Genomic DNA, 72,089 nt, shown 5'->3' with positions numbered 1-72,089 from the left:
TTATAGATTTCCTTTGGGAAGAATTAAAAAATTGAGATGTGAAGTGGATAAAATAATTGCTTTCTCAAGAACATGGATTTGCATAAATTCTGGTGGGTAATAACCACTAGTCAGTCTAAACATTCAGAGTTTTACTCCTACATAATTTTTGAGGAAAACATAAATAAGGCATAGTCTAAGTTATATACGAAATAACCTTTTTCACCAGAATCTGGCAAAACAATTTCAAGCAATATTGTGACTTTTTGTCTTTTAAAATGCATAAATGGATTCATCACCCTGAAAATCCACAGGGCACTCGAATTTGATGGATTAAAAAACTTTTACTCAAGTCTCTAAAAATATCTATCAGATTTTAGTTAAGATTAACGAGAAAAAATGCTTTGAAAAAGGCCATTTCGTCTATAAGTTAGACTACACCAATATTAATGGTGAGAAATAAGGTAAATATATTTATTTACATCTTATTCCTATCCTATTTTTATGCAAATACTTAAATTATGGTGAGAAGTAATTGATGGTAAATAATTTATTTACTTCTTTGAAAGCTTACAAATAAAAAATAACTACACAAATATCTCCAAATAATGCATGAATAGTGCAAATATCCCTAAATTATGGCATAATGTAAGGCAATTATCCACATGACATTATATTGTGTAAATGATGCAATAAGACCTTCAGGTTTTAATCAAGTGAAATGTTTGAAAAATATTTGTGCTAATAATATTGAGAAACAAATATTTATTTTTCAAAGTTAAAAATTATAAGTTGCATTGGTCAATGCTAAACTAATAGTGGTCAATAAGCAAATAACAAATTAACCCACATGAAAATGAAAAAAAGCTACATCTTTGTGGGGAGAGTTTGCCTATCACTCCATTGATATTCATCATATGTTACAATAATAATATATATATCTATTTCGATCAAAACCTTAGAAAAAGTAAAAAAATTCTGGCCTCTCTGCAAAGCTTCGTGTCATATTGAAGAAGAAAAGTAGCAAGGTCTCTCTTTTTTAGTCAAAGGTGTAGATTTCATTGGTCTCACTAAAAATTTGGATAAAGTTAATGGTTGAAGGTGTGGCTAAGACATGGATTTCCTTGGTGTTTTGAGCAAGGAAAGGAGTTTCCCTTCTTGGATTATGACTATTAAGGGAGTTGCTGAGAGATCAATTGTAGAGTGCACTCCTCGACCATTCCATTACTAGAAAATTTTATAGTTTGATTAATTTATTCCCCAACTAGTTCTATTTTGGATACCCAATAGCAGTCAAGGAGGGATTTGACCAGAAAACATCATTAGATGGTGATCATGATGGCTCTTTTGGGTTTGTTACGAGTTTAAGACCCAATGCATCCACAATTCCAAGTAAGAAATCTAGTGCATGGTTGACAATTTTATATGGTGGAGCGCTGAACTTTTTTATGACTATATTCTTGTAGATAAGTCTTCAAGCCATAATGTTAATTGCTTATAGTGGAAATTATTCTCATTATCCAATTATTCCAACTTTCCAAAAGGGTTGTGAATCACAGATTAGAGTTGGATGAATGCTTGTAGAAGTGAATTACATTTTAAATGATAATCATGCTTCAGAGGTCCAATAGATCAATGAATACAATTGGTTTCATCCCTCCCCCCGAACTTACTAAAAAATTAATAGGGGTGGGGTATGAAATATGAAACTACTAGTTTTAAGAGCATGTGATGTGGCAACAAATGATTAGGTCCATGCTCCCTCTCCTTATAAAACAACAAGAGACCCCCCCTCTCTCTGCGAAATTGTTGTTAGAGTGACAAGTGACATAAATGGTTTTTTATAGTTAAAGACACATGGACAACATCATTTATTTTTTCGAGTGAAGATATGTGAGTTAGATTATGATATTCTAGCTTTCAAGAGCAATAATGGAGGTATATTATGATGCAAACATATCATATGGTTAGCTTAATTGGTGGCCATGGTTGTTCTTCTGCTACTTGATTTTTCTTTTGTCAACTTGGTAGATCCTTCCATTTTCATTAATGTATAAGAAAGTTACAACCACATAAAACTAGTTAGGTGGCCTTGACTTGCCCAACAGGAAACCAAGTCTGTTGGCTACCTAACCGCATGATAAGCCATCCAGTAGAAAAAAGTGATAAGTCTTTCTACCCAAGCTATATAAGTTTGTATATAATGTCCTTGACCATACTTTATTTTCCTATAAAAATATATGACTTCAAACTGAAAAGTAAGGTCAAAATTATAGTGTATGTGTTCTTGAGAACAAGACAAAGTCCTAAACAAATCATGGGAAGAAAAACTCTAGAGTTTGAAACCTGCAAACCCTGACAAGCACAGTAGGAGAAACAGAACAAAAAACTGACAGCAAAAAGGAGATGCCAGAAGCAGACGGGGGGAGAGAGATCCCCTCCTACTAGAATGCAGCGGTTGGAGAGTCAAGCCAGAAAACCAATAATCAACTGAGTTCCCAAGAAGTGGCAAGTTTTACCAATGGCCCAGTCCTCAGAGTGAGATGGCAGGCAAGAAGCAGAGGGCAATGCTTGCCATGTGCAATAGAGAAACCCAGATTTGTAATCCTAATGAACAAACTGGAAAAATACCACAGCTATATGAAGGACCACACGATGATCTACAAGTTCATAGGAGTTTGGCCAATGGAGAAGGACTTGATCAAGTGGATCCAACAGAAATGGTAACCCAAAGGCCATATCAAACTCAAGCTGGGAGCTAAAGGCTTCTTCACTGTAATATTCTCAAACTTGCAAAATAAGGAAAGAGGATTTGAAAACGGCCCATATTTTCATTATAATGCAATAATGTTCATGAGATATTGGGAAGAATGTTACAACCCGGATAAAGAAAAATTCCTGGTAGCCTCAGTCTGGGTATGACTCTTTGGGCTCCTAATGGATTTATGGGATCTAGAAATATTGGAAGGAATCAGGAACACAGTAGGAAAATTTGTCAAAGTAGTCGAAACCATAAGAAGGGGCTGATATACTTTGTATGCTATAATATGTGTATATATAAATATAGTTGAGCCCATTCTTGAATCAATCAAGCTAGAATATCATGAAGACATCTGGAAACAAACCTTGGACAATGAGCATATCCCATTACGATGGTGAAGGTGCCATGAATATGGCCACTTATTTAAAGATTGCTCGTTGAATCAGGGAGGACCAGATCTAAAAGAAAAACAAATGAAACCCCCACTAGAGTGGAATGAAGGGTTCCAAGAAGTGAAGCACAAGACAAGGAATCCAAAAGGACCTCATATCCTAGAAACAGTCAACCAAACACAACTGAGCAGTAAAAACATATATGAGGTATTGCAAGAGGAAGAAGAAATAGAAAATGAAGCACAACTCATGGGTTACCGGGAAAAAGAAAAAGAAAGCAACCCAAGTGAAGCAAAAACAACACCAAAGAGGAAAGCTCAAATAGACCTCACAGACAAAGAATAATAGGTAGGAATGTATCTCACAACAATGGAAATAGACCTAGGTAAGGGGGAGGAGTTAAGCATGGAAGAGGAAGTCCTAAAGAAACTGTTAAAAGAATGGAGACACTTGGATGAAAGATTTATCCCAGAGGATCAAATGAAACTGTACAAGGAAACCTTCCAACAATACAAGGCGAACCGAGAACAAAGACAAGTAGAGATTCCACATGGGAGGACAAGAATTTTATACAGAAGCATCAAGAACTACTCAAGCGTTGAGGACAACGCTTTTTGAAGGAGAGGGGCAAGTTAGGCCCCTATACTACTAGTGTAACCCCTTATTGTTATTAGTACAACCCACTTATTATATTTATGTACCCATGTAGTGCCCATATTGTTACTACTGTGCCCCATAGAAGCCCACTATTGTTATTATTGTGCCCTTACATTATTATTGTTATGTCAGCTCTGATTATGTTATGACCCCTTAGACTCCTATATATAGAAAGGAGGTCTTTTCATTTGTATCATCCAAGAATTGTTCATTTGTGTAATGTAAAGGAGGTTTCCCCCTCGAAGAGGCTAAATTATAAGGCGCTGGTCTCTATTTTCTATCTTTTTATGAGCTGGTTTCATAACATAAACCTCCTCAAACCCATCCTTCCTGGCTTAATATCTCAAGAGTAGACTGGTTTCGTAAAAGGAAGCCAAATTGTGGATGGGATAGTCACAACTCAAGAGACAATTCACTCCCTGAAGACCCTAAAAGCTAAATGCATGATGATAAAACTAGATCTATATAAAGCTTACGACTGACTAAAATGGTCTTACCTCCAAGGAATCCTTAAAGCCTTCGGCTTCGATCCCAGATGGATAAACTGGATCTATTCTATGATATCAACCTCTGTGTTCGCAATCCTTCTAAATGGAGCTTCGACCGAGGCATTTAATGCAACAAGGGGGATAAGATAAGGAGACCCGCTATCCCCTTTCCTATTCATATTGGCTGCTGAAGGATTAGGAAGACATGTAAAATCAAAGGTGCAAGGAGGTCAATTTACAGGCTTGCAAATGTGGGGTAATGACCTTCCATTAACACATCAACAGTTTGTCGATGACATAATGATGTTTGGGCAAGAAACCCTCAAGGAATCCAGAACCCTGATAGATATCTTGCACGACTTCACGAGTGTTTCAGGAACGAAGATCAACAAAGAGAAGCCAGATCTCTTCTTCTTCTATACAACAACTCAATGTTAAGCTTTCCTAGAGAATATAATGGGCTTGTGAATAGGAATCCTCCCCTCAAAATATCTGGGGATTTCGCTAAGTCTTCATCCGACCAGAGTGGTAAACTGGAAAGCACTTCTGGCAAAAATCCAAGGGAGGCTGCAGAACTGGACTTTCAGGACTCTGAATATGGTGAGTAGAGTTATATTATTAAAGGTAGTGCTTCAGTCAATCCTGATATACCAATTATCAAGCCAAGTTGTCCCCAAAACTTTATGCCATGGAATGATTGACATCTTCATGAAATTCATGTGGAAAGGGCCACACACATTCAAAAAATTGGCACTGCTATCTTGGAATTGGCTAAGTAAACCAATCAAAGTAGGAGGGCTGGGACTTCAAGACCTGTATATTCTAAACTTGGTCATGGGGGCTAAGCTATGGTGGAGATGGATTCAAGGAGGAACAAACCTATGGAAAGAAATATGGAGGAGAAAATATGGAATGCCAAGATTGACAGAAGGAAGATTAAGAGTTCAGGAAAACATAAAGGGGTTGGCCATATGGAATCTGGCATCTGAAAACAGAGAACTGATAAGAAATCGTAGTTTCTGGGAAATTAGGCGAGGAGACACAGCTAGATTCTGGCAAGAGGCGTGGCATCAGAGAGATAAATTATACAGTAGGATAGACCTAGCATATATATGCCTATATACAAACAACCCAACAAATCAGTCGGTGAAAAATTATTGGGGAATGGACATAGGGGAACAATGGAGAAAATGGAAGAGGAAATAAGATTGGCTGGGTGCACCAGAATTGATTCAATGGGAAACCTACGAGAAAGATATGGAGTCCCAAAGAATAGTGATATCGTAAGGACCGAAAATAATAAGGTGGGGATATAGAATAAAATGGATGTTCACCATCCAAGAAGGATACCACCTGCAAGCAACACATCATCAACAACAAGGGCTACCCATATGGGAACGAATCTAGAAGGACAAACTGTGGCCCAAAATAGCCTTCTTCCTATGGGTTGTCCTGCACAACAGAGCACTAACATGGGATCAGTTATAGGTAAGGGGGATGTAAGGACCATCGGTCTGCTGCATATGTGAAAGACAAACGGAATCGATGGAACACTTATTAAATGCTTGCAGTTACAGTGAGGTTCTATGGCAATATCACGTGCAACTTTTCGGCCATAGAGACAGGGATCAATCAAGTACGAAAATAAAAATGGAAAAATGGAGAAGGAAGCCTTACCAGAATCCCATCTTAAATAGATCCTAGCAGATATCCCTTGGATTCCTGCTTTGGGTGGTGTGGAAGGAAACAAACCAATGAATCTTTAAAGGGGAAAAGAGAACAACCGTCAAATTATGGGGAGTGATAGCTCAGAACATTCGAGAAATGATTCTGGCAGATAACTGGTACCTAGATGATTGGGAAGCCAATTCATAGGAAGGTCGTATTTTGGAAAGGTTAATCCTGAATCCAAGTATGTTGATGGCCAATTCATGGAAACATAACCCTACTCCCTGTGACTCCCCAACCCTCTTCATGTTCCCCCAGGAAGAGTTCATAAAACTCAACTTCAACGGAGTATCTAAAGGGAATCTGGGGGCTGTAGGCTCAGGAGGGGTGTTCCGAGACCATTAAGGTAACACCATTCGCTTGTACACCACAGATTGTGGAACAATGAGCAACAATGAAGCAGAGATCTATGTGATAAAGCGAGGGCTAGAAATAGCTTGGTGAGAAAGGTTTCAGAGACTAGAGGTGGAAGGAGACTCGAGACTGGTAATAGAGATAGTAAAAAAACTCTAGCAAGGAACCAGATGGGCGAAGATAAGTCAAAGTTGGAGGACGAAAAGTCTGGTTCAGGAAATAGGAAATCTAATACAAAGGATAGACTACATTATCCCGACACATGTCCGTAGAGCGGGAAATGTTGTAGCAGTCTATTTAGCCAACTGGGGATGTGGAAAAACCAGAAGCAACCTTGATATAAGGGGTGACGAGTTAAGCCAAATAGAAGGAATGAGAAGTCTTGTGGAAATCCTGAGAATAGATAACGAAAAAGGAGATAACCCCCGATCGAGGTGTGGCAGGAAATGGTGGGTAGAGGGAAGAGAGGTTGGACAGATGGCATGATAGGTAGAGGAAAGCGAGGCTAGACAGAAGGCATGGGAGCTGGCAAGTGGATGAGGAGAAATAGGCAATATAGGATGGTAGGGGAAATGGTGGGTAGAGGGAAGAGAGGCTGGTCAGATGCCACGATGGGCATAGGGAAGCGAGGCTGGAAAAATGGCACAGGAGCTAGCAAGTGGATGCAGAGAACCGAGCAATATAGGACAACAGGAGCAGCCAGAAGTGAGAAAGACATTAATTGGAAGGTAAGTGGGTGCTCATTCCGAGACCCACACGTGAAGGGAAGGGAGGCGGCCAACGAAGCAAAGTAAGTGGCAGGTTTCTTGGGAGTGAGGTCGGGTGGGTGGGGGAGAAAATTAAAGGAAAAGTTGGCAAGGTTGAGGGGCATTTGCATGTAGGAAGCGAAGGTTGAATGTGTAGTCAGAGTCGGCAAGTGCCGAGAGTTGGGGGAGCTTGACCAACATTCATCCTTTGCCTGTAAAACGTGGTATGTGCCTGCATCCCTCCTCTGCATTGGTAAGGAAATTAAGAATTGGAATTTGAGGCGAATTTCAACTGTAAGAGGAACAATAACGAGTCCTGCTGAAGATCACTGGTTAATTATTATGGTTTCCCCAGTTGAATATAGAAACGAATCTTTCTGGATCCCTTAGGTTATTAGCCTATCAACCAGGGGTGGGATAGACCTGCTAGCTATCCGGGGAGGGGGGGAAGGGAAATCTGAACCTCGTCTAATGGTAGCAAGGCCCCGGGTAAGAAGGAGACTACCAGGCCATTTTGACTCCAACAGTAGCATCATTACGAGCATTTTTCTCTGTATTTGTCAGCAGAGCTTCCTATGGAAATTAAGGAAGGGTATCTAGATTGGGGGGAGGGACATAAAGAGAACCATGCCTGGAGTGAAAAAAGACCCTGGTGCAACCTCTGGCCCATTGGTCTGGATTCACCCCCTTAGTATAGGGTCAAAGCAAGACCTGGAATGGGTTGGAAAAAGCTGGAGCAATAGCTGGCCCCGCAACTGGGGAGGGGAGAAAGCCCAAACCCATATTTGGCTAAGTTTATTTGGGGGGATTTCTGGCAAAGGGTAGGAATATCGCAACTTGGTGATAGTTTTTTTGATCGGTGGGAAAGGAAAAAGCATTTTCTTGCTCTCTGTGGTGGAGAAAACCAAGAGAGAAAGAATTTTGTGAGTCCCATTGGCAGGGTTGGTAGCATAGGATGCTGGAGGCTCAGGGTGGTCTTGAGGGATTCGAGCAGGGGGGAAATTCAATTGCTCAAGGGAAACAACCCGGAAGATGGAGGTTCCTCTATCTTACAAACCTTTGAGGGAAGAGAGGGGCACCTAGGAGTCGTTTGGGGAAAGAGCAACAAAGAGGGCATGGAGTGGATGAAAGAGACTGCACCGAAGTAGTCTCAACCTGAAATTATGGGGAAGAATGTTGGGAATTTGGGAAGGAACAAGGCCAATTCTTAGGCCATGAATCAAAGCATGAACATAAGGAATTTTGACAAAACAAAGACCAAAACCCAGATCATAAATTACTATGTGTACACTATGGATAATTTAATTCTGGTTTATACTGTATTAAATTTGGTTTATATTATGGGTAGCATAAACGCCAGCATTTAGAAGGCTCTGATGGCACAACTTTTGCACCACGCTAGTGCTTACCAGGTCCCGGTCTAGGCGTGTCATTCGGGCAGGAAAGAAAGGAGCAGTGAGAAGACACATATGGCGAAGGAAGGAAACCAACAGGGAAGGAAAGGGAACAGAAGAACAAGAAAGGCCTGGAGCCATCCGCAAGCAAACCTCCAAGGAAAAGAGGAAAGGATAGTATGTAGAATCTCATCAATGCCTACTACATAGGAACCCCAGCTGAAGTGAAAGCAATTATTTCTGAATGGGAAAGAGAGCTAAATGCTAATATTGAGAATGAAGAGATTCAGGTAGAAGAATGGGAGACAATAATTAAGGATACAGGTAATACCCGAGGCCACCAAACATCGTTTCAACAAACCATCCAACAGTATTGGGTTATGAAAAACATCTTGGCGAAGGCAATGACCACCTACAAGGAAAGAGAAGAACCAGAAGAGGACAAACCAACATAACCAAGTCTAAAGGATCTTCAGAAGGAGATACAGTCAGTCCAAATGCAGTTGTATAATAACAATCTCTACCTGAATAGAGTCGAACAACTGCTTCAGAATATGATGTAAAGTGAAGTACCGGGGTTGAGTGCAAAAGCCCAGACCCCAGTTGATTCTTCAGATGAATTCAATAGTCCAGTTAGTTAAATTTTGTTTTTATGACAATTAGCATTTACTTTTCAAGCATGAGGCATATAGAAGATAAGGTAAACAATGTAGCCTAGATGATTAGAATTACTTTGTTTAAAATTTGGACAGTGTTTGATGCAGACAAGTGGCCAATAGACCTGGGTTCCTGCGGGTAGGTTGAGGCCACCAGTAGAATTTTGAAACCAAAGACAATATGTTTATGAAATATTAATAGAAAAGGAGATCTACCAATCTTAAAAAAAAAAAAACCTGAAAACTAAAAGCTATCCCCATAAGTATTAATCAAAAATTAAAAACTAGCTAACATTCTAATCATTTTGCTCAGCAGAGGCAGATTCAATTGGAGCCACGTCTTTGGAATTGGAACCAGGCAACATTGTCTGTGAGTAAAGACATGGGAAGTGTTTCTCGATGCGGTTGAGGCGTCCATCCTATTTTTTCATTTGGAATTGCAACTTCTGGAAATATTGTTTGTAATTAGGGAAATCCTGCACCGTTGTCGCCATGCTCACTGAAATTTGCTCTAGGGCCTTGCCTAGGAGGCTTTTCATAATCCAATACAGATACAAGGTTTGTTTGAACTTGGTCACTTGCCCTCGAGTATGCCCAGGGTCTGGCACCATCGTATGCTAATTCTCCATCTCTATCTCTGTCACACTCGCCTGTCGGTTCAGTTCAGCTTCCCATTCCTCAATCAAACTTCTAATCTCTTCAGTGGTCCCCTCTCGGTATACATTGGCCGCTTCATTAATAAGGCTAGTGACCAGTTTCTTGCCACGTCTCCTGCCCAAGGAACTAGGCTCTTCCTTTTGCTCAGTCGCCCGAGGCCTCCTACCTCGGCCTCTAGCGTTCATTACCCTTGCCATTACAACACAATCCTGGTGCTTGGTAACGAAATGGGCATTGGAAGGTCCCTGTGCAGGTGAGGGTGCGAGCCCATAATCCCTTCGTGCCGAGGTGAACCTACCTCTTTGTGCACCTGCCATGGGAGAAAGAAACCGTAATTGATAAAAAAATAAACTTTCTTTCTTCGCCACTCGCAAACCCTGCAGCCAATCAAAGTCCTCCAACCCACCTATAAATTCAATCTCTTGACCGCTAGGCCCATTTTCTTAGCAACAAGAAACAAAATTTATGATCACAACATAGCCAGATTCAACAACATTATAACAATTCCCAAATCTAGGGTGACGCAACACTTTAATAATGACCCCACAGACGCTACGACACAGGCCATGGGTGTGAAGCCTAGAAAGCTAGCAAGCAAAGTCATTACCATGCTGATACCACCAGTTATGCAAGGATACAAGCTTTCATTCAATCCCATAAAAACCAAGAAAGCAGACCCTAAATGTAAAATTGGCAGCAACCCAATCCTAGACCCCATGGTCTTCGAACCAAGCCAGACAACAACATTCCCTAAGGTTGACACCCTTGTCCCAGATCCCAAATAACCCCATTCAAGAGAGGGAAATTTTCTAGCAAACCAACACCGAGGTTATTCTGGTGAGGATAACATATTGTTGCCAGATTATCAATGCCTAACGCTTCCACTAGCCCAATTTACCCCCACTCGCAGACAAATTGTCCCCATGCAGAACCCAATCCCAAAACCAGACACTTAGATGCATGGATGAGGGGGAGAAAAAGCAGTTTACATACCAGATTACACTCGCATGGAGCTGAAGAGTCGATCATCTCTTATGGAATTGTTACACTTCACTATTCATGGAGTCCCTCCTTCGGAATCGCTACACTTCAATCGTTTGGGCACAGAAACAACCTACAAACCTCTCGTAACACTTGCCACCGAACTCAAGCCTTAACATAATAACTTTTCCACCTTCCACTGCATTGATATCCTTGTGCATGCTAAGAGCCACTGCACCCATCACCTTGAGCGTGTGGGGGGAAGTGGTGGTGTACCTCAACGTACTCGACATTAAATATGTCTTGATGGGGTCACCCTCCAGCTCGCACCCTAATCGGGGGCTGCTACTTGAAATTTGAAGTAACCTTTTTTGAGAAAAATGATATGGTAATCTACTTTTTATTTCTAATGGAAGTAGGAGTGATTCCTTTCCTTAGCATAATGTAGGAATTTTTTTCACAACAATTAAATTGAAATCCAAGAGTTTTACTAATAATTATATTCAAGGAAAGAGAAGATATATCTATGTTGAATCTTGTATCTCGCACATTATTGCAACGATTAGGCTTATAGTCAGAAGGATTTTTGAAGGTCAATGAATTTGTTACAGAAGCACCAAACTAAAAATCCCCAACACCAAACCATGGGTTCAAGAAAATTCACTTTGAGACAAAGGGAATTAGTATTACCATTCCACCTCTACTAAGGATGGAGAGAAAACTGTGGAGAGCTTCACTAATATTAACAACATTTGTAGTATTAATTAATATTATTCCAGGTTTTGTCTCTAAAAGTCGTTACACAACCTTCACCTCCGACCTACCTTGTTGAAATTATATATTTATTTAGATCTAGAACATGCCTTACCTCCTTCAATATCCATTGGTTTCCATTATGTTGCTATATAAAAACCTTACCCATTCCAACAATTTTATAGGGTTTATCATCACCCATATGAACCTGTCGAAAGTCTCCTTGAACATAGTCATGAAAATGTTTCCTAGTAGGTGTGGCATGGAATGAGGCCTTTGAATCTACCACCAAGGCATCAATAATATTCTCTAATGAAAGAATCAAAGCATCTTACAACACATCACCTGTCACATTCGCTTCATGATTTTTCTCTTGCTATCCATCTCCTCCTTTTCCCTTCTGAGATTTGTAGTCTTTCTTCAGGTTTCCTTTCTTCCTTCATTTCCAGCACACTATCCCTGATATGGATTTGGATCTACATTTTCTTGACTTACTGTGATTTCTTGGGCTCCTTCCTCTTTCCATTTTTCTTCCCCTGGTCTTTGTAGTCAAAGCATTACTTGATGTCTCACCAGAGATTTTACGTCATTTCCTTGCTAAGGATGGCACCAACAACATCATCAAATTTTAAAGTAATAGATCCAAAGACAAAGTTACTAATGGCCATAACTAAACCATTCCAACTTTCTGGCAATGAGCACAGAAAAAATAGATCCCTAACTTCATCATCAAAATTTACCCCTACAAAACTTAATTGGTTGGTAACTGTATTAAACTCATTTAAATGATTAGCAACAGATCCACCTTTTGACATCTTCATATTAAACAAACACTTCACAAGAAATACCTTATTCAAGGTTGAGGAATTTTCATATAGTTTCACCAAGGCCCTCATTAGACATTTCATTGTTATTTCCTTCGAAATTTTGAAGGCTATCGACGCTGGCAGGCACAACCGTATTGTTCCTAATTCTTTTTTGTCAAGAATCCCCCATTCTTCATTTGACATACTCGTTGGCTTCTTTGTCTTTCCACTCAATGGTAGGTACAAATATTTTTAATACAGATAATCTTCCCTCTGCATCTTACACAGCTGGTAGTTTTTGCCGTTAAATTTCTCAACCCTAAAACTACCATATTCTGCCATTGCTCCCACTCAAACCAGGAAACCTTTTCTCTTGTGAGTTTATAAGCCAAATAAACCTTTGACTCTGATACCATTTGTTAGAAATTAATTAACGAAGTAATGAAATACACAAAATATTACGGAAACAAAAATATAGAAATGCATAAAACAAGAGAGAGATAGATATACACGATTCACCCAATTTGGGCTATGTCCATGGAGAAACAACCAATCCTTCCTTTTATATTATTGAGCAAAATGAAGAGATACAATCTAGAACATATCCACTGTAATTTCTTCTTCGCACTTACATAATCTCTCTCTTTCTCACTCAAAATAATAATACACATCCACAATTTAATTCCATCATAAAAACTGAGGGGTTTCCTTCTAGGGCAAAAAACCCTAAATTAAACATAACTTCTATTGTTAGATCACCTACCTAATGAATGGCCAAGATTGACTACGAAATTAAAATATTCTACAAGGAATTTTTTTATTATCTATTTTTAGCTTTGGGGGCACTTCCCCCAAAACCCTGCCAGGGGGGGGCTCCACAGCCCCCACCTCCCCCTTTGGACCCCCCAGGCAGCAATAGTGTTGGAAAAATCCCCCCACACCCCTTCGTCAGGGATTGGGATCCAAACACGACTGAAACAAGACCTCTGAATCAAGAAGATAATCAAGCTCCACATCTAACAGAAAAATCAATAAGTATCCCTATGGTGGGCCTAAAGGCTACTTAGAGACCTTGAGGGCAGTTAGAAATCCTAAAATCCATAGGGTTACAATACATCCCTAGCAAGCCTAAGTTGGGAACCATAGAATGAAAGTGGCACAACCCAATGTATTGTAGGTGTAGAGAAGTGGGTGCCCTACCTTTTGTTGTGTGGGTTGATGGAGGATGGAATACTATAGGATTTGGTATCTTGGACGTGATTTCATTCGGTACTAGTTATGTACCATAGCCATCTCAAACAAGCCTTTTCCCTTATGGAGTCATGGCCCCAACTTGAGGGTGACTCATTGTTGAGATAGTTGGATCAGTGGAGTCTATGGCTTGGTGGAATGTTTGAGGTTTGCAACTAGTCAATGCTTCCTTTACGAGATAAATTTTTCTTATTATGTTTATGTATTTTTTGTTGTGATTATTTTATGTGTCTTCACATGATGTATACAATTAGAAATTTAAATATGTGAATTATGCATTTATGTTCCTATACATGGAAGCATTGCAAAGTAAAATGCATTAGATATGCATGATGGATGCTATAAGAATAAAATTCAAGGGAAATTTTTAGAAATAAGGTTACAAATATAGTAATATGACATAGTGGTGAATAGGGGTGTGCTGAATGTATAACACACCCTCTAAAATTAATTTCAATAAATTTTGGGGTACCAATAAACTATTGTTCCTTCACATTATGATCCAGATGGATATTGGTGGCCACCCGCCTATTCCACTTGGACCCCCACCATTGTTTCTTTTATTTTTTTAGTTTCCTTAATTGTAGCACAATTTATTATTTTTGGCATTTTTTTGGGTCTTGAACTTCTGGATCCCTTTTGAGGCCCTAAATGATGTTTTTTTGGAAAATAACCGGATTTCTGGCCAATATTCACTATCAACAGTTATAGTCCCCATATATATTTTTCTGGCGGGGTATCATGTGCGTCAAACGAAGATCATATGCCAAAGTTATGACCCTAGGAAGTTGATGTACAAATTTACCCCAACGGGGCCCATAGTTTGGTGTTTCATCTCCTAGGGTTACGTTTTTGGATGTTTGGGATTTCCATTGTTTCTCAATAATAAATAGGCCCTTAAGCCTCATTGTAACACAGTTTAGAGGCATGTAGTCCCCACATATCTTCTCAGAGATATGCTACCATCGACTGAGCTAGTCTTATTTCCATTCTGTTTGTAAGCATATTTCATTATCTGATATTGATGAAATGAAGTGTTATTTCTGCTGCATCTCTATATTTATGGTTATATATGTAATTTGTTGCATTTCTGTTTAAATTCAAATTACATTACTTTATTTTTTTGGTCATAACCAAGTCATTGAATAATGTGTTTTATAGGATTGATCTCTAAATTTACCAAGTGATGATCTTTGATTCCTTTATAAAACCACTAATCCCATTAGTCATCGACCAAGTTCCTTGATTCATGTTTACATGTAACATGAGGAAATCCATGGATCACCAATGATCTCATCATCTGTTGACTATATTATTTTAGTAAGCTCTTTTTTTGTGACATAACATTAGGTTTTTTATCCTTAATGAATCCATCTACAATTGACATAACTCCACATGTCACATAAACTAACACATAAGAAATTATGTCAATCCCAATGATTCCATCAATCATTAACAATATTTGTTGGGTGGCAAGATAAATGATCAACCATTTTTTGTTGGTTACCAATAAGCTTATCAATTTTTGGCAATATTTAATAGGTCATTAACATTCAACACTATTTTTTTTGAAAATTGTATGTTTTTCACACCTACGATATGTTAACTATCGATCAATCCATCAATGATTGATGATATTCAATTGATCAAGTTTTATATGACACAATGAAATCTACCGATGACCAATTAATTCTCCATGAGTGGGAAAATTGGTTAAATCATGGAGCGTGTTATCATGCCTCCAGTGACTCACATATCCCATCATGTTCGCACATCTTGATGTTTTCCAATCGTTATCAACAAAAATTGCTTAATACCACAATGATGGATGTAGGAAAATTTGTTGATGGTTGACCAAACTCTAACAACTGAAACACGTAAAAATTATTTCCATTGGGCATGCCCAAAACAATTTCAAAAGGCCTAATAATGACATCCAAATGCTTCAAACGTCACATCAGGAATTATTATTAGTTAGTTATACCATCCTTGCATTGAAAATAGGAAATCTAAATAAGATCTTATCATGAAAGACATCAATGGGATGTTTTGGCTTATAAAACCCATAAACCATAGTTTGATCCTCATTTTTGTTGCAAGAAGTATTTACAAGAGCAAACTGTAAATTATTTGCAGCCTCTATGAGGAGCCAAGCATTCCATTGTGCGCCTAGTAGCCAGGTGAAATCTCTTGGTTTAATCGACATCACAATAAAATTCATTGTGATTATTATTTATAATCATTTCGATGTCATGTTTTGTAATAAATTAACCTTTTTGTGTAGGTTCAGTAAAGGAAATAACACCTAAGATAGCACCAATGAAGAATTCCCTTCTTAAAAGCTGCAACCGAAATCTAAGGAAGTAGTTAGGTCTTCATGGGCCACACAAACACCAAAAAGGGAGGTAGTTAAAATCCATGATGCCATCATTATGTTATCAACAAGAAATCTAGAGCTCAAGGTTCCTTTTTCAGAGATGTAGAAGCTACCACTGGTTCATCCCTGACAATGCCTTCCTTAAATGATATATATGTATGTTTGAAGAACTATGTCTACCCCATCTTCAAAATTCATAGCGACTAAAATCAAGGGAAAGTTGACAAATATGTCTCAATTTTACGAGAAATTTCATATTACATTTAGTTGTAGCAAGGGCCCCAATTTTCCTATGTACAAAAGTCATAAAATGGGTAATAAGACATAGTGAGCCAAAGAGTTGCATGGGGTGTAGTGACAAAGGAGAATACATTGGAAATTTCATGCCATAAGAGGTTTAATGATGCTATAAGTTCTCAAACCTTAAGGAGCTCCTAAATAATTATTCTATGATGATTTAAAAAAAAAATATTATATAGGCAAGACTTTTTCTAGTTGGTGGAAAGAAGATAAAAGATACTTCACTAGGGTTGCGGGTAGATACCTGACCACTAGTTTATGAGAATCATACATGTATTTCATGTTCTCTCTATGAAAATTATACAAAGAGAAACATTGTTCATAGTTCTTAGATGCTCGAGTTCCTTTAGTTTACACCATAACCATGCATGGAATAATATTCATTTGGGGAGCATCATATCTAGGCCATTGAACACCAAAATCGAGCGATGACAAAACACTCAACTTTATGAAACCCTAGTCTTTTACATGGCATCCTATTTATTAGATTTCATCTATGCTAGGAATGGTTTTATGGGTTTATCAATAGAATGGAAACCATAAGAACATTCAATACATGTACACCTCAATATGCTATGGGAAAATGTGTACAAAAGGTTTTATTCACTTATCTATGATACTTTAATTACTCCTTTTTACTAGCTTATCTTTGGGAAAGAATTTGGTTTATTATCTAAACAAGTAAAGAAAATTGTGTCTTATATCAACAACTGGTACATCGAGGAGGATCACACATATGTATGCATATATGGGTGGCTAACCCTCCACATCTTCTCTCTGTCTATGTACCATATAGGTTGGTGGTGGGAGCATTGTGGAAGAGATTTGTTATCAAACCATTATGTCAATTTTCATTGTTAATTTATCAAAAGACAAGAAAATATGTTTCATCCCTCATAATTTCTAGATGGGTTATTACATGGTTAGGAACAATAAAAATGCTAAACAAGAAGGATAACCCTAATTGGAATATAGGTTTAGATTGGTAGATTCTGGAGACATGACACCAAAGGGTTAGTATTGAAACAAATTGAAAACATATCTATAACTTGACCATATTCTCATGGGCATTGGTAGGATGAGTTATTTATAAAAAAATGCCCAAGATGGGGAAAACATTCTAAACAAAAGGGATAATCCAAAATATATGAATTTTTCCTCATTATCCGTTGAAGAACAATGAGAATCATTAGTTAGGGGGATAAAAAAAAATGAAAGAGGAGGATCCAAGGCAAGTAGAGATAGCCTATCTTAAGGAGGAAGCTAAGCTAAACACTATCTAGGATGCATAGGAAAGGCAAAAGAAGGAGAAAGAAAAAGAAAGGAAAGTGGAGGCTGAATTGAGAAATATGTAAGAGGAAGAGGAAGCTCAAAATCTTCTTGAATAGGAGATCTTAAAGAAGGAGGTATAGTAGAGGAGGAAAGAAGAAGAGAAAAAGGATTTACAAAAGCAAATAGAATTGATGGCTAGGATAATTGAGCTAATTAGAAGAGAACAAGAAGAGAGGGTAAAAAAGGAAGAGTAGGAAATGAAATAAGCAAAGCTTAGAGCTAGTGCACTTAAACCCAAATAGTTTGTGCCAGGGAATGTTATTGATTTAAGTGAATAATATAGAACAACAAAAATTAGGACACCAACAATGAATGAGGCCCTAATAGGTATTAAAACCCATGACATGAACAAATAATAAGAAGAGGACATTGGTCTGGGAGAATATTCCACCCAAAATGGATAAATAATGACCTCAGAAGGAACCCAGGAAATAGGGGAGGTCACAACAAGAGAAGATACTAACTTTAAAGGATTCAAAGGATCCTTAGGGGCTTAGCCTTGACATTAACATGAGTGCATAGACCTTAATAAAAATAGACATAACAATGGAATAAGTGCACATTCTAGGAATGTTGGAGAATATCCTTTCCTAAGGAGACAAATCTATTCCGTGGCATGTGGATGATGTGGCAAACGCTGATACACTTGCCCATGAAAGGAAGAGGAGGTCTATGGTCACAATAATGCAAATAAAGCACTAAATAATTGTTGATTATGAAGTTATTTGTACCTTAGAATAAGTCATCCTGCACACCAAAAGGGCCTATAAAATTGACTTGGTAGTGGTTGGTCTCTCCCTTCCCTATGTTTCATTTGATATGGCCAGGGAAGAAGAAAAGAGATAGACCAATTGTAAAAAGAGGACTAATCCATGCAACACCAAGTGAAGTACTATAAAGAGGCAGGAGGAATAGTGAGCTTGGTAGTTGACCGCATGGGAGAACACTTGTAGTGCAAGGAAGCACAAGATGCATCTCTTGATAAAGTTCTTGAATTTGAAGAAGAGACCCTACAGTTGTCATTGGCTTGTAGAGGAGTTTTGCAGTAGAAGGAAAGAGGATCTAGGACACTTAGCCAAATGGAGTTCAACTAGGAGATACACAAGCGAAAATTTAGACAAAGAACATGGGATTAGTCTCTTGATTGAAGAGAGTCTCAATAAGATGATTACCAGTACTAATTATTGGGTTGAATTAGTAGTAGATCTAGTTGAACACATGGAAGGGGAGTGGTTAACATGCAAAACTACATGAGATAAAGTAAATAATTCTATATTTGAACTTAAACTACCATGTTTTTTCACACTTGATGTTTTTCATCCATTCCATGAAGTTGTGTCTGAGTGCAAGTAGATCACTAGTGAGTACCAATGAGGCATTAAAAACATCAATACAATTAAATGGGGTCAATTGTGGAATTTCTTTGTGAATGACATTAGAAAAATTTCTCAAATAGAGGAATGGCCACCAAAAGTGGACAAAATAATCATGTGCATTAGAGAAAGTAAGGTGAACTTCAATATTCCATCAAGATCAATACAAGTTCCCTTATAGCTAGAAGTGAGAGGAGTTGTTTCTTGAATGGGTTTCATGGAATGAGGAGAGCATTGACATTAATACTCCAAGGTTATCACAATGAAAATTTAGTTTTTTTTTTTTACTTTTATTATTTTTAGAAATTGATTAGTAATATAAGGGGAACCCCAATAATGGAAAAGGGGTTTCTGGATTGGAGATTTTCTGAATTGTAACAAAAATATTTTTGATTAATTGAGGAGCTTTGAAGGAGTAACAATTTTTCTAATATCATTGGAGTCTCATTTGATGTCAAATGTTTATGATTGCAGATAATTACTGATGCTCTAATTAAGGATTATTATTTATGTTGTTGACTATTCATTTGACATTTGTAGTCCATTATTCTGAAGTTAGAAAGGTATTTTACTAAATGTTTATTGGGCTCAAAGTGTCAAGAATTCTTTCTTCTTATTCTTTTCTCCATTCAAAGCTAAATGTTGATAATGATTATCTTTTCCTTTTTTTTTTTAATATTGTCTTAGTTAAAATGATCTCTTCAGACTAATATGAATGAATTGTCTCGTACACTGAATTAGAGTATATGAATGAATGTTGAAAGGTTAAACAAAAATCACATCCATATCCCTTACAAAAGTAACTAAATTAACAAAACATCTAAAATAAGAAAAATCATTCACAATACCCTTTCAAAGCCCATCAACTACCAAGGTTGCCATACTTTAACTTGGAGGATAGTCCTAATCTAGACAACAAAACGTTTGATTGTGCCTTGTCTTTTTGTATTGATCCCTATTGTTGGTGATAAAAAATTGCAACCTCAATATAATTTGCGCTAGAAGGATGGCCTGTATGACAAGTCAAGAAAACAACGCACATCCAGAGAAATTGAATTTCGAGAGCTCTATTCCAGAATATTATCAACCTCAAGGCTTGGAAATCCATAACAATACCCTTGAATTAATATCATATGTGATATCCAATGATAAAGTAAACACTTTTAGGAGAATCATCTGAGCATATGCTAGGCAGATTAGTATGTTACACATAACATCTCTTCGACCTAAGAAAAAAGATCACATGAAAGCAATGGAATCGACTCTAGAACATACATTGGTCCACATTATTGAATATTTAGTGGAAGTAGGGTTATAATAAATTGAACACCCCTTTGGAGTAATTCCCAATTCCCTAGCCAATCCCTCTTCCATCTCATTTGATAATAAAGGCTTTGATCACTCACAAAGTGAAGAGTTGAAAGATGAATATGAATACGTTAATTTTGAATCTGAAGTTAGAAACATAGGGAATGACAATAACACTAATCAACTTGATTTGAAGGGATTCCTTAGCACTTCTAGATCAAATTCACTGACTACCCAAACAACCAAAGAACCTCCTTCTTGAGTATGACCTGGAAACTGCAAGATCCCTAGAAGATCATGTCAAGAAGTTTATATTAACCATAAAACTCATGAATGTTTAGAATGAAGTTGTATTATGCTAATGATTTCCATACACATTCCAAAATTATGCATCCACCTAGTATTTTAACCTATTCATAGTGTCTATCATTAATTGGGTTCAATTTCAAAAAGCCTTCTTAGATAAGTTTAATGATGAAACAATTGGAGCACTAAAGGCATACATATTTTCTTTGTCCATGGGATCAAATGAAAAGTTCATAGATTTTAGTCAATGTTACATAATCACACTACACAAGTTTCAATGAGGCACAACCCCTGCTTAAGAATTACAAATCGGGACTTATGAAAACACCCCATTATTGTTATTTATATGTTTGTAAAAAGGAATGGAAAGGATTAATTGGTTGTGAAATTTGAGGAAGCCAAGAAAATATAATTCAAGATGAAAAGATATAAATAAAGTCAAAAAAATCTAGCAAAAAAAGTATCCCAAAAAATTTAAGAAAGGTGTATTAGAAACTAAGTCACAACTAAAACAACCTTTGGAAGGAAGTGAAAATAATAATATTGGTATGGAACTTCAAAGGATTATTAAGAAGCTCACAAATGAAATCATTGAAATGAAAAGAAGTGTGCGAGATGGTACATCTAATCAAATACCATTTAGACCTTTCTTTAGGAGGCCACCACCCCAAAAAGCTATAGAACCTTGTCCTTTAAATCTCGATATTGACTAAGGTTATGTAGAATTAGATACCTTTTGTAAATATCACCAAGCTCAACATTCCGAGAAAAAATGTCCTGAATGGATAATGTCCATGAATACAAATAATTCTTGGATGTTTTCTCTTTAGCCCACTTAACTATAGAATAATCCCAAGGTATTGGGGCAAAAGATGTTGAGAAATCTAAAGGGAAATGATTAGAGTGATTTCTTTTACTTTGATAATTGCTTGTGATGTCTTTTTACTTATCTTACTTATTAGTTTCTCTTATTATTATTATGTTTGTGTATCATCAAACAACTACCAAAACAATAAGAACAAGAACACAATATAGATTGCAATCCAAGTCCAAAACCTCTCCACTTGAGAGGAAAACCAACAAATATCTTGTCTTCCTTATAGATTCTTCAATTGATGAATTCCAATACCTTTAAACCTATACCAATACCCTCCAAGAACAACTCCAACCTTTTTGTATGATGTGATTTCCTTGTCCAAGTAAAACCCAATCAAATCTCTTCCAGTAGCACAACTTTGACCTCCAACTGCAGAATTTTGGCCTCCACTGTAGACTTGAAATTTTCGGCCCTCCTGTAATTGTTGTTTCCACACGTGTGAGCTTCTTTTAGCCTCCTAGGAATTCCTTGGACCTTCACTTGAATTTATATGAGTTTTGGTGCTTTAGGATGGCTTCTTACGATCTTCGCTTGACCTTATTGCCTTTTCTTCTTCAAGGTCGAAATTGTAGAGGAAAAACCTCGATCTGTTGTAGAAACCCTAGCCTTCCTTCACACGTGTGAGAGAGAATTAGCCCAAAACCAAGTCTTCTTTGTCCTCTTTATTCTTCATTTCCTTCTTCCTTTTCTTCCTTCGCTTGAATGAGTGAGAGATGAATGTGCTCCAAGGAGGTTGAATCTCCTCCTTTATATAGTCTTCTCAAAGGTGGGCACGACTCAAATTAGGCCGAGTTTCCAACTACCAGGCCGAGTTGACGAGGGTATTTTGACACTTTTAAGAACAAAAATATTTTTCTTTACAAGTTACAATGTGACTGAAGGGGTCTTCAATTCATGACAATGACTCTGTTGACTTCTTGACCTAGGACAAACCCTAGAATCACTCAATGGGTGCTTGACCTATTAAATAAAAGACCTTGAGCACGAAACCCATGCTCCAAAAATAATAATAATAATTATTTCTTTTTACAATTTATAATAATCAAAAGTACATTTCATATTTATGAAGACCAAACCTAGTTACACATTTTTCAACACTCCCTCTTAACTAGGGAGTTATTCATAAATGGTACATGGAAATTCTCAATTTGAAGAGATTTGATAAGAAGAGTCAGATTGGTAACCCATCTGTTTAGCATCATAACAACCAACATTTTCATATAGCAAGACCTTGACTAAAAAATATATCTCTCCACGATATCAGAGCACAATGCTGGAAAGACCAATAATTTATATACATCATCATTATTGTCTCTCAAGGTACATACCCCACCCGAGTGTTCACAAAGTATGACCTTCCTTGGAATATTATTATCTTGGATAGCTAGTCCTCAAAGAATATCAGTCCATGACTACTCTTATATTGGATGCTCTACCTCATTCTCTAAGAGTATTAGATGCCATATACTTACCCAATCCTCCATTCAGTCTTCCCAAGTGAAGACAACAATGATGTGCCTATCTCTCCCTCTCAACTAGGGAGGATACATCCACCAAACCAAGCTTGTTTCTTAAATACGAAATCTTCTTATTAGGGAGATATTTTGTCAATATGTCAGCTACCTGCTCATCGATGGAGATATATTGTAGCTTCAACACACCATCTTGTAATAGCTTCTGAATGTAGTGATACTTGTTGTTGATATGCTTCGTCTTTCCATGAAACATTGGGTCTTCAAATAATAGAATACAATTGGTGTTATCACAATGTGTCACTGTAGGGTCCATAGGTCCATAAAATAGGTCAGATAACATCTTCCTCAACTAGGCCACTTGTCTGCTTACTTCACAGGTTGCAATATACTCTTCCTCAACACTACTCAAAGCAACTGTATCTTTCATTTTGCTCATCCATGAGATCATCGAGGATCTCAAACTAAACATCCTCCTATATTTCTCCTTCCATATTGCTTATTGCCTCCCCAATCGGAATCTGTATATCCAATCAAGTGGACATCATTCCTCCTATCAAATTTCAGGCAGTAGCGGATGGTTCCTTGCAAATATCTCAGAATTTGTTTTGTTGCTATCCAATGATCATGCTTTGGCTCCACTTGGAATTGATTGAGAACATTTGCTACAAAGCATATGTTTCGTTGAGTATTTACCAAATACATCAAGGATCTAACCAATTGTCTATACTTGGAAGGATCCACAAGGCTCGATTCAAAACTCCTTAGTCTTTTAAAATTTGTGATCATTGGGGTTGTCATTGGTTTGCAATCCATCATGTCAAACTTCTTAAACATCTTGATCACATACTTTTCTTGGCCTAGATAGATCTCATCAGGTCCTTGCTAGACTTCTAGTCCCAAATAGTAGTGTATTAGTCCTAGATCATTCATGGAAAATTTTGCTACTAGTTGCTTCTTACATTCTTCAATTTGACCCTCCACACCTATTAGAGAAGCTCATCCACATACAAAATAATTATTACCGAATCTCCCTTCACCACATTAATATAAATGTTTGGATCAACAAAACTCTTTGTGAAGCCTAATATCTAAAGATATGCATCCATCTTAGCATACCATGCCCTTGGTGCTTGCTTGAGGCCATATAATGCCTTCTTAAATCAGAACACATATGCCTTTTATCTTTAACTTCAAATCCCAAGGGTTGTTTTATATATACTTCCTCATCAATTGCGCCATCTAGGAATGTGGTCTTGACATCCATTTGGTGGATGCTCTACCCCATTGATGTTGCCAAAGAGACCAATGAACGCATAGTTGTATACCTTGTTGTCGGAGCAAATGACTCTTCATAGTCTATGCCTTCTTGTTGAGAGAAGCCTCTAGCCACAAATCTTACCTTATATTTATCAATACGTCCACCTGCTGCATGTTTGATCTTGTATATCCATTTGGAATTTACCACATATTTGTCTTCAAGCCTAGGTACGACCTCCCAAACTCCATTCTTCATTATATATTGATATTCTTAATTCATGGCATCCTTTCATTCTTGGTGATTGACAACTTCTTTGAAAGTGGATGGCTCCACGTCTATTAGTTTTGTCATATAGGCTGCATATCCATAGTATTATTTTGGCTTCTTTCTCTCCCTGAATGTGCCTTAAGCTGCTCCATGACCTTCTGCATCAAGTAGTGTAGAATTCAACCAGTTAGGTCTCTTTCTAGTTTCGGGGAGAACCATGGTTGTATAGGTTCACTTGGACCTTCATCTTCATAATTTGATTCTTCTTATTCCCTAACAACATCTTCAAATAATGGAATTTCTTCATCATTAGAGTCCATAGGTAGATCCTTTGATTTCTTGAATTCAATACTTTTGTCAAATATCACATCTCGACTAACTTCTATTCGATGTCATACCTTTACGTAGATCCTATAGGCCTTAGAGGAGTTAATGTAGCCAATAAATGTTCCCTTCATGCCTGATGGATCCAACTTATTTATTTTGTCCTTAGGTATGTGAATATGAACAAGACAACCAAAAATTCAGAGATGATATATGGTAGGTTTCTTCCCAGTGAATACTTGTTCAAAAGTTATGTTATCTAGTGACCTGTGTGTTCTTCGATTTTGTATGTATACAACTGTCTTTGTAGCTTCACCCCACAGAAATTCCTGCAAGTCTTGATCACGTAACATTGATTTTACACTTTCTTCAATGGATCAATTCTTTCATTCTACAACTCCATTTTGTTCAGAATTATATGGGACTATAAAATCCCTCTTAATCCTAGACTCCTTACAGAAAGACACGATTTCCTTGGATGTATATTCTCCTCCATTATTATATTTTAATATCTTGATTCTTCTTTATGTAAGGTTCTCTACTTCAGCCTTGAATTCTTGAAATTTTGTGAATACTTCATCCTTGGATTTCATTAATTAAATCAAAGTATTCCTTGAATGATCATCTATGAATGTGACAAAATATAGATGACCTCCAAGTGATTGAGGAGTCATATAACCACATAAATCGGAATTAATAAGATCCAATATTTCTCTTGGTGTTCTTACCCAATGCACATCCTTTGCATACTTCTTCATGATATTTCTTTAGTTTGGGGATTCCATCTACTATTGATCTTAGAGTTGCAAGGATTTTGAAATGGAGATGACCAAATCTTCTATGCCAAATATCACATGGGCTGATTTCAATGTGAACCAAGGCTTGAGCAAAAGGAGATATCAACTTGTAAAGTCTTCCTTCACGAATGGCAATCACTCTAGCATTTTTTATGCTTGATTTTTTACTCCATACTACAACTTTTCTATCAATGAAAGCCACTCTATCACCTTTGTATTATAGAAATGGAGAGTAAATTATTATGCAAACTTGGAACAAATAGGATGTTGTTGAGATGAATATTGCTTCCATTCTCTAGTTCTATCGAGGTTAATCCAATTCCCCGTACGTGGTAGATCTTATTATCTCCAAGTTCTATGGTGTAAGAAGATGCTCCTTTTGACAATGTCTTTAGTTGCTTGTGATGATAAGACATGTGTCTTTATGCACCACTATCAATCACCCAAATGTTCTCATCTTGAAATGTTCCAGTGAGTGCTGAGAAGAATCCTTCATCCTTTGTCTTGGTCACTTCCTTCTTTGGAGTAAATAGAAGTTTCCATGCTTCCTTGATACCTTTCTTGAGATGTATTTCTACCTTTGAAAATTTCTTTGGAAACTTCTTCAATGTAGTATATATCTTCATAATTCCCTTAACCAATCTTAGCTTCGATACCATGTTGAGAAATCTAAAGGGCAATGATTAGAGTGATTTCTCTTTCTTTGATAACTGCTTGCGATGCCTTTTTACTTATATTAATTATTAAATTTTGTTATTATTATTATGTTTTTGTAGCATCAAACAACTACCAAAACAAGAAGAATAAGAACACAAAATATAGGTTGTAAGCTAGGGCCAAAACCTCTCCACTTGAGAGGAAACCGTGCAAATCTCTTCTCTTCATTATAAATTCTTCAATTGACGAATTCCAAGACCTTTAGACCAAGACCAATTCCCTAAAATACAAAGCCCAAACTTTCTGGATGATGTGCTTTCCTTGCTCAAGTCAAACCCAGTCAAATCTCTTCCAGTAGCACAACTTCGACCTCGAGCTGCAGAACTTCGGCCTCCACTGCAAACTTGAAATTTTCGGCCCTTCTTTAGTTACTGCTACCACATGTGTGAGATTATTTTAGACTCCCAAGACTTCCTTAGACCTTTTCCTGTCTTTCTCTCACTTCTGGATCTTGCAGATGCCTTCTCGTGGCATTCGCTTGACCTTCTTGCCTCCTCTTCTTCAAGATCGAACTTGTAGAGAAAAAAACCTAGATCTATTGTAGAAACGCTAGCCTTCCTTCACACATGTGAGAGAGAATTAGCCTAAAACTAAGTCTTTTTTATCCTCTTCCTCCTTCGCTTCCTTCTTCTTCTTCTTCACTTGAATGAGTGAGAGATGAATGTGCTCCAAGGAGGTCGAGTTTCCTCCTTTATATAGGCTTCTCAAAGGTGGACATGGCTCCTCAAATTAGGCTGACTTGCCAGCTGCCAGACCGACTTGATCTTGGAGGGTATTTGACACTTTTAAGGACAAAAATAATTTTCTTTACAAGTTACAATATGCCCAAAGGGGTTTTCAGCTTATGAAAATGACTCTTTTGACTTCTTGATATAGGACAAACCCTAAAAGCACTCAATGGGTTCTTGACGTATAAAATAAAAGACCTTGAGCATGAAATCCATGCTCCAAATATAATAATAATAATTTTATTTCATTTTACAATTTACAAGAATCAAAAGTACATTTCATATTGATCAAGACCAAAACTAGTTACACATTTTTTAACAGAAGAAACATCTGAATACAATGATGAAGCAACATTGCTCTTATGGGATGTAATGCGAAGTGTTAATATGATAACGGATGAAGATGTCCCAAGTGATTTTGTTTGTTCAAACTAGAAGTAAAGGCTCAATTAATAATTTAGACCCATGCACCTCAATTTACCAATAAATTGGTAAGCTTCATCACTAATCAAGGCAACCACAACACAATTACCCATAATTGCACAACCATAAGAAGTAACCCGAGAGTACAATATAGTGGAAGACTTAAAGAAATCAAGGCAAGTATTATATCATGTATTGTTGTAGGATTCCATTATAGAAAAGAATCATGTTGTAGGAATTCAAAGAATAAATAGCTCAAAGTACACCAATTTTGCAAAAGAAACCCATTATTGATGATTCCTCTCTATTAGATACAAAAAATATTTTAATAGGAAAGAAATAAAAATCTTAAGCTCCCCCTTTTTTGTTAACATTTAACATTTTCAATAAAAATGTGCCTAAATATTTAGTTAATTTAGGAGCATCTTGAAATGTGATACCTTACTCTGAATGTAAGAAACTCAATCCCACGCCCTTCATATGCTCTACTCATATCGTCAAATTGCATAGGTATGAGCCACAGGGAATCTTAAGGACATCGTCATGAGAATGGCTTCAAATCCAAACATTCACCAAACAATTAACATTATTTTAGTAGACATACCTGAAGCATATGAAGTCTTATTGAGTCGAGATTGGGCCAAAAAATGACAATGATAATTTTCCTCAAATTAGTCTAGTTGTGGTTACCCCTAAATGGTCAACCCAACAAGATAATCATTGACTACGACAAATACATGAATCACACAATTACAAATTCTTGAGGACATGAATGAACCTTCATCCTTTGACTATATTATTTTGGTAATTATTCACTCCATATTGACTTTGGTAGCTTCGTAGCCGTGATGTTTGAGATACCACCAACCTAGAAGTCAAAATTTTCTTTGAGAAAAAATGACATGATTGATGCATGAAACATAAGCAAAATGATGGGGTAGGATTCAAAAATAGCAGAAAAACGATGCCATGCTAAGGATAACACTGAACTCCATATCTTATAATTTGATGGCTCTAAATCCCAGGAAGGTGCTGTGGATGGGTACATATTCATTGACCATAATAGTAAATCTAGTTTCCTCTCTTGTGGGATAGAATTCAAATGCACAAATAATAAAAGAGAGTATGAAACTTTGGTTCAAGGCCTTAAAAATTCGTTGACTTGGGTGTAAAATTCCTTAAAGTTTTTGGTAATGCAAAGATAATAATTAGGAAAATTAGAAACTTTGTTCACTAAAATTCTCCCACCTCCAAAATTATTAATTGAAAATAAAAAGGATTATTGACAACTCTTTAGCTTTTAGTAAAAATTCCATTCCTCAATCACAAAATGGGATAGTCAATTCATTAGCCACAATAGCCTCATGATTTCCACCCTTAGAAGACTATGAAGCATCTAAGTTCTCCATTGACTTGATATACACACCATATATACATGACAATATTACTAGTTTTAGAGTCTTTGAGGGGGATATAGAAATCTTGGATTTTTTAACTAATGAAGATAATTTTAAGGATCTAGCTATAGATGATTGTGAGTTCCAAAAGGTAAGTGAATAAGAAGAACCCTACTTAGTCATCCAAGAACATAAAAAAATGAATCAAGGTCCAAACCTACATACCATTCCTAAAAGGTCATAAATCTTGAAAATATATTGATTTAAAAGACAATTTCAAGGGAACATACAATGTCAAACCTATAGTTCTAGAATGAATCATGAAAGGATAAACCTGGGGTATTTAGAAAACCCATAACATATAAATCTAGGAAAATCATTGTTCGAAGGTGAAACAAAAGCTTATCTCAAAATGTACAAGGAATATCAAGGCATTTTCACATTGTCCTATCAAGATCTTAAGACATATGACATACACACATCATACAACAGACCATTCCTTTCAAAGATAATATCAATCCTTTTCAACAGAAGTTAAGGAAGTTTCACCCTTCCATTGAACTGTTGATATAGAAGGAAATTAAGAAACTCCTGGACACCAAAATAGTCTTACAAGTTAGGAAATATGTATGGGTGGAAAATATCATGCTAGTGAGGAAAATGATTCGTGAAATTCATCTATGTGTAGACTCCACAATCTCAATAGAGCTTCCACAAAAGAAAAATATACCATGCCCCCCATGGAACAATTTCTTCGGATTTTGTTTGGATCAAAAATATTTTCACTTTCGGATGGTCTTTCAAGTTATAAACAAGTGTTAGTAGATGAGAAGGATAGGATAAAAACCATATTTCATAGCAAATGGGGAACCTTCACATATAAAAACATGCCATTTGACTTAATCAATACAAGAGAAACCTTTCAGAGAGCCATGGATGTAATATTTATATGGTTAATAAACAAAAGTGTGGTAGTTTATTTGGATTATGTAGTTATTTACTCAAATAATAGGGCTAATCATGTTCAATATCTCAAACAAGTCTTTGAAATATACCAAAAGTATGGAATTTCTCTCAATCCAAAAAAATATATTTTCAGTGTAACAAAGGGGAAACTGTTAGGACACATCATCTCAAAACAAGGGATCATAATGTTGGGCAATTTAATTGCTTAAATTGCTTTCATTAAATTATCAACCAGGGATACTCGTAAGCTTGTGATGATGCCAACAAAATATATGCAGGAGTAGGCAACTAACTCTATGTCTAACTAAATGATTTATGATTCAATATAATATGCAAGGGAAGAGGCTCCTAATTGAGGAGGTCCTGGTTGTCCTTCCCTACAATATTATAGATTGAAAAGAAATCATTGATTACATAAAACCAGAAACTTGAAATAAAGACAAGAGAATGAATTTTAATTGTCGTTTAGATTCAAATAGAGAGAGAGACTAACTTAGTCCCTTGATTGTCCCCTCGTATATTGATCCAAACTAAACTAAGATTCATTCATAAGCATAATAAATGAAATAACTTAAAACTTAAAAGCAAAAGAATGAATTTCAATTATCATGCAGATCAAATAGAGAGAGAGCCTAACTTAGACCCTTGGTTGTCCCCTCATATGCTGATAAGATTTTAATTTAAAACTCATTCATCAATCACAAACAAATCCTCAAACATCTAGGCAATTAAATGAAATAAGATCTATTATGAAATAAAATGTTTCTTTGATCCTTTTAGAGTGAGCTCAATTCTCTTAAGAACAAAGTGACAAATTATTCCATATACTACATTAAGACAATTTATATCTAAAACTATAGAATGGAAATTTATGTAAAATGAAGCTTTATTCTATTCCATCATAAGTTGGATACATGCTCCAAGAGTCCTCCTTTTGGAATGGAGGAGGTGCTCCTATTTATACAAAAATTTAAGCAACTAACTCATTAATGGGGATCCACTAATCCCTCATATGGTTACAACCAATATGAGACACATATTCCTTTATCCATGATTTTTCTCCATGAGATATTCTTGACCCCTATCCCAAATCTCCTTCAAATCTTCAAGAGAATTCGAATTTGAGTCTTGGAGGCCACATAAGAGTATCTTGGAACCTTCCAAATCACCTACACATGTCACCAAACTCATTCCACCTTTAGGTATAAGCAAATACATGTTATTTTTCTAACTTTTAATCATAAATTCACTTTAAATACTTGAAATTAATAACTTTGGAAAATGAAAATATAAACCCATATGGTAATGGAAATATAGGGTTATGTAATGATAACATGATGAAATGAGGTGACAAAATGATGATAAAGGTGAAAATGGAGCGAAAAGTTATGTTAATTTGGCGGCCCAACACATAATTGATAAAGAATGAGTGAAGGTGATAGTCAAGTTACCTTACCCACATAATAAAATGGCCATGGAATAATTTTTCAATAAAATCAATTTTTAAGAAAAGATCATTCCAAATTTTGTTAAAACAATCAAACCTTTGTTGAAAATTATTCATAAAGATGCAAGATTTAAATGGGGTAGAGAGGAAAATGAAGAATTTGAGTAAATTAAGACTTCCATAACCAAGGCCCTTGTGTTTTGAAGCCCTGATTTTGACAAATATTTAATTTTATATACGTTTTCCTTAGACTAGTAATTATGGTTGTAATGGAGCTCTAATTTATTTTGTGTACAAATTTATAGGGTGTTGAGATAAACTATCCTATGATTGATAAGAAAAATTATGCAATATATAAAGTTGTAAAGTAATTTTAGTCCTAAAACCTAAAGAACCATACCAAGGTCATATTTCTCCATGTCGTTGTACATATATTTTTTAATCAACAAGAATTGGGGGAAATAAGAAGAAATTGGATGGTTGTAATTGAAGAATTTGATTTGGAAATCAAACCCTCTAATATCATATGGTATCAAGGGTTGTGTAATATGGAAATTGAATCTCCAATCCCCATGGATACCAAGGAAGATGGATGGGAAAATGAAATATCAATGTACTCCCTAGATATCACCTTTACCAAAATAAGTGAATCATGTTATGTTAACCTATAGTACTTCCTTCAAAACGACACTTGCCCAAATCATTTGAATACTAAGTGAGTAAGAAGCTAAAGTCAACACATTATAGTTTTACTAATATAGTTTTAATATGTAGTAATTATGGCGAAGTGCTACTAAAATGCCTACATACAGAAGACAATGACAATGTCTTGAGGGACCTCCATGATGGACCAATAGGTGGACACTTTGTAAGCAAAATTATAGTTAACAAAATTCGACATGCGGTATAATATTGGAAAACACTATATAGAGATGCACACTTTTCCATAAGAAAATGTAAAATTTGTAAAGTGAGAGCAAATAGAGAAAATAAGGTAATTGTCCCTTACAACTTATGATATTAACTAAATCTTTTGAATAATGGGGAATAAATGTGATTGGTAAAATCAACCCTCATTTTTCCAAGCAACATAGGTGTATATTGATAGCAATCGACTACTTCATGCAATGTGTTGAAGAAATTCCTCTCACAAATATTAATGAAAAAGTGGTCATTCAATTCCTAGAACAATGTTTGATTACCCATATTGGGATACAATCTGTGATTGTGTTTGATAATGCCCCCTAATTCTCATTGACCTTATTGATCGAGTCTGCTTTTGATAAGGTATCATGTTGAAATTTCCAAAAATTATTATCCATAGGGAGATGAATTGGTTGAATCCATGAATAAAAATTTGATCTATATCCTTAGGAAAATTGTGACACAAAATCATTGAAATTGGCACAACACTTTGTACAATTCCTTTTGCGCCGATTAAGTTACCTATTTCCATTTTTCCTTGTTTATAGATAGGAATCCATCATTCCAACCAACACTTACCTCCCATCCTTAAAATTATATCAAACCTCTAGATAAAAACCCCTTTCTTCAATGCAACAATGCATAAATACACTTCTCATGCTCAAGGGAGGGAGAGAAAAAGCAAAGGAAATGTTTTCCTTACATCAATAGATAGTGAAAAATTGGTTTGATTGCCATAAAATAGGGAGAAAATATTTTGTGATAGGTGATTTAGTGCTCAAATGGGACAAAGACAATGAGACATAGGGTAAACATTCTAAATTCCAGAACTTATGGCTTGGACCCTATCAGATTGCTACGAAAATTTGGAATGGTACATACCATTTACAAGGTCAGGGTGAGGGGTGAGGTGGGGTAGACTTGATTTCTCCATGTTAATGGTCAACCTCTTAAGATTTTATTTTCCTGAGATATTCCATGTATCAATGAATACCATAGTTTTATTTTTCTATCCTCTTTATTTTTTTATGATTGCTTTCATATTTTGATGCTTTGTTTCTAGATTCACCCCATTTTTCACAAATAAGTGTTTTGTTTTCAACCTTTAGCAACTATGGGGATATGATTTCTTAATCCTTACTTATACGTGATGACAAATACTTAATATATTTAGGTAAATACCACACTCCAAGAATTGTTTTGGTACTTTATGCGTGAGCTGAAACAAATCAATTATTTTGTAAATTCACAAAAAGGGTATGAGTTTTTAATATGGCAGAATTGTGACAATTGAAAGGATGGATTGATACTTGTCTCTTGTAAGGTTTTGGAAAACACTTACCCCAGTCATAGGTCAATCCCATTATTCAAAAATACCATCCCCATAAATGTATGGCATGATCGCATGATAACTAGCAATTGCACCAAATGTTGCAAAGGAACGCCGTAAGGCATAAATTGGAGAAACATCATAACATAAAAAATCATTGAAGATAAAAATTAGTAAACAAAATGTTATTCAGCAGTCTTAAATCATAAACAACAGTTTCATGTGAGCTATTAAATCCTTGAAATTGTCCATTACCAGTGGCATATCTCTGAAATGAAAATTCATTTAGCAACATTTAACAGTGGAGAAACTTTTGAAAATCCTTGTGACCCAACTGAAATTTGATAATCCTCACCATATCACTGAAATGAAAAGTCATTTAGCAGCATTTAGCAGTGGAGAAACTTTTGAAGGTCCTTGTGACCCAACTGAAATTTGATAATCCTCACCATATCCAAAACCTTCAGGTAACAAACCATTATAGAAAAATCACCTGAGAAATTGTTGGGTCATGCATTTTTAGGCATATAATAATAGCTTGAACCACCTGAAATTTGACAATCATATTCTGTTTTTTTGTTGAGCATAACCATACCAATTTTCACTATAGGAAACTCTCACCATATCCAAAACCTTCGAGTAACAAACCATTATAGAAAAATCACCTGAGAAATTGTTGGGTCATGCATTTCCAGGCATATAATAATAGCTTGAACCACCTGAAATTTGACAATCATATTCTGTTTTTTTGTCGAGCATAACCATACCAATTTTCACTATAGGAAACTGAGAATCACGATTTTGGGGACTAGGTAAGGTATCTCCTTCCCAAACATTGTGAAAAGAAATTAATAAATTGTGTTATAAAAGTAGGAATACTGAATACATGGTCCATGGTGTTGTGAACATTCAGGACAGAGTAGAAGAAAACTTGGTACTCGTTTAGAGGTTACAAAAAAAAAGGAAATGCCTTTGGAAGACATCGGGGAAAAGCGTTTTCCCTTATTTTCTTATATATCCTTGGCCTTGGCTCTGCTCAAATAAAGAACTTGGTACTTCTTTAGAGGGACAAAAAGGAAATGCCTTTGAAGACATGGACAGAAAGCGTTTTCCCTTATTCGCTTATATATCTGTGGCCTTAGTTGCGCACAATCCTATGTAAATAAAATTGTCCAATCTAATCAAAAGAACCCCAATTTTTTTTACATTTGCAAAGAAAAATGAGGTGGAATCCTAGAGCGATCGATCCATCACCAATACATTCTACAATACTAGGTGTATTGAATATTTCTAGGTCAACAATAGTGATATATTGCGTATGTTCTACACGAAAGTCATAGCAGTTAAGATATCTATGATTTTCACAAAAATACGCTGTAGAGGATACAATTCATTTGCACTCGCTGGTAAATACAATGTGCATTTTCTTTTCAAATGACACATTCCATACACAACTACTATTTCTCACTAAGAAAACCATAGTGAATCTCCTATGGAACCAAAAATCTGTCTCTTTCTTGGTGGCTACACAAATTTCATATTCCAGCGATTTCGTTCATATGTTCGCACTGATTGCGACAAAGCTCGCTCCCAAAGAATAGAGGCTCTCAGGCTACTACTCTGCAATTTCATATAAATTGTTGCCACTTGAACCTGGGTTTCTAATTAACACCAAGTTCAAAATTCTTGCATCCCTGCTACCAAACTCCCTCAAATATTTTATTGTCTCATCTAGTACTAAAAGCGGCCCCATAGTCTCCAAACCTGCTACTGGAACCTCTCTGAGAGCTGGAAGACTCCCCATAGTCACTAAAACGGCGCTTAAACGGCGGGATCTAGAACCACCATAGCCACCTCTTGACCCACCACTATAGCTAATTCCGGATCCACTACCATAACTGCCTCCTGATTTGCCATAACTTGAACCCCCATACTGGAACCTCTCTGAGAGCTAGAAGACTCCCCACAGTCACTAAAACAGCGGGATCTAGAACCACCAGACTACCTCCTGACCCACCACTATAGCTACTTCCCAATCCACTACTGTAACTTCCTCCTGATCTGCCATAATTTGAACCCCCATAATCTCCTCCTGATCCACCATAGCTTGAACCACCAGATCGCCCCCCTCCTGAACCACCGTAGCTTACAAAATGGCTCCCCCCTAAACTGCGAGAACTTCCAAAACGACTCCCTCCTGAACCGCCATAACTTCTAAAACGACTGCCTCCTGAATCACCGAAACCACCAACTCCATTGTCTATTTCCTCTTTCATCTGAGTCAGCTCTTTAAACTTGGAACCTATATCATTTTCAATCATCTTAACTTGCCTAATCTGTTGGTCGGTATGGATAAGGATAGCATTATCGGGCCTACCAGCATGCCCTGTTCGCCCTGATCTATGCACAAAAATATCTGAAGTCGTTGGGAGCTCATATTGAATAACGAGATCCACATTAGGAATATCAAGACCAGATGCCCTGTTCGCCCTGATCTATGCACAAAAATATCTGAAGTCGTTGGGACTCATATTAAATAACGAGATCCACATTAGGAATATCAAGACCAGATGCAGTGACATCAGTAGCAATCAACACATTAAAACACCCCTCACGAAAGCCAGCAAGAGTCCTCTCCTGCTGATTCTGTGAGATATCACCATGAAGAGGTTCGCATGTAAGTACCCGACCCAGTGCCACCAGCAAACTATCCGCATCTGACTTTGTTTGAGTGAAAAAAATACATTTTCCTCCTTTGGCATATTCAGTTATCAATGGGTTGAGAATCGAACATTTCCCATAGGTGGATGCAGCAATATAAGAAAGTGAGATTTCTTCTGCTTACTTCTGAGATGATTCACCAACACCATCGATAACAACAGGATCATTTAAATATTTCCTTGAAAGCCTTTGCACCCAGACATGCATTGTAGCAGAAAAAAAGCATACTCTGACGCCTTTTCGGCCATCTTTCCATAATCACCTCAACATCTTCATCAAAGCCCACATTCGGCATCTGGTCAGCCTCATCCAAAACAATAAACAGTACTTATGAAAAGACTAATGCACCACGATTGATTAGATCAATAATGCGACTAGGTGTTCCAGCAACATCTAAACCCCTTCTAGATTTGGCTCATTATAGGTACACCCCCATAACATCAAAGAGTATCTAGGCTTGGAGCAGATTCTTGGAATTCCTTGGCGTGCAAGTTCTCATGTTGGAGCCAAGATGAGTGCCAAGGGATATGATCCATGCCCATTCTTACGGTTGTGCTGAATGATTTTTCCAAGATTGGGATTCCAAAGGCAACAGTTTTTTCCAGTTCCTATCCTGGCGCGACCAATCATGTCACTCTATTTTAGCCGCAACATGTGACCATTTCATCACATTGCTGGCTGGGTCTAGATGCTCCTGCATTAGTTTCCGAGCACGGGAAGACTGGGGGGTGTGCTGCCACCTTATGTAACTTCAATCTCTTGACGTTTATGTACACCTGGAAGTCCTCCTGGGTCTCTGGAATATCTTTATTAGCAAACTCCTCGTAGATGGTGTACCAGGAGAGCCTGGTCATTTTGATTATATTACAAGCAGTGTCCCTAAAGATAAGTGGATTCTCTTTTAGGTTGGCTTCCTGTGACCCATTTCCCAAGGCCCCTCGGGCAGCTTTAGTGGTAGGGGGAGTCATATCATCCTCAAAAGAAGAAATGGATATGCACTCTAGATCGACGTCACCTAGCATGTCAAAAACACGGTCCCACAATGAGAGAGGCAACATGAAAATCAATTAAAACTGCAAAACAAAAAGGGGTCTAGTAGGTGACAGGTCGTAGGGAAGACAAGTCGCACGGTTGCAGTTATAAGGATGCGACTAAGCAACTAAAAACACAGGTCATAGAAAAAAGGGTCGCACGGACGCAACTATAGGGATGCGACTAAGCCACTAAAAACATAGGTCACAGAAAAAAGGGTTGCAAGGTCGCAGATTACGAGATATGGTCGTACGTTGCAGCAAGATGGAGGTCACAGTGTTGCAACGTTGCGAGAGAAGGGGTATCGCGGCTTCAAGATGCGTGACTTAGGCTTAGTAAAGATTAAGGAAGCTACTAAATGGACTTTAGAAGGTCAAGGTCTCCTTCAGATGAGTGAAACCACACATGTTGGTAAAAGCAAAGGGGGTTGGATCGAGAGAAAACACACTGTTCGAGGAAGGGAAAAAGTAGCGAGGGCAACCTTTCCAGCACAAAATGAGAAAGAAAACTTGAGTAAAAGAGATAAACCCTAAGGTGAGGGAATGCCAAAGGTCGGGGGAGAAAACATTGACATTTGGAAGAAAAAAGGACAATGGACCGTTACTTACCCGAAGCCAGACACACGCACAAACTCAAGTCGGAGGACCTCCTAGATCTTCGTGCGATCGGAGGAACATTTACAAATGCAACTGGGGTGATGGTCGCACTTTCTTCGTTAGCTAAGAGTTAATAAGGAGATGAAGGGTTAACTCTGGGGTGGAAACGGATTTTGGAGCCATTTTAATTGATTCATTATAAGCATATTGAATGAAACCCAAAGCCTTCCTAATCCTTCTGCTCTATCTTCTTAATAATCGGTATTGACCTGAAGAAGCTGTGGTCGAAGAGAAAGCTATTCCTTGCGTGGTACTATCCCTAAACCAGACTAAACTCTTTCTGTTAGTATTTGCTACATTTCCACTTCAGTAGGTTGAATGTCTTATAATGAATCTTCATTTTTCTGTTAGTATTTACTAAATTTCCACTTTGGTAGGTTGAATGTCTTATAATGATTCCTCATTTTCATTAGGCATTTACAATGGTTGTTCATATTATGCTAGCATACCCTTGGTGTGAGGTCTTGAGGGACTAGTACACGAGTTTACAACCTATGTGACCTCCTTGCACCCATTACGATCTGTTCTCTATGACTATAGAAATAGTCCTGAGAATTTACAAAGATCAATTATTGTCGTCCTAAGAGTAAATACGAGATTCTTCCTGCCCCTGTCGCAACAGTCGCATGGTCACATACCAATCCCTGAGTGAACAGTGCAACCTTGCAAGTCGCATAGTCATGTTTATGCTCGGCGAGGCGTGGCGCAATCTTGCAACCTTTGCGACCTCTGCAACTCAGAAGGTCGAGTTTACGAAGATGGAAAGTTCGACTCGTGACCTCTGTGACCTGTGAGTTGCATTAGTCGCAATAGTTGCAACAATCGCAAGGATCAGTTTTAGTGACGTTCTGATACTGCGACTGACCTACTAAGGCAGCAACCTGCTTTTACTTAACAGAAAACTTAGATTCTTCCTTAAGCTCCTTGAGACTGTTAAACTCTTTGAGTAGAGACTATTGAACGCTTTGAAGAGACCCTGAGAACCTGGCAGGGCTTGAGACTGTTAAACTTTGAGTAGAGACTATTGAACTCTTTGAAGAGAACCTGAGAACCTGGCAAGGCTGGTAAACTCTTTGAGTGGAACCTGGTAGGGCTTGAGACTGTTAAACTCTTTGAGTAGAGACTATTGAACTCTTTGAAGAGAACTTGAGAACTTGGCAGGGCTGGTAAACTCTCTGAGGAGAACCTGACAGGGTTGGTGGCTTGGCCTGGTGTAGGTGCTCCAAAAATTTCAAGGTTCTCTTGGAGGGTTGTTGAAAACTAATCATATTTCCAACAAAAATACACCCAACATTTCTCAAATTTGAGGACCAAAACTAATCACATTTCCAACAAAAATAGGCCCAACATTTCTCAAATATTTGAAAACCTAAAAGAAAAAAACTTTTTCTTTTGTTCTTTTCTTTTGAAACTTTTTAGAGACATATTTTATATAGAAAAAATTTAAAATAGAATAGAATTTTTCTTTTGTTACATAAGAGAAATATTTTATATAGAATAAGCATTAAGAGACATATTTTATATAGAATAAGTACTAAAATAGAATAGACATATTTTATATAGAATAAGTATTAAAAAAAATAACTACAACAATATAATTATGAAAAATTACGTTTCCAACAAAATACGTCCAACATTTCTCAAATTTGGGACCCTTTTAAATTTTGTAGTTTTAGAGTCAACCCAACATTTCTCAAATTTGGGAACCTTTTAAATTTTGTAATTTTAGAGTTCCAACATTTCTCAAATTTGGGAACTTTCCAATTTTGTAATTTTAGAGTCGCCCAACATTTCTCAAATTTGGGAACCTTTTAAATTACACAATTTGGGAACCTTTTAAATTTTGTAATTTAAAGACTCTAAAATCTCTACATAGAGAGGGGACAATTTGTTACATAGGATACATATTATTTTTATATAGAATAAGTATTAAAATAAATGACTACAACATTACAACAACATAGTTTTGAAAAATTACATTTCCAACGAAATACACCCCAACAGTTCTAAAATTTGGGAACCTTTTAAATTTTGTAATTTAAAGCCTCTAAAATCTCTACATAGACGCAGGACAATTTTGAACACTTTTGATAGACGTGGGACAATTTTGAACACTTCTAAATTATGATAGAAGGTGAAGATCACTTCCAACATCATCAACTTAATACATCAATAAGTATTATCATATCACATTAAAGATCAACTTTATTTTAGTTTTGTACATCAATGAGTAGTAATCATATTGCAACAACGATATTTTTATGCGATTACCAAAAGTAGCATTATCATATCACACAAAGATGAGACTAACTTTTAAATTTTGTATTTTAAAGAACCTAAAATCTCCACAGAGACGTGGGGTAATTTTGAACAATTTTGAATTATGGGACAATTTTGAACTATGATAAAAGGTGAAGATCACTTCCAGCATGATCAACTTAATACATCAATAAGCATCATCATATGACATAAAAGATGAACTTTATTTTAGTTTTGTACATCAATGAGTAGTAATCATATCACAACGATACTTTGTGATTACAGAAAGTAGGAATATCATTTCACTCAAAGATAAAGACTTCATTACTTCACAAGCAATTTGCATCTCCACCATCACATCCAATTACATGACATGCTTACAATCAGAATTTGAAGGTCCATAACCGAAATGTTAAAGCCACAACGTACTTACTGTCTCTCTCTGGGCATAAACATCAAACCAAAATACTACGCCAGAAGGTACATATTGTCTCTCTTTGGAGATAAACTAAATTACTAAAACCAAAAGTAACCACTAAATTACTAAAACCACTGTCTCTCTTATAAACTTACTGTATACAAACTTACTACATACATAAGCACCAAATTACTAAAGCCAAAAAGTAACCACTCTCTCTTATAAACTTACTGCATACATAGGCATCAACTGTTATTGATGCTGCACCTTATTACTAGTGCTCATGGAATCCTAAGTTCTAGCGAAAAACAACCAACTGGTTACATTCCGGATCTGTATTTGATGCTGCATCTTATTATTAGTGGTCATGGAATCCTAAGTTCTGTCTGAGAAAAACAACCGAGTGGCTACTCTCCAGCTCTGTATTTGGAGATAAACTTACTACATACATAAGCACCAAATTACTAAAGCCAAAAAGTAACCACTGTCTCTCTTATAAAATTACTGCATGTAAACATCAACTACTATTGATGCTGCATCTTATTACTAGTGGTCATGGAATCCTAAGTTCTGGCTGAGAAAAACAACCAACTAGGCTATATTCCGGCTCTGCTACAGGTACATGTTTCACAGGCACAATTCTCTCCACATTTACAGAAGGACTTTCCACTAGCAGTCTCGTCGATCTTTGAACAGTTACACGGATTGCAGCTGCAGTGTTCTCCACACTTGCAATATGCATGTCCCCCACTGCAAAATCCAAATCCAAAATCAGGTTTCAAGAAAATACATAAATTTAAATATTAAAATGTCTAATCTTATTGATCTTATTAAGCACTTTAAATGCCACTCCAAATAAATTTAAATATTAAAATGTCTAATCTTATTGAGATTTTATTAAAGACTTCAAATGCCACTCCAAATTTTCCTCTGTTGCTGGGGGGCTCAAATGTACCTTGTTTGGTCGGATGGAGGCGCAATACTCACAACTCCACACCTAAATAGCCATGTCAGAATTATATGCATCACATTAGTAATCTATTTAACAATATATTTTAAAATCAACAATGCTAATCTATTTAAAAATATATGAAAATCAACCATACATATGCAATTCGATCATGATTTTACGATTGATAGTGATCATGTAATTGGATCATATATACATCGTTATGATACATCTGCGATTGAATGGTTCATATGCAATTGGCGCGACCAATCATGTCACAACCTTGCATTATTGGTTCCAACACTGCTTTTTGAATGGGGAACAATCTAGTAATATCGCGCTTATTGAGAGAATTAATAGTTTCTCTGCGATTCCATATTCCGCCAACAACTGGGAGAGTGGAAGTATCTCACTTGGCTAATATCGCCATTGATGATTTTAACTCTCATGATGTCGTACTGACTGGCAGATTGTAGGCTTCGGAGGATTGAAACACTTCGAGTCAAACCCTGAGAGACAGGGGACAAAGGGTTTATCAGAACGGAGACAAAGGGTTATCAGAACAGGATTCTTTAGAGGAAACCAGCAAGAGGAGAATCAAAGCCCTGTCGGACCTCCTCCATTGAGGGATTTCGATAGGGAAAAAGCCGCAATGGCTTTGGCTACCTTCGAATTCAACTGTCTACCTGCTATGCTGTTCAATTTCGGAACAATTGAAGCAGCCACCTCGTACTGACTGGCAAATTGCAGGCTTCAGAGGATTGAAACCCTTCAAGTGAAACCTAGAGAGACAAGCAACAAAGGGTTTATCAGAATGGGGTTCTTTAGAGGAAACGAACACAAGGAGAATCGAAGCCCTGTTGGTCCTCCTCATAACTTGTTGATCTTGCCATAATTAATCATTTTGAGTTGAGAGGTATGTCTGGAGAGAGAGAGAGAGAGAGAGAGAGAGAGAGAGAGAGAGAGAGAGAGAGAGAGAGAGAGATCTCATAATGGAATATGTCTTAAGTAAAATAAATAACATGCATATATGAAGAAATTTTACAAGGGTTTCTCCGCCTCCTTGTCCTATGTTACCCTCTCTTGTTGTCCATATCCATGACTCCATAGACCTCTATTTTCCTTGTAACAAAGACTATTGGTTCGTGTTTTTAATGTAAAGTTTGCTATAGCAATTTTAAAGGGAAATGTGTTGGTGGTTTAAATTTTGACTTGTTTTTTTCGCTACATGTTATTGTTAATTTTGCAATTCACTTTGTTGATATGAGATTCGATTCTTCTCGACCAAGTAGGATGGGTTGAGGTAGAGGGGATAGACCTCCTCGTGTGTGGGAAGGTGGTAGAAGTAAGAAAATTCATTTTTTCTGTTCCTTTTAATGCATAATCAGAGGAATTCCATCATTTAGCCACCAATGGGCATTTGTTTCTGGGTTCCCCTAATGTCACCTTCCAATTGTCTAGTTTTTCAAAGAAGTACTTATTCTCCTCTATGAACCCATCCTAATGCTTACTAATACTTGGGATAACAATTTAAATGATGGATGGAATCATTTTCCTGATCCTTCTCATGTAAAATATAAAGGTCGGGGACAAATTATTGCAAGCCCTGCTCGCCATATGTTTAATAACTCTCATTCCTCAACAAGTCATGTTTAATATTCCCCTAAATCTAACCCTAAACATATTGTGACTATTGTCATTACATTTATTGATCCTAGTCTTACTAATGTTGTTGTTACTGAAATTGTTGTTGTTATTCACCCAATTCCCAAATCTTCTGATTTAGCTAATCCTTGTCCTTTGCTAGTAAATTATATTATCCCTAATGTTGAAAATCCTACTTTTGATATTGAACACTTAAAATCAAGTCACGTTTTCATAGTTGAGCTCATGGAGGAGGAAAATAAAACAAGTTGTTTCTAATGTAAACCTTGCAAACATTTCTTAGTCATCTATAAGGCATCCAATGGCTACAACTGATAATATTTTTCTGAAACAACATATAACTCAACTATTTTATAAAACATATTTAAATTTACAGGACTATTGATTAGGATTTGGACTTCTATTAAGTAACAATTACATTTGTTTGGAAAATTTTGACGATGGTTTTGTTTTGACACTCAAAATCATATGGACAGTTCCTATGCACTAATCATATATATATATATATATATATATATATATATATTGTATATGCATAATTTTGGAATCTTTGAAGGAAAGTCAATCTTGTGATGATTAACCATAGTGCGATACATGAGTATGTGGGGGTTACAAGGTGTTATCATGCATGATGTGGATTTTATTTTCTTTAAAATAATATTTTTGAAATATGATGACATGATAATGGTATGGAAGTGGGTCCTCCCTCCCTCTTGAGTCATACATGTCACCTATTTATTAATAGTTCAAATTTTCCTTCTCACCCATCCATGAGTCAATTTAATTGATGAATCTCAGTAAAAGAAAACATGAAATAGTTGCATAACCATCTCAAGTAGAACTTGTAGAACTTGATTACAAATACCTACTTGGAAAAGGAAAACGAAACCAATCTTCACACAATTTATGGTATGAGTGAGCATGATTTCTTTAGTTTTGGGATAATTTTTTAAGTTGTTTTAGATATTTTGAGACTCATGAAACTTTTATTACATGAATTCTTTTAAATAGTAGCAATAAATGGAGGTTAGAAAGTTTTGTCTTGCTGATTAAGGTATACTTTCACTTTGGTCATTGATGGTATTTATCACTACTATTTATTTGTCATCACTGATAATTGATATTTTTTGTAGTATTCATACCAATGTCCAAAAGGCCTTATTGAGCTAGTGATAGCAAGGCCAAGGCTATATTTTGTTCCTTACTACTTACATTTCACTCATATAGTTATAGGCGTTGTCATTTGTAAAGAAGATTCTTGTTACAAATTACTTATAATCTATTAAGTTGGGCTCATTATTATTGAATAATTTTTCAAATATACTCAATAAAGATGTTTTCTTATCTTTCCATCTTATGTCTTTTTATTTCTTTTCTTCACATTTTTAACTGCAATAGCATTTGTTTTGTACATAGCATCTCTCCTGTTGATAAATTTCTATATGAAATACTAGTAGTAAATATCGTTGAAGCTTGTTTGACATGGTTATAACTGCTTGCTATAACAATTACCATGTACGTCCTATATTTTATAGTTGTAAATAAATATTCTAGTAGATGTTTTAATTCTTTTCTTGTATGACTTATGGCACTATTTATTGTTGAAAATCTAATAAGAAAATCCTAATTTATTTTGTCCTTGAATTAATTTAGGAATAAAATTGTAATTCCACATCACATGATAACTTGTATTAGTTAACTAAGTTAATTTGACATAGTTTGCCTGGTTAATTCGAGGTGAGGGTAGACTTGAGTCATGTAGAGTGTCTCCTACATTATAGGATCCCTAGTTGAGTTAATTTTGAGTTGTAATTATTTAATTCAGTTTAAGTGAGTTAAAGCCAGCTAAAATAGTTGCAACTATTGGAGGAACTATTGGGAGGTCTAGGAGTGGGGTGTTTCTTACAGTGATCAACCAATTAACTGATGATTCACTCATAAATAACTCATGCATGCTAGATCTGAGAGTTACCCAGTTGAGATTGGAGTTCAGGGACAATGTACTATCATTTGTATAATCATCTGAATTGTATAGGTGGTGCATGCAGTCAGAGGTAGGCCTATGATGGATTGCGCAATTCATTTGAGGAATTTCCCTAATTAATAGGGGGTTAATTCCCAAGGAAACAATAAAAAGAAATAGGGACTTGGGCAAGCAGTAAATTGGTTAAGTATTGGCCTAGGCTTGTTTAGGAAGCAGTGGTACAAATAAAGATAGTGCAAAGGTTGCTCAGGCTTGAGAAAATCATTGTAATCTTCTCATATTTTCTGACTAATGCAATATAGAGATAGTAGGGGTTTTTAACTGTGGCTTTCCCCAGGAAATCATTGTGTAATGTATTGATTGAATTATTTCTCTTGTATGCTTTGTGATTTCACAATCATTTAATTGTTTTCGTTGATGAGGAGAGTAGATTCAAGTCCATTGTTTTAGTAAATTACAATTAGCAGTTTGAATCTAAAAGGAATTTCTACATGGTATCAGAGCACAAATCACTCTATAAGAGGAGAATATGAGTTTGATTTTTGCAGGTGAAATCGATTTTGTAGTATCATTCTTCAGAGTCAGCAGGATGTCATTCTATGGATTGAGACTCAAATATGCCCTTGAGGGTATTTCAAACTATATTGCTTGGAAGGACGTGATGGAGGCAGTGTTGGAAGGCAATTAGCTTAAGGAATTCATAGACAAAGATATTCCTAAGCCAACTGATGCTCAAAATTTGGTAGAGTGGAGGAAATGTGTTGCAAATGCGAGAAGGATGATCCTAAAATAAGTTCGAGATCATACTGTCTAGAACCTCCATGGTAAGGAGACCCCATATGCAACGTGGAAGGCCTTGACATACCCGTTTCAAAACAACAATGACCACAGGAAGTTAGCACTGAAGGATAAGATCAGAAAAATCAAGATGGAGAAGGGCGACACAATACCAAAGTACTTGACTAAGTTGACCCAATGTCGGGATGAGCTTGGAAGTGTTTGCTTTACAGTTGTTGAAGATGATCTAGTCAGCCTAGCACTTTTAGGCCTTCACAAGAGCTGGCACAACTACTAAGATTTGGTAAATGGGAGGGAGAAGCTACTAGAGTGGGAGCGTTTGTGGTCTAACTTGGTGCAAGAAGAGATTCAACGAAACACCACAGATGGAACCTCATCCAAGCATGATAATGAGGAGAAATGTGCCTTAGCTATAAAGGAGAAGAAAGGGAAAGGTAAGTCATCTCATTCCAAATTAGATTATAGTTATGGTGAAAAGAAGGACTTGTCAAAGATTAAATGTTTTCGCTATCATGAGTTGGAACATTATGCCATGAAGTATCTGCATAAGAAGGCCGATAAGAAGCCCTTAAGAGGAGAGGCAAGTGAAGCTCTTGCTTCACAATTCGAGTTGGATTTCACCCTCATCGCTTGCATGGTGACATCGGTGATGGGTAGTGTGTGGTATCTAGATAGTGGAGCCTCATTCCATATGACTGACAACAAATAATTCTTCAGTGACTTGGAGGAGAAGGACCTCCAGATGCACATCAAAATGGGAGATGATGGAAGGTATAGCGCGATTGACATTGGTACTATTACTTTAAGAGGGATTCTAGTAATCCTCTCACATTAAAATATTTCATGGATGTTTCGAGTCTAAAGAAGAATTTGGTTTCAGTTTCCATGTTGGAGGACCGTGGCTACGATGTGATATTTAGAAAAGGAAAGGCTTTCCTTCATCACATAACCTCTGGACAATTGAATCAGATCAAGATTCGGGTGAAGAAACTCTACAAATTGGATTTAGAAGATTGTGCTACTTTGATCACAAAAGCAGAGAGGGTGCAAAGCCAAGACATTAGTGAGTTGTGGCATAGAAGATTGGGTCACTTGCACCATGGAGCTTTGAAGATCATGCAACATATTTTTACAGGACTTCCAAAGGGTACACTAGAGCATAGAGATGCATGCAAAGGGTGTACATTGATAAAGTATACCAAAGCCACCTTTCATGATAAGGAAAATCGAGTGCAAGAGATCCTTGAAAGAGTTCACTCAGATTTGTGTGGATCGTTCTTGACAGCCTCCACGGCCAAGCACATGTATTATGTAATATTTGTAAATGATTTCTCACATAAGTGATAGATTTTGTTCATTCAAAAGAAAGGTCAGACATTCTCTATTTTTTTTTTTTTTTTAATTTAAAGCACTTGTTGAGAAAGGAAATGGCAGGAAAGTGAAGGCTCTTAGGAGCGATAACAGTGGAGATTATGTGTCGAATGAATTCAAGAACTTTTATGCATAAGAAGGAATTTGACGGGAGTTAATAGCATCCCATAACCCACAATAGAATGAGGTGGCTGAAAGGAAGAAAAAATGTATTGTGGGCGCTACACGGGCGATGTTACATGATCAAGGCCCACTGTTGCACTTGTGGGCTGAAGCATGCAACACAACTGTATATGTGCAGAACAGGAGTCCTCATCGAATTCTCGGGATGAGTACACCAGAAGAAGCTTTTTCAGGTAAGAAACTAGATGTGGCACACTTCAGGATCTTTGGTTCATCAGTTTACTATCATGTTACCAAGGATGCAAGGAAAAATCTAGACCGAACAACTGAGTTGGACATTTTTGTGGGGTACACTGATACACCTCATATTTATCGGGTGTACCTGCCATCTCACAGGATGAATGTGGTTCATAGAGATGTGAAGTTCGATGAAGAGAAGGCAAATAGATGTTCCCTTGAGAGGGAGCTTCAGTTGCATGCAGATGAGGAGATTTTGGCTCCAAAGGAAGAACCTCAGGATGATGTGGAGCAACCACATGTAGAGGAGCAGAGAGTGGAAGCACCCACTCGTGCAGATACTTCCAGAGATGGAAGGAAGCACAATAGAGAGGCTAACAGATTGTTGCATGATGCTAGAGAGAATGTGGGAGCACTCACATCACAATGTAGGTAGAGGAGGTCACCATATCAATACACTGACTACATGGCTCTGATGAGGGAGAGTGTAGAGATTGAGCCATCCTTATTAGAGGAAGCAGTGCAGCAACCAGTATGGGTTGATGCCATGGTAGAGGAGTATGAATCCATTATCAGAAATAGTGTTCGAGAAGTGGTCCCAAGACCAACATACAAGTCAGTGGTGAGTTCCAGATGGCTTGACAAGGTAAAGAAAGTAGTAGATGGGAGTGTGGAGAAACACAAGGCTAGATTTCAAATATGACATGATTAACACCTAAGTCCCTTTAGTCCAAAAATGTGTATTTCTATTAGCCTGTATGTGGACTGAACCATATGCTCAATTGACCAACCAAGCGTCAACCAACTTCTTGCAATAGTCCACAATTTACAACCTTACATAGAACACGAACTAAACCAAAGTTCCCTCTCACAATTTCTCCCAAAAATTATAGTTATGAGTCTCCAATCAAAATCTAACACAAGGTTTTGGGTAGAAAGTTGCCACTATTAAAATTTATTAACAATGCTTAAGCCTTGTTCCTTCCACTCAAGTTAAAAAATATGTTATTAGAAAAATTGCATAAAAAAGTATAACCTACATTGATCAATGTTAGCTAAATTAACAGTGGCTAATAGGAAAATATAATCTTATAGATTTCCTTTGGGAAGAATTTAAAAATTAAGATGTGAAGTGGATAAAATAATTGCTTGCTCAAGAACATGGATTTGCATAAATTATGGTGGGTAATAACCACTAGTCAGTCTAGACATTTAGAGTTTTACTCCTACATAAGTTTTGAGGAAAACTTAAATAAGGCATAGTCTAAGTTATATACGAAATAACCTTTTTCATCAGAATCTGGTAAAAAAATTTCAAGCAATATTGTGACGTTTTGTCTTTTAAAATGCATTTTTGAATGCATAAATGGATTCATCACCCTGAAAAATCGACGGGGCACTCAAATTTTATGGATTAAACAACTTTTACTCGAGTCTCTAAAAGTCTCTACCGGATTTTAGTTAGAATTAACCAGAAAAAATGCTTTGAAAAGGTCCATTTCATCTATAAGTTAGAGTACACCCATATTAATGGTGAGAACTAACTCCTAGTAAATATATTTATTTACATCTTATTCCTATCCATTTTTTATGCGAAGACTTTAATTATGGTGAGAAGTAATTGGTGGTAAATATGTTATTTACTTCTTTGAAAGCTTACAAATAAAAAATAACTACACAAATATCTAAAAATAATGCATGAATATTGCAACATATCCATAAATTATGGCATAATGTAAGGCAATTATCCACATGGCATTATATTGTGTAAACCGCGAAAAGACCTTCAGGTTTTAATCTAGTCAAATATTTGAAAAATATTTTTGCTAATAATATTGAAAAACAAATATTTATTTTTCAAAGTTAAACATTATAAGTTGCATTGGTCAATGTTATACTAATAGTGGTCAATAAGCAAATAACCAATTAACCCACATGAAAATGAGAAAAAACTACATCTTTGTGGATAGAGTGTGTCTATCACTCCATTGTTTTTCATCATATGTTACAATAATAATCTCTTTATATATATATATATATATATATTTCAATCAAAACCTTAGAAAAAGTAAAAAAATTCCTTGCCTCTCTGAAAAGCTTCGCGTGATATTGAAGAAGAAAAGTAGCAAGGTCTCTCTTTTTTAGTCAAAGGTGTAGATTTCATTGGTCTCACTAAAAATTTGGATAAATTTAATGGTTGAAGGTGTGGCTAAGACATGGATTTCCTTGGTGTTTTGAGCAAGGAAAGGAGTTACCCTTCTTGGAATAGGACTATTAAGGGAGTTGCTAAGAGATCAATTGCAGAGTGCACTCCTCGACCATCCCATTACTAGAAAATTTTATAGTTTTATTAATTTATTCCCTAGCTAGTTCTATTTTGGATACCCAATAGCAGTCAAGGAGGGATTTGACCAGAAAACATCATTAGATGGTGATCATGACGACTCTTTTGGTTTTGTTATGAGTTTAAGACCCACTGCATCCACAATTCCATGTAAGAAATCCATTGCACGGTTGAAAATTTTATATGGTGGAGTGGTGAACGTTTATGATTATATTCCTGTAGATAAGCCTTCAAGCCATAATGTTAATTTCTTACAGTGAAAAGTATTCTCATCATCAAATTATTCCAACTTTCCAAAAGGGTTGTGAATCACAGATTAGAGTTGGACAAATTCTTGTAGAAGTGAATTACATTTTAAATGATAATCATTCTTCAAAGATCTAATAGATCAATGAGTACAATTGGTTGCATCCCTTCCCCCTAAACTTACTCAAAAATTAATAGGGGTGTGGGGGGGGGGGGGGTATGAAATATGAAACCACTAGTTTTAAGAGCATGTGATGTGGCAACAAATGATTGGGTCCATGCCCCCTGCCCTTATAAAACAACTATAGACCCCCCTCTCCCCACGAAATTGTTGTTAGAATGACAAGTGACATAAATGGTTTTTTATAATTAAAGACACATGGACAACATCATCTATTTTTTTGAGTGAAGATATGTGAGTTAGATTCTAATATTCCAGCTTTCAAGAGCAATAATGGAGGGATATTATGATGCAAACATATCATATGGTTAGCTTAATTGACGACCATGGTTGTTCTTCTGCTACTTGATTTTTTTTTTGTAAGCTTGGTAGATCCTTCCATTTTCATTAATATATAAGAAATTTACAACCACATAAAACTGGTTAGGTGGCCTCAACTTTCCTAGCGTGAAATCAAGTCGGTTGGCCACCTAAATGCATGATAAGCCATCCAGTAGCAAAACGTGATAAGTCTTTCTAACCAAGTTATATAAGTTTGTATATAATGTCCTTGACCATACTCTATTTTCCTATAAACATATATGACTTCAAACTTAAAAGTAAGGTCGAAATTATAATTTTTGTGTTCTTGAGATCAAGACAAATTCTTGAACAAATCATGGGAAGAAAAACCATAGAGTCTAAAACCTGCAAACCCTGACAAGAACAGTAGGAGCAGCAGAACATAAAACCGATAGCAAAAAGGAGATGTTGTTAGCATTATGATACATGTGTTGTACTTGATGGCAACTCACTTGTAGCAGAAAAACTCACTTGTATATGGTAACTAGACGAATCTATGTGACTAGATGAATCTATAGGAGAGATATCAGATGTGATAGAATGCATGGTAGTTGTGTTTACGGATGTGACAATATGTAGGGCAGTTCAAAGGAATCAGTTTAGAAGTAATTTACAATAGAAAATCACATTATAACAGGTCTATTCAAAGGGAACAAAGTAATGGTACAAAAGAATAGGATGAAGGAACAAAGGACTACAGATCAGAATCAAGAATTTGAAGAAAAAGGACATTTTCAGGTATATTAAGTTGTATACACGGGTTCACTGTACAAAAAGAGTGTGTACATGCGGGTTCACTGTACAAAAAGAGTGTATATGTATGCACGCACTTTCATAGAAGAAAAAGTATGTATGGGATGAAAAATTAAGGAAATTAAGGTGAAAGAATACCAGGGGTCAATACCATGGTATTAGCCCACAATATTGAGCGGAGTAACGACTATTTGATCTCGTCTAAGAATACCATAGGCTCTAAGTGTTGTTTTGGTCCGAGGTATTGAGAAAGGCTAAAACTATATAAGGAGGACAATATCAAAGGGCTAAGTGCACAAGTAATGAATATCTTATGAAGTGTTAGATCAAAAGCGAATATGCATGTTATGGGTTTCTGATGCTTTGCTTGATCTAGACTAAGAATGCACCTGAGTGTTTGATGATGGATGAGATCTAATGATGGATCAGGATCATAATGACTTATCATTATGTGATCTGATAATGGATAGGCTAGATCTAATGGCTAACACATGTTTTATCCTTTATATGTGATGATTTGGGTATGTCTGAAGTCTAGAATTGCAACGAAGTTATAAGTAAGTTTTTGCAGATCTATACGTTGGTTCTCTTTGGTGAAGGTTCATATACATGCTGGTTTGGCTCTTTCAAGTAACGTATGCAAAAGAAAAGCTTGATGTTCAGGGATGACTGATCTATCATATTAGTGTTGTTGTTTTACTGTTGTTTGTTAATGATGTCTTCATTAGATATGAAAATAAAATTGTTTGTATAAGGAGATTGAGTCTAGTTGATTGGTTGATTGAGAAAGAAGGGCGATCCTTGTTGTTATATGTTTAGAACTCTGTAATATAACAGTAGATCTTCATAATGTTATTGATTGGTACAGTTTGCAATTCATAGGTTTTATGATTTAGTATCTTTAGAGGTATACGCAGGTTGGGCAAAAGGAAGTAGCTTATACATGTAGGTTTGCTTCATTGAAGGAGCGTATACATTCTGACACATGCCTTTTGAGGTTACAGTTAGTTCTGGTTGTTGACGTAGTGTTCTGGGTTTAGATCTGTGTACTAGTTACAATGATATGTCTGTTCTGGTTGATTGGTCGAATTTGATTAAGTTTGAATGAATGGTTGATCCAGTTGTGTCAGAGGTTAAATGATTGTTTGATTCAGTTGTGTCAGAGGTTCAAAGGTCTCATTGATTGATTGTTTCAGTTATATCAGAGTTTGATGATTGGGTTTCAGTTATATCAGAGATTAATGATTAGGTTTCAGTGATTGGTTGACATAGATGTATTTGATGGTTGTATTGCAGTGGTGATTGATTTTGAGCTTCAATGTTACTAATGGGTCCAGTAAGAAAATTTGATGAAACATGGCCTACATATTGTGTTGTTGTGTACTAGGAGTATCTAATATGAAGATTTATGAAACGTGGTCCCTATATGATATTGAGGGTTGGAGCTTTAATTCGAAGCTTCCTGCCAGTAGTGGCTGGTGATTTGATTAGGGGATTGGAGCTCCCTTCCAGTAGCAGTTGGAGAACGAGTGAAGGTTGTGGCCTTCTGTAGGTCGGCGCCTACGTACTAGTAAACATATCGGCTAGTACAAAAGATAGGGGGTTGTAGCTCTCTTCTAGTAGAAGCTGGAGAACGAGAGAAGGTTGTAGCCTTCTGCAGGTGGGTACCTGCATACTGGTATGAGTCTGCACCAGTACAATATTGTAAATAGATTATTCTTTATATTAAAAGAAGACAAAGGCAACAATAGTAGGTGGTTTTTCTCCCACATTGGGTTTCCACGTTAAATCTTGGTGTTCATGTGTGTTGCTTATGTGTGATGGTTTATCTGTTATTACTACACATGGTTACTGTTTAATGTTTAATATAGTATTGATGCATTGATTAAAGATCAACATATGATGAATTAACTTAATCATAAGTTCACTGGATATACGCAGGTTGCCTTAAGAATAGTTGCGTGCACACATGAGTTCCCTTCATTGAAGTAGCGTATATAAATTTGATTATGGAAATGAAAAATTTCTTGATTTGTAAATACTGATTCACCCCACCCCCCTTCTGAGTATTATTTCCAACAATTGGTATCAGAGAAGGTCCTTTGGAAGAAGCTTGATCGCTTGAAGGAGATCCATAGTGTTATAGACATTTTTGTGCCCTACAACTCCAAGCATGAAATGTCCATAAACCAAGGGCTCCTAAGTCCCTAAAAGTGTTGTTCTAACCCCTAAAGGAACAAGGTCAACAGATTACAACTTCTCCTAGAAGTTCTCCACCGGAAACTGCTCAGAATTGGTCAAAACAGGATCATTTCAGTTGCTCCACTGGCTAGGTGCGTTGCATTGCACCTAAATACACTGTGAGGGTGCATTGCATTTCAAAATTCCCTTCTGTGGGGTGCGATGGGCGAGAAATGACAAATGGCAGTGTCATTCCGCGAGGTGGAGAGACAATGGAAGCTTCCAGAATCTTCTCCTGTGACACTTGCCTCATTGAATTCGACCAAGGATGAATAAGAGGCCTTCAGTCTCCAAGTGGAAGCAAGAACTGACAGGGAGAAGACACTAATCAAATCACAAGCTGACTCATCCTCCTTACAGATATCTATATATGGATCCCTCATCCCAGAGATCCGGAGGCTGGAATTTTGCATATTGTAAGGAATTGCTGTTGGTTTCTAGAGACAAACATCGGATTGTTGGGTGATTTATGCTTTGTTTGAGGTGAAGAGGGGCTTCTTTGCTGGGAGGTTGATGCTGGGTCGGAACCATTGGTTGTAACTCCTCCTAGATCTTTTCTTGTTTATCAATAAAAACTATTTGAGTTTTCCTCCATGCTTTTGTATCATTGATGCTTGTTACATTTTGTATGGTTAACTTAAATCTGATCCTAAGTTGTTTATGAATATAGATCCATGTCTTTGTATAGTGTTCTTCTTTTGTGATCTTACAGGTACTTTGTGAAGCTGGGCAAGTAAGGGAGCAGGTAGCTGGAGACTATCAAAGAAGAGAGGGATTGGATCAAAGGATTAGCGCAAGACATAGGTTGGTTCTTTCTATTCCTCTCTATCTATAGTTCATAAAGGAAATACAAAAGTACTTTTTCTCTGTTTGTTTCTAAGGCAGTTGTCACACCTTAGTGGGATAGAGCAGTTCTAAATAGACACTTTTCCCGGTAACAAAATGGCGACTCCACTGGGGAATGTCTAATTAGTTTGTTTGTGTATCATTCTTTGTTGTTTGTTTCATAAACTTATAAGTAGCTTTCGAACTGCATTTGCCATAACAAATGCAAAGTAGATAACTACTGCTTTAATCCATTCACTGGATCTATTTATGATTTAAACAACTGATTCACAAACTATCTGATTGCCCTTGTGATAGCTCTTAGATCCTCCTTAGATCTACCCCTGATTGTTGCATTACTGATTGCTTTTTACTCGGCCAAAAACCAAGGACTGAACTGCAAACTGTGACCCAGAACCTGGACAGAGTCTCGTTTCTAGCCCAGCGTAGGTATTGTTCAGAGATCCTGAATTTCAGTGCACTTCCCGAAGGGGAAACCTGCGCTGCATTTCAGATTCTCTGTGTTACAGGTGCGCTGATCAGACTGGCTCTATGCAGTTGTGGTTCTTGTGCTTCATTCTTTCCAGTTCTATCCCTGAATTTTGCTGCCTGTGATCAGTATATGACTGTTTGAAACCTCTTTTCCTTGCTGTTATTCCGCCTCCTTTGTACAAAAGAACTGTAGATGTTTTTGTGTGTTTGTTGAGTCCTTTACAGTTTTCCATTGCAAAAGTAGAATAGTCGTACTGTCGTCCTTTGATTTGAATCTGTCGCAAGTGTCGATTTCAATCATAGGAGAAAGTTTGATTGTTGTTGATGGTCGATTATACTGTTACTATTGCCTTTGGTCTGAATTTGCAATTTTCTAGTGTCAAGAACGAGTGTTCATTTCAAAATCGTAAGGTGTCTTAATCATCTCTATTTTTTGATTTCGAAAAGAGCTTGTTTATATTTGTCGCTTGAAAAGAAATTCAGATTTGTACATCAACTTTCTTTTTAGCATCAATACTAAGAAAGTCGAAAACAAATACATGCATGTGCATTTCCATATAGACAGTCTGTTTGGCTTGATTTAGGAAAGTGCATTTATAGTGTGCTCTTTGCTCTTTGTAAAAAGATTCTGTCTTTCTTTTCCCCTTGTAGCTAGGATTTTCATTGCACAAAAGAGATAAAAGTTTGTTTATCATCTTTAGATTGCACTTTAGGAATTACATCTACATCTCGTGGTGAACCCAAAAGGCAAACTTCATAAGCAAGATCAACTTAAAATAAATTCAATGAATCTAACAACGCTTTGGAACTTAACGCACAACATTTAGAGGTCTAGGCTAGAGACGTATTCCGGTGTCGTAAAGCCTGGTAACTGTTGTCCTCACTGATGGTTGGGTGATTCCTCCACTTTGAGACGATAAGTGCCAGTACAGACTTGTGCTCCCACGTACCGTCGAGTATATTTTGGGAGACCCCTATAGGCTTAAATCCTTTATCCTTAGGAAGCCCTGTTTGCCGCCCTATCGATCGCAATGCACTGAACACAACATTCGGGAAGATTGACTGCCGTACTGTAAAAAGTATTATGTAGTTTTGCGATTGGTTTGGTACTCCCTCTACCTAGATCTCTAGAGTAGTCCCTTTCGTTCCTTTTCAGACTCCTGAACGGAAGAGGTCCATCTGAGCACTTGTCACTTCAGGCTCATTAAAAATCGAAGGAGACTAGAGTCATCTTTTGTTTTTTCTCGACTCTTAAAAACTGAAAAAACAAGTTGTGTCAAAGCGTCTAAAAATTTATTTTAAACGGAATATTCATTACCCCTTTCCTACGTTGATCTTGGGTTGAGAAAATGGAGTCCACCAACCAAGGAATTCCCCTTGGAGGAAATCCTAGTCCCTTCTCCTCTTGGGGAGATGTTGGTGCACCCCATATGGCCACATTGTCGCTTCCAGGACTGACAATTGGTTTACCCGTATGGCTCTTCTCAACCTCTGTCGTTCAGAACACCACTATTCCTGAACAATCGAATCAACAATTAGACAAGTCCAGAGTTACCTACCAACCTTCTACTTCCTCTAATTCTTCCTCTCCTCCTTCCTCTTTGCTTGATGGGGCTACTAAAGCCAAAAGTCAAGTACCTAAGGAGAAGAAGGAAAAGAAGAAGAAAGAGAAGAAGAAGAAGGAGCCAAAAGCGAATGGGGACAAATGAGTGTCGTCTAACGAAAATCCACACACTGCACCGACCAGGCCTAAATCACCATGTGTCATTTGCAAGGGAGACCACTATCACAGAGATTGTCCTTGCATCCCTCGGATCTTAAGGGATTGGTCTCCCCGTTTGCACAACCCGGTGTCGTCAACCTCTGATGATCATGTTGAAAACACACCGTCAACTAGTGAAAGTGAAGCCCCTGGACAAAAAGGAAAATATAGATTTCCTTGTAAACTGTGCGAAGGCGATCATGCCGTCCACCGTTGTCCCTTCTTAGACGAGGCTAAAAGAGTTTTGGACGATCGTCCAGTTTCACCATCACGACTTCCTCCTGGATATAAAAAACTCTTGCTGAGTCCGTCACCAGTTGAAAATCTGGCTGGCCCGTTCAAGTGGTCGGCTGAAGCGCTTATCATTGAAGATAAACCATCTGAATCCATACCAGACGAAAGTCAAAAGGTCGAGGCGGCAGTTGACTCGGTCTTGCCTTCAGAGGTTTCATCTTCAGATGATACAGTCACTGAAGAGAACAAGGATGACACTGTCCAAATTCTCTTCATAAGCACAGACTCCAATGAACATGGGGGCAATTTACCCGTTCCTTTATCGCAAGAAGGAAGTTTGTCAGAATCGTACCCGGCCGTCTATTCGGTCCCACCTCCAAGCAGCCTAGTTGTCTCCTTCGACTGGAATCAACTAGGCAGACCCCGTTTACCAGCTAGTGTACCATTCCGAATTATTGTTCAAATATATAGAATGGTTACGGCTGGTACCATCATAGATGAGGGGGCTTCTGTGAGTATCCTTTCCTCGACTGCTTGGAAAGCGCTTGGTTCGCCATCGCTTTTGCCTGAGATGAGAAATCTGACAGGCTTTGATAAAGGAACCAGTCAACCGTTAGGGATCCTTCCCAATGTGCCCATAACATTGAGAGGGAAAACCGTTCACATGAACATGATGGTAGTTCAAGGACCCCTGGATTACAATCTACTCCTTGGACGAGACTATATTTATTGCATGGGAGCAATTGTCTCCTCACTCTTTAGAGTAATGTGTTTTCCGCACGAAGGAAGAGTGGTCAAGTTCGTAGACCAGCTTTCATTTCCCGGATCACGCATAGCAAATAGTCATATACCATCCCTGAATGGTCTTTTCATGCAAGAAATGTCTCAATCTCCAGTCCGTCCACCCGATGAGTGCGAGTGATTCAGGGGGACATGACTGAAACCCAGGGGGCATGCATCCTGGTCTGCTTTAGCAAGAAAACTTCGGGTATAAGGTAGGTTTCCGCGAGAGAATATGACCTCTGTACTCCCGTCCGTGATTGGAAGGGGGAGTTGGACTGGAACAAGATCCTCTTGTCAAAGTTATGTCAGGGATGGTCACGCCATACCATCCACTCACCTTTGTTTATTTCGGTAGACATCGCCGAAGAAGTGTTTTGTTTGCGCTGTGAATAGAACAATCTTTGGGTAACCTGGAAGAGGTAGGCCTCTCTCGGTAAAACAAATGTTTTAACGGACTGAAGAAGGGGTAACCTTGAAACTCTGTTTTATACCTGGGGGCATGCAAACCTTTTGGAGTGCAAGCGAAGAGAGACTATTTATTTTTTTAAATTTATAGGACCTCTAACCCTTTAAACTCGTAGGATTGGTCGTCTCCTAACTTGCATAAAGAAAGGATGTGGGGTAAAACTCTAAAAGTTGCCGTTTTTATATGAGACATTCTTATCATATGACTGGATTAATCGAGCAGTTTTAGCACATAGTTCAAGCTCGTTAAAAAATAAACATAAGACATGAGCAAATGTTTCCACCCGCGTTTAAGCTCATTAAAAAATGAACTATTCCCTGGTAAATAACCATCGTGAATGTAGTACTTCAGCCGTTAAAGCCTTGGTCGTGTTTGCACCGTCACCTCCACTTTTTCATTGGCCAATCATTCACCTCCATTTGATTGTTTACCCATTTTGAGGAAAAATTGCGAAGAGTGATTTCACTAGCCATCCTTGTGACACTGCCGTGATTGGAAAATTCCAAACCTTACCTGGAATCAGCTGCTACCCGTTTTATCACCCGTTCCTCAAAAGACGAGTCTCATTTAAGCTCTTTTCAACTGACTCGTAAAATATGAAAAGATTGCCGAGTCCTTGGCCTTTCCAGCTCATTAAAGGGATAGGAAGTGCTATCCCTCCTCTAGATTTTAATCGTTTTGGACCTGAGGGATTATTACACAAAAAGATCGAGCGCTTGTTTTGTTCGGCTCGTTAAAACTATCGAAAATTCATCCCTTCTGTATTGTTTTATACTTTTTCGGACTTAAGGGATTAGATGACGAAAAAGGAATTTTGGAGTTTCCTTTACGTTCCTTTTCAGACTCTCTAAAATTGAAAAGAACCGAGTTATCTTTGTCGTTAAAATCGTTAAAAATATTAATAGTGAAAAACTTGTCTATAGACGAGAACGAGTTTCACTATCGCTAGGCTCGTTAAAACATAGCGATGGGTTTGCCCGAAGGGCAAATTATAGAACAAGCATATGTTATCCTCCTCAAGCTTGACAAAAATAAAGAGGTACTGGTCAGCAATGACTGGGGAAAAATTGGGAAGAAAAATCAAAGAAACTTTGTTGGTAGCAAGTCGCTCTTGAACATGACACTTCCACTCCGTGTCCAAGTCGGGTTGGGTTGTTTCATTCACCAGTCACATCACCATGGTCATGCCATACCATCCACATTTGGGGTTAATGCTACCAATCCATCACATCAGTGTCGCCGATATGTTCAAGAGAAGTCATCCAGAGAAGTCACCTGTCTCACCCACTACCATACATTATACTCCATTCTTTCATGACCACTGCCCTGAACCTTATATCACCAGATCGTTTTCACCTCCATCAAAATCATTTGCTCCGTTCCGTGTCATTGATGTGGGATTCATTAAGGCCCTCTTGTGATGGATCACTTCTTGTCGACATCAGCTCATTATCCAAGAAGTCGACCTAGGAACACCCCATTCAGTACTTTGAAGCTTGCATGCCTCAATGGAAAGTTTCTCACTTCCGGCGACAGGTTTACATCAATGGCCTTCGACCGAAAGATTTTGCGTGGTGTTCGACGCCAAGTCCTTTATTCACACCACGTGAATTGTACTGCAGTACCTTGAGGGTCATTATCATTATCGGTGATTCCTCTCACGCTTGTTAATAGTTTACATCATTGACTGGTAATCAAGCGATGTCTTTCCATGTTCGACTTCAGAACATTTCTCACATGGATCGACTTGTACTTCGAGTGAATATCGGACGAGATTGAAGACCCCGGATCTAGTTTCATCCATCCGTGCTGCGATATATATTCAGGGAAATAAAGACATTAAATGTACATCATTGCTGCACAGATAATCATCCACTCAAAAGGATGATGGCTCTACCAGAATCATCAGTCTACACTCAGACGATTGTCTGTCCTATGTACATGGAAATGAATTTATAAAGCTAAGCATGGGAATGCCCGCCTCAGCTAGATCATGAAAACAGTATGAAGATAATGTATTGTATTGTATCTTATTACAGGTCTCCTCCCAGCATTGAAAGAACTTCGGATCCTCATAATAAAGCATTTCACCCGACACCAAAAGGTTAACGGCCTCATACTTTAGGGGGCAACTGTTGTAGACATTTTTGTGCCCTACAACTCCAAGCATGAAATGTCCATAAACCAAGGGATCCTAAGTCCCTAAAAGTGTTGTTCTAACCCCTAAAGGAACAAGGTCAACAGATTACAGCTTCTCCCAGAAGTTCTCCACCAGAAACTGCTCAGAATTGGTCAAAACAGGATCATTTCAGCTGCTCCACTGGCTAGGTGCATTGCATTGCACCTAAATACACTGTGAGGGTGCGTTGCATTTCAAAAGTCCCTTCTGTGGGGTGCGATGGGCGAGAAATGACAAATGGCAGTGTCATTCCGCGAGGTGGAGAGACAATGGAAGCTTCCAAAATCTTCTCCTGTGACACTTGCCTCACTGAATTCGACCAAGGATGAGTAAGAGGCCTTCAGTCTCCAAGTGGAAGCAAGAACTAACAGAGAGAAGACACTAATCAAATCACAAGCTGACTCATCCTCCTTACAGATATCTATATATGGATCCCTCATCCCAGAGATCCGGAGGCTGGAAATTTTCATATTGTAAGGAATTGTTGTTGGTTTCTAGAGACAAACATCAGATTGTTGGGTGATTTATGCTTTGTTTGAGGTGAAGAGGGGATTATTTGCTGGGAGGTTGATGCTGGGTCGGAACCACTGGTTGTAACTCCTCCTGGATCTTTTCTTGTTTATCAATAAAAACTATTTGAGTTTTCCTCCATGCTTTTGTATCATTGATGCTTGTTACATTTTGTATGGTTAACTTAAATCTGATCCTAAGTTGTTTATGAATATAGATCCATGTCTTTGTATAGTGTTCTTCTTCTGTGATCTTACAGGTACTTTGTGAAGCTGGGCAAGTAAGGGAGCAGGTAGCTGGAGACTATCAAAGAAGAGAGGGATTGGATCAAAGGATTAGCGCAAGACACAGGTTGGTTCTTTCTATTCCTCTCTATCTATAGTTCATAAAGGAAATACAAAAGTAGTTTTTCTCTATTTGTTTCTAAGGCAGCTGTCACACCTTAGTGGGATAGAGCAGTTCTAAATAGACACTTTTCCCAGTAACACATAGTAACAATGGGAAAGAAGCAAAAGAAGAAAACACCTCAAAAGAAGAAGACATCTCAAAGGAAATGTGACAGTGGGAGAGACGATTGGCCATTATGTGGAAGCAACTATTCAGATTCAAAATCACCTCAGAATGAAGATGAAAAAGAAAAAGAATTATCAGGTATGAATTTTTTGTCCTCTGGTGATACATTTCCCTATTCATTTGAAGATAATGAATGTGACAGCAAAACAATTGAATTTTCTCTTATGGGTGAAAGAGAAAGAAATCAAACAGAGGTGGAATTTAAAAACCTCATAGACACAATTAGAGATCAAAAAGATCTAATTGATAAAAGGGAATGTGCCTACAAAGAAGAAGTTACCAGATTAAAATATCAGTTGGAGGAAGGATACAAAGTAAGGAAGCAATAAAAGGAAAAGGAAGATCAATGTAAAAGGCTGTAGGATGAAGTGACATCATTAAGAAATGAAGTGAATGAAAAGGACACAACAACCAAGGAACTTATAGAAAGAACCATCTACTGTGAAGGTATTGAAGTTGTGGTCGTTTCTATAAAAGAAGATCTCAAAAATTCAAATAAGCAGAATGAAGAACTACTCCAAGCATTTGAAGAACAAGAAAATGAAGTTCCTGAATTAAGGCAACAAGTGGAAGAAAGAAGAAAAGCTAAAGAAATCATGAGGAAGCAGTATCTTGAAAAGGAAGAGCAATATTAGGTTGAGGTAAATATCGTAAAAGGTAAATTAGAAGAAAAAGATAAACTTTTACGATTGCAAGATAGTACTAAGATTTTTGATGATATTCTTAGTAGTCAAAGGTCTCCTGCCATCAAATCGGGTCTTGGTTTTCATGGAACTGTTAAAGGTGAATCTAGCTCACAAACTGAAGTAAGGAACTCTAGTGCAAAATTTGAAATCTCAACAAGAAGATAAGAGGTCAACCCCATCAACAACCAAGGAAAGAAAGTCTTCAAAGAAAATCATTTACTCCTAACTATGGAAGTGCTAATCGATTGTTTCCTCTGATGAATAATGTTGAATGTTTTATATGTCATAATTTTGGACATGTTGCAGCTAGATGCAGAAGTAGAATGGTTCAAGCTAATAATCGTCACACAGAAAGATCATCAGCTTCTAGGTGCTTCAAGGGATATTGTTTTTTTTGCAATATGTTTGGTCACAAAGCCATTAACTGCTATAGAGGGAATATGAAACATATAAGATGTTATGCTTGTAACAAGTTTGGGCATATAGAAAAAGAATGCAGGTGTAAATTTTGGCCAACATACTAAAATGAGCAAACATCATCACACTCCAAGATATGGAAGAAGAAGGAAGTACAACCAGAAATATGTGGCATAGCTCAGTGTAGATAGAACAAACTCAGGAGGAACTGAAAGTATGAAATTTCAGTGTTCTAATTCTCATACACAGTTATCATGAAGACAAGTTGCATATATACGTGAGTTAGAAGCTACACAAGGATATGTTGGTTTGATGAAGAACTAGTGGGACAGACTTGGAAAAATGATTTGATATTGTTCAGACAATTACCAATTATCTTTTCTATCTTGATAATTGATGACTACAGTCTGTGGATGTTATTTAGAAGTGCTTTTGATCCTCATAAGTTGTTGATGACTTGATGTATATTTGATTGATGATGATGCCTTGATATTTCTTAATGATATATGCAATGATCAGATCTAACAGTGAATAGGTGGCACAGGTTCAGGGGGAGAATAGGCTATGCTTCTAATAATTCATTGTTGGCATTATGTTTAGAAGGCTTTGGTACCTAATGATTCTTATCAATGGTGATGATGCCTATGTGGCTAAAGTGTTTAAATGATACATCATGCTATGTTGTGGTTATGAGTTGCCTATGATGAAGTCTCAGATGATACTTGTATTGCTTGGGGTTACATAGTTGTTATTCATATTAGATTTATGGATGATTGTGGATGACTCTTTGATGATGCGTACAATACATATATGTTTCTTTCATGGTGATCTTCATAAGGACAAGGAGAAGTACAAATCTTGAGTACACAACTTCATTATTTGATGATGAGCCACTCATTTCTTTTATGTTGTTGTCATCATGCCTTCAAAGATGCATAAAGTTCATATGGTGCAGTTATGATGCAGGATTCCTATAGTTCTTGGCTCTCACATGGTTAAGGATTGTTGTTGTTGATTGTATCAAGAAAGCTTGACAAATGACTATGAGCTCATGGTTTTCTAGATACATATTGCTATCTCTTAGATGGATATACATTATACTGGATACATGGATGATTACTTAAGTTGCATATTGATACATATTGTTGGTTGGCCAAGATAATAGTGTTGTTGCAGGTCTCATGAAGATATAGCTATTTGAAGACACGGCTCATGATGATGCCTTCTTACTTTATGATGATAGGTTTGATACTCACATATGTTGATTAATGCTTATTAGATGTGGGATGTTCCCTAGTGATGATACATAGTTGATATATTGAGGGCTCTTGTGGAAAGATCATGCAGTTCTTGATGATGATGCTATGATCATAGATGATGACTATGGTGTTTTCACATACATATGATATGATTTTTTGTTACTGCTTGGAGATATGACATATGCTTAGTTGATTCATGGAAGGTTATGATCAAGCTCTTTCTACTAAGGAAACATAGCAAGTTGATCTTGATGAGATCAAGAGGATGAGTTCATATCTCTATGTGGCATACTTTGTCACAGGTCAATGATATTTACATTGTCATATCTTGGGAACTGATGGACATATACAAGTTGCTGGTCTGGATGTTGCTGACAGATTCTTATGGAGTAGATCATATATGGTGTATGATACTTTATGATGACTATCACGGTCTTGTTTAGATCTTTTGTCTTTGTTATAAATGTCATGTATATCATTTGATGTAAAGGTCATATAAAGGCCTATAATATGTCTTTGTCTGTCTTAGTCTTTTAATGTATCCTTTTTGGTCATATGATGTAATTTGTACCCCCACTATGCATGGGGAGGATGACATAATAATTTCTATATTTCAGTCATGTATAAACAATTGGTATATCCCCACTTGGTTGGGTAGATGAGTCAAATTTGGTATATCCCCACTTGGTTAGGAGATTGATGTATGTATGAGTCATTGGTGATAGGAAGGTCATACTCACATAGTTGAGTTATAGAGTCATGTTATTCCTTTGGAAAATATTTTTTTGTAGACTCTGCATGTGCTCAGGGGGAGCATGGACGGTATAGTGCATCTCAACATGTGAAAATGGGGAGTTTAACTAGAGAATTCAGCATGTGCCTAGGGGGAGCATGATCAATTTTCATATTTAGTTGTTCAGATATGAAAGTCTTCATTTTGGTCAACCCTTTACCCTTGATATCAAAGGGGGAGAGTATCTTGGTCTGCCCTTTGCCCTTGATGTCAAAGGGGGAGAGTATTTTGGTGTTGCTTTTTATCTCTAACAGTTTCTACAACTTACAGTAATCAACACCAACATGGTTGCCATCAAGTCCAAAGGGGGAGATTGTTGGCATTATGATACATGTGTTGTACTTGATGGCAACCCACTTGTATATGGTAACTAGATGAATCTACGTAACTAGATGAATCTACAGGAGAGATATCAGATATGACAGAATGCATGGCAGTTGTGTTTACAAATGTGACAAAATGCAGGGTAGTTCAAAGGAATTAGTTCATAAGTAATGTAAAATGGAAAATCACATTATAATAGGTCTATTGAGAGGGAACAAAGTAATGGTACAAAAGAATAGGATGAAGGAACAAAGGACTACAGATTAGAATCAAGAAGTTGAAGAAAAAGGACATTTTCAGGTATGTTAAGTTGTATACGCAGGTTCACTGTACAAAAAGAGCATGTACATGCAGGTTCACTGTACAAAAAGAGCGTGTACACATGGGTTCACTGTACAAAAAGAGCGTATATGTATCCACACACTTTCATAGAAGAAAAAGCGTGTATGGGATGAAAAATTAAGGAAATTAAGGTGAAAGAATACCAGGGGTTAATACCATGGTATTAGCCCACAATGTTGAGAAAAGTAACGACTATTTGATCCCGTCTAAGAATACCACAGGCTCTAAGTGTTGTTTTGGTTTGAGGTATTGAGAAAGGCTAAAACTATATAAGGAGGAGAAGATCAAAGGGCTAAGTGCACAAGTAATAAATATCTTATGAAGTGTTAGCTCAAAAGAAAATATGCATGTTATGGGTTTTTGATGCTTTGCTTGATCTACACTAAGTATGCACCTGAATGTTTAATGATGGATGAGATCTAACAATGGATCAGGATCATAATGACTTATCATTATGGGATCTGATAATGGATAGGCTAGATTTGATGGCTAACACATGTTTTATCCTTTATATGTGATGATCTGGGTATGTTTGAAGTCTGGAATTGCAACGAAGTTATAAGTAAGTATTTGTAGATCTATACGCTGGTTCGCTTTGGTGAAGGTGCGTATACACGCTAGTTCATCTCTTCCAAGTAGCATATGCAAAAGAAAATTTTGATGTTTAGGATGACTGATCTATCAGATCAGTGTTATTGTTTTAATGTTGTTTGTCAATGATGTCTTCATTAGATCTAAAAATAAAATTGATTGTATAAGGAGATTGAGACTAGTTGATTGATTGATTGAGAAAGAAGGGTGATCCTTTCTGCTATCTGTTTAGAACTTTGTAATATGACAATAGATCTTTAGAATGTCACTGATTGGTACAGTTTGTTGTTAAGAGGTTTTATGATTCAATATCTTTAGAGGTATACGCAAGTTGGGCAAAAGGAAGTAGTGTATACACACAGGTTTGCTTCATTGAAGGAGCGTATACATTTTGAAACATGCCTTTTGAGGTTACAGTTAGTTCTGTTTGTTGATGCAGTGTTCTGGGTTCAGATCTGTGTACTAGTTACAGTGATCTGTTTGTTCCAATTGATTTGTTGAATTTTATTAAGTTTGAATGAATGGTTGATTCAATTGTGTCATAGATTCAGTGATTGTTTGATTCATTTGTGTCATAGGTTCAGAGGTTTCAGTGATCGATTGTTCCATTTATATTAGAGATTGATGACTGGGTTTAAGTTATATCAGAGATTGATGATTGGGTTTCAGTGATTGGTTGATGCAGATGTATTTGATGGTTGTATTGCAGTGGTGATTGATTTTGAGCTTCAATGTTACTAATGGGTCCAGTGTGAAAATTTGATGAAATGTGGCCTACATATTGTGTTGTTGTGTACCAGGAGTATCCAGTATGAAAATTTATGAAACATGGTCCCTGGAGGATACTGAGGGTTGGAGCTTTCAGTGAGGAAGTTGAAGCTTCCTGCCAGTAGTGGCTGGTGATTTGATTAGGGGGTTGGAGCTCCCTTCTAGTAGAAGCTGGAGAATGAGAGAAGGTTGTAGCCTTCTATAGGTGGGTGCATGCGTACTGGTATGAGTCTGCACCATTACAAGATTGTAAATAGATTACTCTTTATATTAAAATAAGACAGAGACAACAACAACACGTGGTTTTTCTCTCGCATTGGGTTTCCACCTTAAATCTTGGTGTTCATGTGTGTTGCTTATGTGTGATGGTTTATTCTATTATTATTTCACATGGTTACTATTTAATGTTTAATAAAGTAATGATGCACTGATTAAAGATCAAAATATGATGAATTAACTGAATCATAATTTCGTTGGATATACGTTGGTTTCCTTGAGATTTGTAAATACTGATTCACCCCCCCCCCCCCTCTCAGCATTATTTCCAGGAGATTCCAGAAGCAGACGGGGGGGGAGAGATCCCCTCCTACCAGAATGTAGCGCCCGGAGAGTTAAGTCAGAAAACCAATAATCAATCAAGTTCCCAAGAAGAAACAAGTCTTACCAATGGCCCCGTCCTCAGAGCGAGAAGGAAGGCAAGAAGCAGAGGTCAGTGCCTGCCATGTGCAAAAACCCATATTTGTAATCCCGATGATCAAATTGGAAAGATACCGTAGCTATATGAAGGACCACACGATGATTTTCAATTTCATAGGAGTCTGGCCAATGGAGAAGGACTTGATCAAGTGGAGCCAACAAAAATGGCAACCCAAAGGCCATATCAAACTCAAGTTGGGAGTAGAGGCTTCTTCACGGTAATATTCTCAAACCTGCAAGGTAAGGAAAGAGTATTTGAAAACAGCCCATATTTTCATTATAATGCAGGATTGTTCATGAGATATTGGGACAAATCGGATAAAGAAAAATTCCTAGCAGCCCAGTTTGGTATGAATCTTTGGGCTCCCAAAGGATTTATGGGATTTGAAAATATTGGAAGGAATCGGGAACATAATAGGAAAATTTGTCAAAATAGTTGAAACCACAAGAAGGGGCCGATATACTTCATATGCTAGAATCTGTGTATATATGAATACAGCTAAGCCCATCCCTGAATCAGTTGAGCTAGAATATCATGAAGACATCTGGCAACAAACCTTAGACTATGAGCATATCCCATTCCGATGCCGAAGGTGCCATGAATATGGCCACTTATTTAAAGAATGCCCATTGAATCAAGAAGGACTAGATCTAAAAGATAAAACAAATGAAACCCCCACTGGAAGTGAATGAGGGGTTCCCAAGAAGTGAAGCACAAGAGAAGGAATCCAAAAGGACCTCATAACCCAGAAATAGTCAAACAAACACAACCGAGTAGTAAAAACAGATATGAGGTATTGCAAGAGGAAGAAGAAATAGAAAATGAAGCACAACTCATGGATTATCAGGAAAAAGAAAAAGAAAGAAGCCCAAGTGAAGCAAAAACAACATCAAAGAGGAAATCTCAAATAGACCTCACAGACAAAGAAGAACATGTAGGAATGTATCTCACAACAATGGAAATAGACCCAAGCAAGGGGGAGGAGTTAAGCATGGAAGAGGAAGTCCTAAAAAAACTCTTAAATGAATGGAGACACTTGGATGAAAGATTTATCCTAGAGGATCAAAAGAAATTGTACAAGGAAACCTTCCAACAATACAAGGCCAACCAAGGACAGAGACAAGTAGAGATTGCAGAGCAACTAGGCATGCAACAAGAAAACCCCTAGGAATATCAAAATAGAACAAAAGGAGGAAAGAAAAGAGGAAGGAGAAATATATAGAAATCGATCTGGATAATGGGAGAATGTTGGTAAACACTAGAAGGGTAGTACCGCTATCAGCGGTATTCCAAGAACTCAACAAAGTTACCCAATGATAGTACTATCCTGGAACATAAGAGGCCTAAACAGTAGGGGATAACAAAGATATCTAATAGATAGATTGAAAAAGGAAAAGCCTCAAATAATGCTTCTCCATAAAACAAAGATAACATGAGAGAAATTAGAAGAGATTCTAAGGAGGATGAAACCAAGATATGAGGTAGTTGCAGTGGATGTGAAAGGAAGTGCAGGGGGCATAACAATCACCTGTAACCCAGCAGGTAAAGGTTAAAGAATGAGAGATTATAAAGGAATCTCAACTTTCATTCAAAGCATAAGGACCCTAAACCAAATGCACGATGAAAAATTCTGGCTAATTGCAGGGGAATTCAATCTGATAACTACCATGGTGGAAAATAAAGGAGGGATTAGAAGAGAGGAACCTGAAATGGAACAATTTAGGGAGCTACAATAAGAGCTTCACCTAGTAGATATACCTACAACCAATGGAATGTACACGTGGAATAATCGAAGAGGAGGAATCTATCAAATAGCGTCATGCTTAGACAGATTCTTGGAAACTGAAAACTTAATTAGTAGAGATGTATACTACAAGGCATCCATCCTGCCTTGCATGGGATCAGACCACTGGCTGATTAGACTAGAAGTGGACATGAAACAAGGGCAAACCAAGAGACCCTTTAGGTTTGAAGCATTCTGTTTGAGAGATCCAACCTTCCTAGGAAAGCTGAAGGAATGGTGGAAAGCAAGTAAGAAACAAGGAAGAAACCAAATGCATACATTCCAACTCCGTCTCAAAGAAATCAAAGATAAAATAAAAAAATGGAACAAGGAAGATTTTGGTAACATACAACAGGAACATGAACTGCTACAGGTAAAGATGAAAAAGGTGCAACAACATATAATAACAAATGGTCATACTGAACCCCTAGTGGAGGAAGAAGGACAACTTCTGAATAGGTTGGAGGAAAGGAGGCAGCAGGAAGGGATTTTGTGGAAACAAAAATCAAGAACTCAGTGGCTGAGTGAGGGGGAAAGGAACACTAGATTCTTTAACAAAGCAATGATTCAACATCGCTAGCATAACAGGATCTTCTCCTTAGTAGACCAGGATGGAAATCGCCTTATTCAAAAGGAAGAAATGGAGAACCTGTTGGTCCAACACTTCCAAAATTTATTAACTGAACCTAATCTAGATAGGACAGAAGATATAAACAAGATTACTCGGCATATCCCTCAACTGGTTAGTAGGGATTAGAACCTAGATCTTATGACAGAAATAACTATGACTGAGGTGGAAGAACTAATCAAAGGACTACGAAGAACAAAGCTCCGGGCCCAGATGGCTTTACAACAAAATTTTTCTAGGAAACATGGATGATTATAGGAGAAGATATCGTAGCAGTAGTGGAGGAGTCAAAATGAACTAAAAGGATGCACCCGACCTTGAACTCCACCTTCCTAGATCTTATCCCCAAAACAAACCATTCAGAAGAGCCTCAGGGGTTTAGACCTATAGCTCTATGCAATGTAATATACAAAATTCTGGCTACAATAATGGTAAACCGCCTCAAACCAATCCTTCATGGCTTAATATCTCAAGAGCAGACTGTTTTCGTAAAAGGAAGCCAAATTTTGGATGGGATAGTCATGGCTTAAGAGGAAATTCACTCCCTGAAGACCGTAAAAGCTAAAGTCATAATGATAAATTTAGATCTATGTAAAGCTTACGACCGACTAAGTTAGTCTTACCTCCAAGGAATCCTGAAAGCCTTTAGCTTCGATCACAGATGGATAAACTGGATCTATTCTATGATATCAACCCCTGTGTTCTCAATCGTTCTAAATGGAGCTCTAACTGAGGAATTTAATGCAACAAGGGGGCTAAGACAAGGAGACTCGTTGTCCCCTTTCTTGTTCGTATGGCTGCTGAAGAATTAGGAAGACATGTAAAACCAAAGGTGCAAGGAGGTCAATTTATAGGCCTACGAATGTGGGGTAATGACCTTTCATTAACACATCAACAATTTTTCGATGGAACGATGATGTTTGGGCAAGAAACCCTCAAGGAAGCCAGAACCCTGATAGATATCTTCCACAAATTCACGAGTGCTTCAGGAATAGAGATCAACAAAGAGAAGTCAGATATCTTCTTCTTCAATACAACAACTCAATCCCAAGCTTTCCTAGAGAGAATAATGGGCTTTCGAATAGGAAACCTTCCCTTGAAATATATGGGGATTCCACTAAGTATACACCTGATTAGAGTGGCAAACTGGAAATCACTTCTGGCAAAAATCCAAGGGAGGCTGCAGAACTGGACTTTCAAGACTCTGAATATGGCGAGTAGAGTTATATTGTTAAAGGCAGTGCTTCAGTCAATCTCGATATACCAATTATCAAGCCAAGTTGTCCCCAAAACTGTATGCCATGGAATGATTGACATCTTCAAGAAATTCCTGTGGCAAGGACCACACACAGTTAAAAAATGGGCACTGTTATCTTGGAATTGGCTAGGTGAACCAATCAAAGCAAGAGGGTTGGGACTTCGAGACCTGTATATTCTAAACCAGGTCATGGGGGTGAAGCTATGGTGGAGATGGATTCAGGGAGGAACAAACCTATGGAAAGAAATATTGGGGAGAAAATATGGAATGCAAAGATCGATAGAAGGAAGATTAAGAGTCCAGAAAAACATAAAGGGGTTGTCCATATGGAATCTGGCATCTAAAAACAGTTTCTGGGAAATCAGGGGAGGAGACACATCTAGATTCTGGCAAGAGGCATGGCAGCAGAGAAAGAAATTATACAGTAGGCTAGACCTAGCGGATATATGCCTATATACAAACAACCCAGCAAATCAACCAATGAAAAATTATTGGGGAACGGACACATGGGAACAATGGAGAAAATGGAAGAGGAAATAAGATTGGCCTGGTGCACCAGAATTGATTCAATGGGCAAACTACGAGAAGGAGATGGAGTCCCAAAGAATAGAGATATCAGATGGATTGGACATAATAAGGTGGGGATATAGAATAAAATGGATGTTCACCATCCAAGAAGGATACCACCTGCAAGCATCACATCATCAACAACAATGGCTACCCATATGGGAACGAATCTGGAAGGACAAACTGTGGCCCAAAATAGCCTTCTTCCTATGGGTTGTCCTGCTGGACAGAGCACTAACATGGGATCAATTATAGGTAAGGGGGATGCAAAGACCATCGGTCTACTACATATGTGAAATACAA

The 72,089-nt window shown here is 37.3% G+C and overlaps 1 long non-coding RNA gene and 1 pseudogene across 2 annotated transcripts; both read right to left on the bottom strand.

Moving 5' to 3' along the window:
• Positions 1-35,368: 35,368 nt before the first annotated feature.
• LOC149141677 (DEAD-box ATP-dependent RNA helicase 53, mitochondrial pseudogene) lies at positions 35,369-41,955 on the bottom strand (annotated as a pseudogene).
• Positions 41,956-42,429, bottom strand: LOC149141676 (uncharacterized). Of its 2 annotated transcripts, none has more exons than XR_016264323.1 (2): positions 42,231-42,429; positions 41,956-42,073 (listed from the first exon to the last, which is right to left on the bottom strand). It is a non-coding gene; the product is annotated as an uncharacterized LOC149141676 (long non-coding RNA). The 2 variants fall into 2 exon arrangements; XR_016264324.1 differs by having other exon boundaries at positions 42,251-42,429.
• Between the last annotated feature and the right edge of the window lie 29,660 nt (positions 42,430-72,089).

The sequence above is a fragment of the Pinus tabuliformis genome, chromosome X (assembly GCF_031772625.1).
Source record: "Pinus tabuliformis cultivar Carrire ecotype Pingquan chromosome X, CPIR1, whole genome shotgun sequence".
NCBI classification, from domain to species: Eukaryota; Viridiplantae; Streptophyta; class Pinopsida; order Pinales; family Pinaceae; genus Pinus; species Pinus tabuliformis.
This window is presented reverse-complemented; position numbering and strand designations above follow the sequence as displayed.